Here is a 72,089-nt window from a genome sequence, read left to right as displayed (position 1 = left end):
CCCTCCTCCTCCTCCTCCCTCCTCCTCCTCATCCCTCCTCCTCCCTCCTCCACCTCCTCCTCCTCCCTCCTCATCCCTCCTCCTCCCTCCTCCTCCTCCTCCCTCCTCCTCCCTCCTCCTCCTCCTCCTCCCTCCTCCTCATCCCTCCTCCTCCTCCTCCCTCCTCCACCTCCCTCCTCCTCCTCCTCCCTCCTCCTCCTCCCTCCTCCTCCTCCCTCCTCCTCCTCCTCTCATTCAAATACATGGGAAAACCAAAATGTCTCTTCAAAAACAGCCGTGACAGATCACTCCGAACAAGTGGCCACTGTGGCTAAACTATGACTGTGATAAACAAAACGAGCAGATCAGAAGCACGACAAGAACCTGCCGAGCAAGACGTTGCAACGCTTGTGGGGAAAATATCATAAAAAAATACCTTTTTGACGAGAGAGAACAATGCTGTCATTTTTTTGGTTCCAGCGATTTCAAGAGACATTTATAAATGAGTCAGATGGAGCAAAATCGTGTGTCTGCATCAAACTGCGCCTCCTAGTGTCTAAAGTTTACGTCTGTCTGCTTCCAAACCCACACAGACTGAAAGACAACACATTTTCCTCTCAAGAAATGATAATTTTATGAAAATATTTGCCCGAAAACTGTGGATTCTGAGTTTTTTTCCAAAATATGTGGATAAAATCCGTCCTCTCACCCACTGTGATGACGTCACTAACTGCAGGTGGTCAGAACACTGTTGCTTCATTCACACCAGGATTACACAATACCAGGAAAGTCCTTGTTTATGAGCTAACCTGCTATCATGTGCTACATAAACAAGCTACCATGCTAATCTGTGGTTTGTGGATGAGCTAACATGTTATTGTGTGCTACAATAAGTCTGTTTGTTTCTCTTGTTTGTTATTTTTGCACATGTTCATAAATAAACAAATAAATAAATCATAAAAGACAAAACTCTTTGTATCAAAGTCATTACCCTTTGTGACATGTTTGTTTGTGTGAGACATCCTTTGATCTTTCGATTCCTTATGAGTTCACCTGAGAAATCAAAGATTGATGAGAGATCCTGAATGCTCACTGACACTATTTACAAGGCTTTACCACTGCACCACCTGTCCAGATCCTTTGGTACGTTTATTATTTAATGATTTACATCAGTACTGTGAGCTGAATGAAAAAAGTACATTTATTGAACTTACACGACTCAGAATTGCTAATGCATCATATAATCCTAAAGAAGACTAAAGATTATCAGTGTTTAACTACTGGTATTTATTTACCCGGTGACGTAGTTGTAGTCTGTTGTTGAACTATTTATCTATTCATCTATTTATTTATTTGCGCTGCTTTTTCTATGCAACCTTTTACGTAATTCCCCCCCAGGGACAAATAATCTTTATTTGATTGATTGATTAAATCAAGTTGTAACATCTCTGCAGATGTGTTGTTGATGCAATGTTAAGGTTTAGTGGTGATGTTTGTTGGTTCCGATTCTTAACGCAATTCGTGACATGTTACCATCAACACTGGTACTGAACACACATGATGTAAGTTTTGGTCTGATTAAAATCAATTGTGACTTTATTACAGATCGCTGTGATCAGAAATCAGAGTAAAAAGTAACTGATTACTACGGTGGCCTGGAAGTGCAAAACGCTGCAAACTACAGAAAACACTTCCCAATTCAAAAAACACTTCCTAATAGAGAAAACCATAGACATAATAAAGAGTAGACGCCTCGGCGACTGGGGAGGGACGCGTCAACAGCACCGCCATCTTGAACCGGTGGTGGTGGCGGCAGGGGTGAATGAACATCGACGATGGAAAGAGGTTTCCTAAATCTCTAAGTAGAATTATAAGTTGAATTTTAAACTGATTTCCAAACTGTTTGATTTTTTAAAAACGTCATACATGTAGCTACTTTGTTTAGTGTGTGTTAAAGTGCAGTACACACTTTGTTTGTGTGTTAATGTGCAGTACACACTTTGTTTGTGTGTTAATGTGCAGTACACACTTTGTTTAGTGTGTGTTAATGTGCAGTACACACTTTGTTTAGTGAGTGTTAATGTGCAGTACACACTTTGTTTAGTGAGTGTTAATGTGCAGTACACACTTTGTTTGTGTTAATGTGCAGTACACACTTTGTTTAGTGTGTGTTAATGTGCAGTACACACTTTGTTTAGTGTGTGTTAATGTGCAGTACACACTTTGTTTAGTGAGTGTTAATGTGCAGTACACACTTTGTTTAGTGTGTGTTAATGTGCAGTACACACTTTGTTTGTGTGTTAATGTGCAGTACACACTTTGTTTAGTGTGTTAATGTGCAGTACACACTTTGTTTAGTGTGCGTTAATGTGCAGTATACACTTTGTTTAGTGTGTTAATGTGCAGTATACACTTTGTTTAGTGTGTTAATGTGCAGTACACACTTTGTTTAGTGAGTGTTAATGTGCAGTACACACTTTGTTTAGTGTGTGTTATTGTGCAGTACACACTTTGTTTGTGTGCATTGATGTGCAGTATACACTTTGTTTAGTGTATTAATGTGCAGTACACACTTTGTTTAGTGTGTTAATGTGCAGTACACACTTTGTTTCGTGTGTGTTATTTTGCAGTACACACTTTGTTTAGTGTGTGTTGATGTGCAGTATACACTTTGTTTAGTGTGTTTAGTGTGCAGTACACACTTTGTTTAGTGTGTGTTAGTGTGCAGTACACACTTTGTTTACTGTGTATTAATGTGCAGTACACACTTTGTTTACTGTGTGTTAATGTGCAGTATGCACTTTGTTTAGTGTGTTGATGTGCAGTATACACTTTGTTTAGTGTGTGTTGATGTGCAGTACACACTTTGTTTAGTGTGTTAATGTGCAGTACACACTTTGTTTACTGTGTTAATGTGTTGTACTGGGCTGTTATTCATGTGAAATTGATTGACAATGTTGTATAATTCCTCTGAAATGGGTTCAGTCAATAAATTGTGAATTTCTTCAGATAGACAGACGTCTTAATGTATCGTGGATGAAATTTCCAGAGATATACTGAGTAGAATCGCTGTATTGTGATAATACTGTTATCGTGGCCAAATAGGTTACTGGCTATACTCAGCCGTAGTAATGGTTATAATAATAATATCAATAATGATCGAAGAATCCAGTATCTATAATACAATAATAAAAACTATAATAATAATAAACAATAATAATACTGTAGTAGTACAATTATACAATAATAATTGTCAAATGCAATTTATAGCCATGCACATCTGAACGTTTTCTGGGTTTCTTTTGTTTTCTCTCTCTCTCTCTCTCTCTCTCTCTCTCTCTCTCTCTCTCTCTCTCTCTCTCTCTCTCTCTCTCTCTCTCTATATATATATATATATAATATAATAATAATAATATATAATATATATATATATATATATATATATATATATCTCGGTCTATGGCCCCGCTCCGCCTGCTTCTAGCTTCTGCAGCTCGACCAGAGCTTGAAGTCCGTGATTGTTGTGGTTATTAGGTGACGTTTAGGACCACGGTGGGGGGAGGAGGGGGGCGATTACGTCATCTTTTTTTCCACGGATGATCGTCTTTGCTGAGCGTACTCCGCCGCATGTTTACTTTTTAGATGTCTTATCAAATTAGTTGTGTTAAACGAAGTAGTGGGGCTCCACCTCTCGGGACTGTGACGAAGCAAATAGTCCAACTGGCCGCTGGACTGGTTTGGTTGTCAACCTTAAAATACCTCCAGACTGCTGACATTTTATCCACTCAATGGTTTTAGACTGCTAACCTCAGTTTGCGGCAGGTTGCAAACGGGGCTCGCTTTACGGCAGCTGCCGTGAAAATGTTTTTTTTTTTTTTAATTAGATCGGCGGGGCGATCGGCTGGATTTCCTGATTCCCGATTATTTACAAATCACCAATATCGGCCCCGATCCGATATCTACCGATCTGATCGGGACATCCCTACTTTAAAGCAAAGTGTCCCTCTCATTTTCTTTCTAGTTAATTTGGCACTTTTCTTGACAAAAGGCCAAACAAGTTGATCGTCACACTGATGGATTAATATCTCATCTATTGATCAACTGATTGATGGAAAACAATCTTTAGATTCTTGTAAGTGCTGAGCTCTCAGCAGATTCTTTGACCTTTGGTAGTAAGTTCATTTTAAACTGTTGAATCTCTGTTAATTCTTTGACTTGGATGTGCAGCAGCACCGACTCCAAAGCACATTTTGTAGACGTCCTTGTAAAGCTTCACTTCCTCTCTTCCTGTTGTCCTTCTGTCACACATCAGCCCTGACACTGCCTCACTTCTTCAACCTCTCTGTGGACTGTCCATCCCTCTGGACGCTTGACCTGAGAGCCTCACCACCTCTGCTCTGAGCTTCTTCTCCTGTCTCTTCTCTCACATGTTCTGTCTTTTCTCTGCTGTGCAGACCTCCACCTCTCCTTTCCTCAGACCATTATGAAAAAAGGAAACGTCCTGGATACCATCAATGAAGTCACCATCATCCATGTCTTCACCTTCCTCATCCCCTGTGTCAGACCGGCTGCTGGACTTCTGGACTGACCCCTCCTGACTCACCCTCTTAGAAGCATGAAGTGTCTGTGGGGAGTCATTCTTTACTCCCACAAATCTTCCTGCTGCTTCAGCCACAAACTTAATAACATCTGACCTTGATTTCTGCTGAACCGTATGGCTGTTAACGCCAGCGTTTCCACTCATTTAGTTTTAGATGTGATAAAATTATTCTCAATTCTTTGATTTTCCATGTACGGACGATGATTCTGGACACATTAAAGATGCATTAACGTTTTGTAAATGACGTCTTTAAAGTCAAAATCCTGATTTTATTTATTTTACTTTAATATAATATTCTCAGAATAAAGTCAAACTTCAGACTTTTTAAGTCTCCAAGGAGAAACTCACCACTTTGATAACTTTTCATCTGGTGAATACAACTATGTACATGAGTCAATGTTTTATCAGCATTATCAAATGTCATTGTCATTGTTAATGCTCTCATTGCTGCACTGTTTAGCGCTCTCGCTTGACAGAAGGTTGTGGGTTCAAATCCAGCTGGAGCTGTTTGTGGAATTTCCTTGTGTTTCCTCAGGGTTCTCTGGTTTCCTCCCACATTCCAAAAAACTGCATGTAATGTTAATGCTAAATGAAGTGTCTGTGTGTGTCCTGTGGAAGACTGATGACCTGTCCTTTTTCTTTTGAAACGTATTTTCATGGACGTCCATAAGACGTCCAGACAAGACTTGAAAACAACGTCCAAGAAAGACGTCTAAAAAACGTTCATTCTGGCTCGTCTGAGGACGTCTTCTGGATGTCAAATATTGACGTCTATATGATGTCCAGAAAAGACATCCAGACAACGTCCAAGAAAGACGTCTAAAAAACTTTCATTCTGGCCCCTCTGCAACTGCAACGTGAAATAAGTGTCGATCACGCTGCTGCTTCAACCAATCAGGTTTTGATATTGATGCTCTTTTTGTTTTTTAATTGATTCATTTTATTTTATTTTATTTCATTTTTTACTTTATTGCCCAAATGGGGGAACATCCAAACAGAGCAAACAAACATCAAACAACAAAAACAAACAATTTTAACAGACGATGCTCACAAATAATACATTAGTATAATCTTAAGCTCCATGGTATGAACTTATAAAGATAACTATAACAAATACAAATAAGGATGACATTATTTATTTTAAAAGAAAAGTATAATTAAAAAAAAAGAAAACACAAAAGGGACGAGGGAAGCAGAGGGTCTCATTATTCTTTTTGGAATAATTCTTTAAATAACTCAATAATTTTATTACTTTTTTCTGTGTTTATGTTACTTAGTGTTTTAATGTGTTCTTTAAATTCAATATAAAACTGAACATAATCTAGGTTTACCTTTGCTAATCTGCATTTGCGAATGGGAAATTTTCCAACTAGAATTATTAAATTAATTATAAATTCTATGTCTATATTTTTGTAATTAAAATATGCAATTACACTTTTACAATCAATTTGAGCATGATTTTAGTTTTACATAGTGTATAATTCTCAGTCCATAAGGTATTTGAATAGGAACAGTAAAACAATTAATGATTAATGATTTGGGATTAATGAGTTTTTTTTCACTTTCTAAAAATTTGGATAAGTTTATATTTGTTAAATATATGTTGTGCAAAATATTGATATGTACTTGCTTAATTTTATTGACAATACAAAATCTGTATGGCAATAACCAAGCTCTCTGCCAATCAATGTCTGTTAAGATAAAAATCCCAAAAGATTTTCCTCTGGGACTTATTCTCCTTTTCTCATAAAAACAGTTTCTTTTATGTTTATTACTTCAGTTTTGATTCAAAATGTCTCAACCTTTAATAAACAGCAGGTTTTATGACACAAATAGATATTGGTGACTCAGGACCCGCCAGCAGGCCTCGGGTGACGTCAGCGTATTCAAGCCCTCTGATTGGCTCGTCAGAGAGTTCACTCTCCAGCGCCAGCCGACTGCATCTGGAGCGAGCTGCATTAACAATATTATAGTTGTGTTTGTTTAATAGTGGTTTTGTACACCGACAATGGCTAAAGGAGAAGATAAAGAGATGTGGTAGCAGATTTATTGTCAAAACACTTTTCAAGTGGGACTTTTCCTAGAGGTCATTGGGGCTCCAAGCACACAGAGGTCCGGTACAATTTACTTGTGCTCACTACAACTTCCATGGCAGGATTCAGGATTATGTGATTCGCCATTATATTATTTTCAAACCACGAAAAACGTTTGTCACCGTCCACGGCCCCCAGGAATTCTGGGAATAACAGCGGCTTTTTTTATTTAGCTGAAACAGAAGGAGACTTGAACTTTGATTCTTTTCATCCATAAAGGTATTTATTCTGGTGGCACGAGTATCTATCTGTGATGCAAAGGCTTTTTATACTGCATCTCTGCATGATGACCTGGTTTTTGTAGCCATAAAAAGTGATTGAGGGGTGGATTGACTCAGACCAGCACTAGTGAAGGCCGAGGTCTGAAATGCAAGGCTGCCACTGTTACAATCTAATCCTACCATTTATAGGACATGCAAATACATTTCAACTTCCAGCTTTTATTGAAAGATATAAATAAGGATGTGAGGATATAAACACTCTCATATAATATTTTTACATTCATCCATCTTTGCCATGATGATTTTATTGTTGTAAAAAAGTCATGAAAGACCAAAGATTGAGGTGAAAACTGTCTTTATTTTGTCAAAGCTTGAAGAAAATGATGATGAAAGAAGATGAATATTGATGAAGTCAGTTTGCTTTGATGATAGAAGAAAGTGAAAGAGGGTGAATGACAGAGGTGAGATCAGTGTGAGAGTAAAAGCAGTGTGAGAGTCCCAGTGAGTCCGGTCAGGACTGGGAACACTGGTCTCTCCTCAGTGTCTCTCTGAGGGGAGTCTGGGAGCCCCGGGTGGCCTCACAGGTCACAGAGCCCACCTTCCTCCACTGGTCTGCAGGGAGCCTCAGGGTGCTGCTCCAGCTGTAGAGGCCGTCCTTCTGCAGCACCCCGGGGCTCCTGCTCTCCTCCCAGCTGCTGCTGCTGCTGCTGCTGCTGCTGCTGTCCTCCACCTTCCAGCTCAGACTCCAGTCTGAGGGGAAGCCCTCGTTGGCCAGGCACATGAGCGTGGCCTTCCCCTGCTGCAGCTCCTCTCTGGAGGGGGGCAGCACCGTCAGGGTGGGGCGGGTATCACCTAGGAGACACCAATCAAATTAGAGGACAGGGAGCACCCAGCTGTCAATCAACCAGCACACACCTGGACAGCTTTAGTGGGAGACAGCTGATTTGGTCCTGGAAGAAGTTGCTGTCAGAGGCTTTTTCTGCTCCAGCAGTCACTCACTCACACATTGTTTCATTTCCCTTTAAGAAGCCTCTCATGCACATCAGCACAGAGAGAATCATCCAACACTTTGACCTGAAATACCTCAAACTACACAGGAAGGAACACAAGCTGATGTCTCAACGTTTACTCTTCATTTGCATCAACGTTATCAGAAAGTTTACACTTTACAACTTATGACTGGAAACTTTAACATGAACTTCAAATCTAAATTAATATTTTCAATTATTAGGAGCAAAATGTGAAAAAAACAGTAAATAAAGATAACTTCTCAGGAGGATTTTATTATTCTACATTTATCATCAGTATTTCTATTTTACTGTAAAATAACAATATTAATAATACATTTTAAAGTAAGAAGAGAAACAGAATTGGGAAACATTCTATAGAACCAAGAATAAATCCAGCTGTGATGAAGAGACACTCAATAAAACAAGAAGAATAAAACCTGCACACATTCCAACACAAACACATTTCAAACAGTGGACATGTCAACTAAAACTCAGCCCAAAGACAGACCAGTGCACCAGAAATGTCCCTAAATACACAGGTCAGTGTAAAAACAGCTTCAACATGAGACTGGTAGAGTTAAAACAGTGTGTTCCACAGCCATCAGGCTCTAACTGAGCACATTTAAAGACTGACAATATCTTTTGTTTTGTCATTTAATCCTAATGAGATTTTAATCCGGTGTAAATTTAAAACTAATAACTTTTCTCTGTGATCAAATTAAAGTGAAACAGAGCTGAGCTAAACTACATGAAATCAATGGAGATTAAAACTTGATCACTACAATAATTATTAAGAATAAAAAACATCTTTCTAATCTCAAATCATTCAAAACAAGGTTTAATGTAGGAATTTGAATTATTTAGTTGAAAGTATTAAAAGGAGAATAAACTTACTTCCAACATCCAGTCTGGTTCCTCCACCGAACGTGTACCACAGTGATACAAACTCATTGAGCCGCTGTACAAAAACCTCTGACTGTAGAGAGACGCCACTCTCTGATTCTGAAACCAACAAACTCACCAAAACAACTTTTACCACCTGATCCTAACGGAACACAAGAGAACAGTTCTTTCATCTGCAATGTCTACTTGAAATACATATATTTATAGAGATTGTTTTAAAGATTATTTTCTATTTTTTTCTATTATGTCTATTGGAATTTATTCCTGAAGGGATTTAACAGCAAAAATAGAAATTTAAATTAGAAAACTACAGACATATCTTTAAATATTCTGTGTATTTTCTTACTATTGTCATAACACTACAGGATTCATTTATGGAAATCTAAAATTAATTTAATTTCAGAATAAATTAATTATCGAGTGATTAAAATATCAAGACTCAGAAATATTTTCTAAAATACTCTTTGAAACTTCTTCATGAAAAACCTCCTGATATTCTCATAAAAGTTTGAATCCAGAGTGAAAGTGAGAGATGAAAGTGATCCAGGTCCCTGTTGGAGTCAGTCAGAACATTTCCATAGAGCCACTTTGCATCAGCAGCACCATGCTCCAGTGCTCTGGGAGAGTTTATAGTCCTGACAGTTGAAGACTGGATGACTGACAGCCGTCCTTCATGACAACAGAAGACAGAGAAATCCTCCTCATCAGAAACATGAGTGTGATCTGCGTCCTCATCTGGACTCTCCTCTGCTGCTGCTTCACAGGTAAAGTCCAGAGAATCAAACTCCTCTCCTCTGTCAACATCCGTCCCTCTGAAATGAAGCCCACAAAACCATGAGGCTGCTTGATGTTTCTGTCTGTGTTTCCTCAGAGTCCAGAGGCCAGGTCACAGTGACTCAGCCTGCAGCAGTCAGCTCTGCTCTGGGAGCCTCCGTCACCATCACATGTAGGACCAGTCAGAATGTTTATGTTTATGATGATGGTGATCAGGCTTTAGCCTGGTACCAACAGAGAGATGGACAACCTCCTAAATTGCTCTTTTACTGGACCAACACTCGAGCATCAGGGACTCCAGATCGTTTTACAGGCAGTGGATCAAACTCTGACTTCACTCTGACCATCAGTGGAGTTCAAGCTGAAGATGCTGCAGTTTATTACTGTCAGAGTTATCATGAAATCAACAGTCAAGATGTGTTCACACAGTGAAAAACCGTCGTACAAAAACCTCCCTCAGTCAGACTGAACAGAAACTGACTGCTGCACACTGATACACTTCACTGAACACACACACACACACACACACACACACACACACACACACACACACACACACACACACACACACACACACACACACACACACACACACACACACACACACACACACACACACACACACACACACAGGTCTACTGAGCGCAGAGTTCAACACCACTTCATACCAAACTAAAGTTTGTGCAGAAGTTTTTAGCTCCAACATCTTTATGACAACCATATACTGTAGGATCCCATCTTGTGAAAAGGTTTAACACGGGGAATAGCCTCTGATTAAATCATTTAATAAACTAAACTGTGTCTCGGTGGGGAGTTGAACACGGGCCTACTGATTGCAAGGAAAGAATTCCTCCACTAGACGAGCAGCATATTGATTTACAAGTGAGATTCTTACACAGATTTTATTATGACCTTACACTCACTTTACCTCCAGTTTCTCCTCTAAAGTCAGAGTTTTACATTTATACACCAGTAAATAATCAACCTCATTCATTTGGATTCTTAACTGTTAGCTCTCGCGGCGCATAAGCTGGCGTCACAACTCACTCAGTTACCTTGAAAAAGTAATCCAATTACTGATTACTAGTTATTCCTTGAAAAAGTAACTTAGTTACCTTACTGATTACTTGTTTTTAAAAGTAACTAAGTTAGATTACAAGTAATCTTATAGTTACTTTCAGCAGCTGCCAACAACATGCCCCCCTCAATCTCAACATAAAAAGGACAACTGGTTTTACCAGAAACTGAGTTCTGATCACTGCCTGGCCTCCTGCTGATCCAGATTTAACCTTTGACCTTCATTCTTTGTTGTATTTATATCTGACTCATGGTTTTATTATCAGATTTTTACTATTACTGGTATTTATTAGTACATAGTTTAGTCTATTGTTGCACTATTTATCTGTTTTAAATAGAGCAATAGTATTTATTTGTTTGCACAACCTGCTCTATGCAACATTTTAATGACAGAGTAACGTGTTATTAATTAATGCGTTACCGGCATGACTGTGGCTATGTCCCGCTGGTCTTCCCTCCCCCTCTCTCTAACTGGTAACTTGGTAAAGATGGTGATTCTCCCTAAATTTCTTTATTTGTTCCAACACATTCCAATTTTTATAAGAAAATCTTTTTTTTTAACAGATCAGACAATAATATAATGTTTGTGGTTGAACCAGACTCCTTGCATCAAAAAATTATTCTACAACTTCCCAAAAAGCGAGACGGTCTTGCACGACGTAACATCATACAATACTATTGGTCATGCAATATTAATAAGCTCTGTCATTGGCTGGACAATGAAGCCGACACAGATCCTTCATGGGCTCAAATAGAACGGCGATCTTCAAGGTTCTCTCTCCAGTCCCTCCTCACTTCTCGTCTCCCTGTTAACATTCATAACATCTAACAGAACCCTGTTGTCAACAATTCCTTGAAAATCTGGCTGCAGTTCCGTAAATATTAAAGCTTGAATTACCCCTCAATTTAAGAACTGATTGTTAAAAACCATCTATTTCCGCCCTCCCTATCAAATCCTGCATTTTAAATCTGGCAAAACAAGGGCCTGGGGCCTCATTTATAAAACACTGCGTAGGATTCCTACTAAAAATGTTGGTGCGCTCTAAAGCTGAAAATGTTGTGCGCCCAAACAAATTCAGATTGGTGAAACCGTGCGTATTGCACTTTCCTGTTATAGATCACAGTCCACCTGGAAGGTCCCACAGTTGATGTCCCGCCCTCAACACGTCCACTTTTAACCATAAATGGTCGATGCAAAGTGTCTCGTCAATATCTTTGCATCTCAATCAGCCCGTTGATCGCCGGCATTTGACGCTAAATCCTGAGAGAAAAGAAGAAGAAAAGGAATTTTACAGAGAGAGAAATAGTCATGGAGGAGGTGGAGGTCAGGAAAATTATATTAGTTGGTGGGCACCAGTGTTGCCACAGTTACCTTGCAAAAGTAATCAGATTACTGATTACTAGTCACTCGCCTAAAAAGTAATTTAGTTACTTCATTGATTACTTGTTTTTAAAAGGAACTAAATTGGATTACAAGTAACTTTTTAGTTACTTTCAACAGTTGCCGACACCGCCCCACGTCTCTAAATAAAAAGGACAACTGGTTTGGCCACAAAGTGAGTTCTGATCACTGCCTGGCCTCCTGCTGATCCAGATTTAACCTTTGACCTTCATTCTTTGTATTTATATCTGACTCATTTTGTAATGATCAGATTTTTACCATTACTGGTATTTATTTACCCAGTTGTAGTCTGTTGTTGACCTTTTAATTACCCCCCTTGAGGAGAAATTAAGTCTTTTATTGATTGATTGATTGAAAAAGAAAAAAATGACAAAAAGAGTTCAACATCTCTGCAGTTGTGTTCTTGTGGCAATAATATGGTTTAGTGTTGACATTTCTTAGTTTCCGTTGTTTCGTGTCACCTGAACGCACCGTTAGAGCGAGTTGGTCTGTGATTGGCTGAGAGTGGAGAAGGGGGCGGGTCAGGTTGGACTGCATGCGCTGCATGTGTCTGTGGCCGTTTCCCAATTCTTAGAGCGCCAGTGTGTACTCGCTTACGTCACGAGTAACTACTTGCAGCGTCCTCGGAAGTGCGGAAATGCAAATTTACGAGGACGCATCGGCGTTAATGGAGAATTGGAACACGAGTACTTCATGACGCTGTGGCTGTCATGGCTGGATGATGGACCCTGAAGCTGAGGAGGAGGAGGAGGAGGAGGAGGAGGAAGAGGAGGAGGAGGAGGAGGAGGAGGAACCTGTTTCCTCTCTGGTTCAGCAGGAAGGTGATTTGTACCTGATATTTTATATGATGATCTAAATTTTAGAACATTATTGTGAAATAGTACCTTTTCTGTCACATACATGCGGTGTATGTTACAGTGTATTGTACCGTGTATAGTACTGTGTTTAGTACCGTGTACAGTACTGTATAAAGTACAGTGTATAGTTCCGTGTATAGTACAGTGTTACTATTACTTCTACCTCCTATACAGCCTTTATTTTACTCTTCATCTCCTTGGAGTTCAGTAACAACAAAAGCAGCTGATCAGAAATGTCCTACTAATACAAACAATTATTTTACTGTTTTAATGAAGATCCTTGATGTTTATTAAATAATTAACCAGCTTTTCTTACCTGCTGCTTGTTGTCATCCTTCTGGTCATGTCATTAATATGTACTGTATTACATTTGTCTAATATACATCCTACAGTTAATCACTCCAATCATTAGCTGTAACAACTTCTCTTTAGAATAAATACATAAATGGTTTATACTGTGTGAGAGTAAATACATAAATACACACATGGCATACACTATTGAGCAAAGAAAGATATCAAGCAGAAGATAAAGGAACATTTATTTAATAAACTTCAGCGGAACCTACAACAGTAAAAACACAAGTTAGAAACATTATGTACACAGAAAAATGACATTGTTTTTAAAAATTCTAAAGTTCTTTCTTTTATTTCCCAGGAACCCCTGCAGTGATACACAGGTCAATAATGTTCCTATCCTGGAACCTTTCTCTCCTGGAGGTGTCGTGACTCCAGCTTCAGGGTTTCCAGGAGCATCGTTATGTTGATACTGATGCTCCTGCTGGTCATCAGGTATTCTGCTGTACTGCTGATTGATGGTGTCACCTTCTAATTCTTCCTCCTGCTGGTCATCAGGCATTCTGCTGTACTGCTGATTGATGGTGTCACCTTCTAATTCTTCCTACTGCTGGTCATCAGGTATTCTGCTGTACTGCTGATTGATGGTGTCACCTTCTAATTCTTCCTCCTCCTGGTCATCAGGTATTCTGCTGTACTGCTGGTTGATGGTGTCACCTTCTAATTCTTCCTCCTGCTGGGGCCGTTGATGGAGCCACATTCTAATTCCTCCTCCTGCAGAGCCACAACACATCTGTTACCTAAACAACAAACCTTTCCCCTCTATCATAGTGGAGTTATTTGTCATACCAAAGGAGGTTTATTGAAAGTTGAATTGTGTTCATTTTGTCGTTCTAAACCTCATATATTATAGACTCTTTTTTAATGACACCGGTCACCTGATAAAGACCGACATGTCATCACAACCAGATGAAGCTCTGAGGAAGACTACTGATGCAGCTGAAACATGCCAGCAAGGTAGAATCTTTCCTGCATCTACCTGTTGTTAAAAAAGACTCTGTAATATATGAGGTTTATTGACGTGTACATTGGCAACTGGGGATCTGTGCAGGATGCTCTTGTCCTGCACAGATCCTCCATGTACCAGCAAGTACTGGTACCAGCTGGGTGATGGAGGAAGTGCTATATCTACTAGTTACTTTCTGCTGGCTGATGGAGGAAGTACTATATCTACCAGGTACTTTCTGCTGGCTGATGGAGGAAGTACTATATCTACCAGGTACTTTCTGCTGGGTGATGGAGGAAGTACTGTATCTACCAGGTACTTTCTGCTGGGTGATGGAGGAAGTACTGTACCCATGCCTGCAGCACACAGTTGTTATTATATCACTGTACTGGCAACCTGCTTTATCTCAATATTCACAGTCATGAACACGAAGGAAAAAATAAATTCTGATTCATGATTACATCAAAATATATCAAATGTTTTCCATGTGAATTTTAACTGACAGGCAGGTTGAAACCCAACAGACACCAGGTCAAACCTGCTGGTGCTCCATCTTTCTGAGAGCCTGGAGAGACGTCCTCTTGTTGCTGCCTGTCTGTGTGGCATCTGGTGACATCATGGAGGTGGTGGAGGAAGTTCCAGGGATGATGATGGAGACGACCAAGTGGCACTGAGGACGCCCAGAGGGACCTGGCAGGAAGTGATCTGCGAGCGAGACTGTCCAGCTGTCTGCTGCTGAAGAACGACCTGCAGGCCTCAGAGAGGAGAACCACATCTAGACAGGAAGCTCTCCTCATGTACTCATGTTCTCTAGTCATGTGTAAATATATGTAGATAGATGGATAAAGACAGAGAGATCAACAGACTGTAAATGATTGTTTATGACTGTAAAATATAGAACTGAACATTTCTCTGTTTCATTTGATAAACAATGTAATGTTGCTTTAAAGAATAAATTGTCTGGGGTGAATTTCAACAATTATGAGGTCTATGAGGAGGACATAAAACAAAAAGAATGACACACTACCAATTCAGTAAGTTATTAACACATGTATGAATAAAGTATATACATGTAATAATTCAAGCATCAAAAACAATCCTCACTCCCATCCTCATCTGGAGGAGTTCCTCTTCTCCACTGGACCAGGCTTCAGGTTCCTCAGTAGTCCTGGATTCAAATAGTGCATGGTGTTAGTTTGAATCCACAGCATCCTTCAGTAACCAGTAGATTCTCCAGTAGAACCAGTAGAACCTCCAGTAGAACCAGTGGAACCAGTAGAACCTCCAGTATGATGGGTAGAAATCTTTAGTGCAATTGAGACAAAACACTATGGCCAGTAGAACCTTCACCTCTCAGTCAAGGTAAATAGTTTTAAACATAATCTTTCCCCTCAGCAGCAAATATAAATGTAGATGAACACTGTTAGATTTACACTAAAACAATTATATCTCATGTTTAACCACAGTAGAGAACCACAGCCAGCCTCATCTCAGTCTGGATCCACAATCTCCGAAAACCTCAGAACAAATGTTTAAGTAAGCGTGATCTTGAAATATCAACCTCATAACAACATTTTATAACAACTATAGTCTGGCCTAAAACACTCTTAAAACTGCACTCTGTTAAACAATGACGCTAATATTTCAGATCTTTTACGCACTGTTGTGTGTTTCCCCTTCTCCGATCTCCTCCGTCATCTCTTGCCAAATGCATTATGGGTAAATTGGCTTCCCAAGACTGAACAGGTCTGTTTCGATGAATCCTCGATAAAGTTGGCGGAGCGAGGATACATCCGGGTATTCCATGTGTACTCGGTGAGAAACGGCCTAAGAATAGAAACAGTACTTGGTCTCCCACTGATGACGTTTAACAGGTACACGAGAGCACAAGTATGGAGGAGTATGGGTATTGGAAAACGGCCTGTGTGTTTGGAGGAGAGAGAACGAGCGGCCGGTTCTGTTTAATGATAAAGCGGCTTTACAGACAAGTTACTCGTCCTGTTGGACGCTACAATATTAATGCACAGTGACTTGGAGAAGTAACTTTAATCTGATTACTGGTTTGGAAATAACAACGCGTTAGATTACTTGTCTAACCAGCATCACTGGTGGTCATGGTAGTAGAGTCACTAATAAAAAGTAAAAACAAGCGATTGGCAGCACGTCGTCACTGCTGTAAACAGTGTGGCAGCCACAGAGAGATCAGTGACTGCAGAGGTGGAGAAGAAGAGTCTGATCTGAAGGTGGAGGCCCGAGGAGAGTGACCTCATGGGGGCAGCACCTGAGCACACTGCTGGACACCATAACAGCCCTCATGGTTGTGACGGCCAGCGTGTCTTTCTGGTGGAGACCACAGCGGACCGATAAAGTTCACTTTTATCTGTTTATTAAATGTATGAATGAAATACTTGAACAGGGACTTGTAAAAAGGCTCAGTGGACTTTGTGTTGTATCCTCAGTCACTGGAGAGTTGGAGGCGGAGGGTGACGTGGAGGTCGTCTGTCTCCAGCAGCAGAGCGTCCAGAGCGCATGGCGGTGCAGCGCATCCACAGTGCAGCTTCATGCACGACTGTCACCGTGCTATTTATATGCGTTCTTAGCAATGGGACCGGTTGTTAAACACCTTGTCACAATTGATAATCAGTCAGTTCTATCCACCGCTCTGGATCATTTGAAGATGAACGTTTGTCATATGAACCTCGTGCTGCTGATTCAGTAGTAATGGCTCATTAAAGGAACATCTATAACACTGAAGCTCGGCTGTTTATGATCACCTGGATCTATAAGTCTGACATTTGAAGACATTAAATGTATGAGATGAATCTGGCTTCAATTCTCCACCTCACAATCAGCACCGCCAGTTTCCACCGTCTCCAAAATGTGTGTGCGCAAGGTTCAAAGTTGCCGTACCGGTACGCACATTCTCCCGCAGAGCTTATTTTTTTAGATCACAAACTTTGCGTGGGAAGTGGCGTACGCATCTTTCAGGACCTGTTTTGTCCGTCAGCAACCTTTATAAATGAGGCCCCTGATCTTTATAAAGAAACTATTTACTGATTTTATGGAGCTTTCAATCAGGCTTGAACTACCTCACTCTCACTTCTTAATTTTTCTATTAACCAGGCACTTTGTCCAAACCACCTTCCTCCACTGCTCTACCCACCACCCGAGTCTCAGATTGACTCACTGCTCTCTCTCGACCCTGCACAGAAACGCTCCATCTAGGTGATCTACAACTCCATTGACTCCCTCAACTCCAACCAGATGACCAAACTGAAACAGACTTGGGAGGAGGAAATAAGAACGTCAATATCAGACAGCCGATGGGACCAACTTCATGTGCGAGTTCACTCATCCTCAATATGTGCTCGGCACGGCTTCTTTCAATGCAAGGTTCTCCTTAGAGTGCACTACAGAACTGCTGGACCGGCACAAATGTACCCAGGCACCAGTGGCAGTTGTAATAGATGTAAACAGTCACCTGTCAACCAAACACACATGCTCTGGTCCTGTTCAAATCTCACTGGCTTCTGGCAGCAGATTGTTGATCCCCTTGCTACAGTGCTTGAGATGGAGCTTTTCCCTGAACCTTGCACTGCACTGTTTGGGTCGCCCCCAATTACAACAGCTAATCTACCTGTGATTTTTCATTTAACTATTTGTGTTCCTTATGTAGTTGTGTCTCGAATGACGTTTTAATTAAAGGGTGGGAAGGGACAACGGACAGTCATGGACTTTAGTTCAGCTGTAGAAGCAGATTGAGCTCAATTGATTCAATATTGATACTCTGATTATTTTTCTTGTCCCCATCATGCATTACGTTGAATGACCCTCTTACTTTTCAACCCATCTGTTTATGCACATTTTTTCTTTTGTTGTAAAAAGAAAAGTGAAAATGCTAAAGAAAAAAAAAAAAAGATTTAAAAACAATAAATAAAAGACAGCAGGTCCAAGCAGCAATCTCCTGAGCTGGACCAAGACACCATCCGGCCGGGGAAATGAAGCAGGAGCAGAAAAAAAGAAAAACACAAACCAGAAGAAGACAAATGTTCTTCTCTCCTGCTGGTTCCTGTCAGGACTCTTGCTGTGGCATTATGAATCAGTGGAAGACTTTCAGCAGTTATTCAGACACCCTGATATTAGGGAGTTACAATAGTTACTCTGGAGGGAACAAATGTGTGGATTAGTTTCTCAGCTTCATTCTGAGTCAACATGTTCCTGATACTAGAAATATTAAGCAGGTGACAAAAGGCAGTCCTGCAGATTTGTTTAATGTGGAGCTGAAGGATCAGTCCTGGTCCAAAGTAACTCCAGGTTCCTCACAGTGGTACTGGAGGTCAAAGTAATACCATCCAGTGTTACTATATGTTCAGATCATTTCTCTCTCAGATGATTTGGGACAACTATAATAACTTGTGTTTAATCTGAGTTCAGAAGCAGAAAATGATCATTCATCCAGACTCTTGTGTCTCTAAGAGAAGCTTCTAGTTTGACAAGTTGATCAGTATCATCTGGTTTCATAGGGAAATCGATTGGTGGATCATCTGCATAGTAATGGAAGTTAATGGAGAGTTTTCTGATCATCCCTGCTCCCTCATGCTCATCCTCTACATCCTCCTTCTTGGCAATATCATCAGTAAACATCATCTTCATTCCCACTGCTACGCCGACAACATCCAGATCTACATTTCAACCAAATCTGTCACCCCAACAACCTGCTCCACCCTCACCAACTGCCTCAGTGAAATAAAAACATGGATAAAACATGAAACATGAACTAAACTACGACAAATTGTACATGATAATCATGAGACCTAAATCCCTCACAAAACACATGGACAACTTCACCCTGACCACTGGAAACTCCACCCTGTCTCCGTCACCTCACACCTGTAATCTGAGAGTTATTCTCCACATCAAGCTCACCTTTGAACAACACATCAACCAGATCACTCGGACCGCCTTCTTTCACCTCAAAAACACGGCCCACCTTCACAACTCACTCTCCTCCTCTGCTGCTGAAACCCTCATCCACTCATTCATCACATCCTGAATCCACGACTGCAACAACTTTCTCCTCGGCTCATCTTCAAAAGTCCTCAATAAACTTTGGTGTATCTAGAACTCTGCTGCTCGTCTGCTCACCCACTGCAACTCCTGTGAACACATCACCCCCGTCCTCCTGAACCTCCACTGGCTCCCTGTCCTCCAAAACATATCACTAACATCTCTGTCTGTCTGTCTGTCTGTCTGTCTGTCTGTCTGTCTGTCTGTCTGTCTGTCTGTCTGTCTCTCTCTCTCTCTCTCTCTCTCTCTCTCTCTCTCTCTCTCTCATCATTTTCTCACCTTCTATCCACATATGTTTTTCTTTCTCTCAGTAAAAGTACCTGGATATGACTGTGTTGAATTCGGCTCCAAAACACTATTAAACGACAGAGGAGACTCTCCTGCTCAATAATTCAGTTCAACTTTGTCATTCGTCGAGCAGTTTCATGTTTATTAGCTGTCAAAGTTCCGAACACCGATTCCCGCCTCCTCCCTCCTCCTCCTCCTCCTCCCTCCTCCTCATCCCTCCTCCTCCTCATCCCTCCACCTCCCTCCTCCTCCTAGTCCCTCCTCCTCCTCATCCCTCCTCCTCCCTCCTCCTCCTCATCCCTCCTCCTCCTCATCCCTCCTCCTCCCTCCTCCACCTCCTCCCTCCTCCTCCTCCTCCCTCCTCCTCCTCATCCCTCCTCCTCCCTCCTCCACCTCCTCCCTCCTCCACCTCCCTCCTCCTCCTCCTCCCTCCTCCTCCTCCCTCCTCCTCCTCCTCTCATTCAAATACATGGGAAAACCAAAATGTCTCTTCAAAAACAGCCGTGACAGATCACTCCGAACAAGTGGCCACTGTGGCTAAACTATGACTGTGATAAACAAAACGAGCAGATCAGAAGCACGACAAGAACCTGCCGAGCAAGACGTTGCAACGCTTGTGGGGAAAATATCATAAAAAAATACCTTTTTGACGAGAGAGAACAATGCTGTCATTTTTTTGGTTCCAGCGATTTCAAGAGACATTTATAAATGAGTCAGATGGAGCAAAATCGTGTGTCTGCATCAAACTGTGCCTCCTAGTGTCTAAAGTTTACGTCTGTCTGCTTCCAAACCCACACAGACTGAAAGACAACACATTTTCCTCTCAAGAAATGATAATTTTATGAAAATATTTGCCCGAAAACTGTGGATTCTGAGTTTTTTTCCAAAATATGTGGATAAAATCCGTCCTCTCACCCACTGTGATGACATCACTAACTGCAGGTGGTCAGAACACTGTTGCTTCATTCACACCAGGATTACACAATACCAGGAAAGTCCTTGTTTATGAGCTAACCTGCTATCATGTGCTACATAAACAAGCTACCATGCTAATCTGTGGTTTGTGGATGAGCTAACATGTTATTGTGTGCTACAATAAGTCTGTTTGTTTCTCTTGTTTGTTATTTTTGCACATGTTCATAAATAAACAAATAAATAAATCATAAAAGACAAAACTCTTTGTATCAAAGTCATTACCCTTTGTGACATGTTTGTTTGTGTGAGACATCCTTTGATCTTTCGATTCCTTATGAGTTCACCTGAGAAATCAAAGATTGATGAGAGATCCTGAATGCTCACTGACACTATTTACAAGGCTTTACCACTGCACCACCTGTCCAGATCCTTTGGTACGTTTATTATTTAATGATTTACATCAGTACTGTGAGCTGAATGAAAAAAGTACATTTATTGAACTTACACGACTCAGAATTGCTAATGCATCATATAATCCTAAAGAAGACTAAAGATTATCAGTGTTTAACTACTGGTATTTATTTACCCGGTGACGTAGTTGTAGTCTGTTGTTGAACTATTTATCTATTCATCTATTTATTTATTTGCGCTGCTTTTTCTATGCAACCTTTTACGTAATTCCCCCCCAGGGACAAATAATCTTTATTTGATTGATTGATTAAATCAAGTTGTAACATCTCTGCAGATGTGTTGTTGATGCAATGTTAAGGTTTAGTGGTGATGTTTGTTGGTTCCGATTCTTAACGCAATTCGTGACATGTTACCATCAACACTGGTACTGAACACACATGATGTAAGTTTTGGTCTGATTAAAATCAATTGTGACTTTATTACAGATCGCTGTGATCAGAAATCAGAGTAAAAAGTAACTGATTACTACGGTGGCCTGGAAGTGCAAAACGCTGCAAACTACAGAAAACACTTCCCAATTCAAAAAACACTTCCTAATTAAGAAAACACTTCCCAATTCAAAAAACACTTCCTAATAGAGAAAACCATAGACATAATAAAGAGTAGACGCCTCGGCGACTGGGGAGGGACGCGTCAACAGCACCGCCATCTTGAACCGGTGGTGGTGGCGGCAGGGGTGAATGAACATCGACGATGGAAAGAGGTTTCCTAAATCTCTAAGTAGAATTATAAGTTGAATTTTAAACTGATTTCCAAACTGTTTGATTTTTTAAAAACGTCATACATGTAGCTACTTTGTTTAGTGTGTGTTAAAGTGCAGTACACACTTTGTTTGTGTGTTAATGTGCAGTACACACTTTGTTTGTGTGTTAATGTGCAGTACACACTTTGTTTAGTGTGTGTTAATGTGCAGTACACACTTTGTTTAGTGAGTGTTAATGTGCAGTACACACTTTGTTTAGTGAGTGTTAATGTGCAGTACACACTTTGTTTGTGTTAATGTGCAGTACACACTTTGTTTAGTGTGTGTTAATGTGCAGTACACACTTTGTTTAGTGTGTGTTAATGTGCAGTACACACTTTGTTTAGTGAGTGTTAATGTGCAGTACACACTTTGTTTAGTGTGTGTTAATGTGCAGTACACACTTTGTTTGTGTGTTAATGTGCAGTACACACTTTGTTTAGTGTGTTAATGTGCAGTACACACTTTGTTTAGTGTGCGTTAATGTGCAGTATACACTTTGTTTAGTGTGTTAATGTGCAGTATACACTTTGTTTAGTGTGTTAATGTGCAGTACACACTTTGTTTAGTGAGTGTTAATGTGCAGTACACACTTTGTTTAGTGTGTGTTATTGTGCAGTACACACTTTGTTTGTGTGCATTGATGTGCAGTATACACTTTGTTTAGTGTATTAATGTGCAGTACACACTTTGTTTAGTGTGTTAATGTGCAGTACACACTTTGTTTCGTGTGTGTTATTTTGCAGTACACACTTTGTTTAGTGTGTGTTGATGTGCAGTATACACTTTGTTTAGTGTGTTTAGTGTGCAGTACACACTTTGTTTAGTGTGTGTTAGTGTGCAGTACACACTTTGTTTACTGTGTATTAATGTGCAGTACACACTTTGTTTACTGTGTGTTAATGTGCAGTATGCACTTTGTTTAGTGTGTTGATGTGCAGTATACACTTTGTTTAGTGTGTGTTGATGTGCAGTATACACTTTGTTTAGTGTGTGTTGATGTGCAGTACACACTTTGTTTAGTGTGTTAATGTGCAGTACACACTTTGTTTACTGTGTTAATGTGTTGTACTGGGCTGTTATTCATGTGAAATTGATTGACAATGTTGTATAATTCCTCTGAAATGGGTTCAGTCAATAAATTGTGAATTTCTTCAGATAGACAGACGTCTTAATGTATCGTGGATGAAATTTCCAGAGATAAACTGAGTAGAATCGCTGTATTGTGATAATACTGTTATCTTGGCCAAATAGGTTACTGGCTATACTCAGCCGTAGTAATGGTTATAATAATAATATCAATAATGATCGAAGAATCCAGTATCTATAATACAATAATAAAAACTATAATAATAATAAACAATAATAATACTGTAGTAGTACAATTATACAATAATAATTGTCAAATGCAATTTATAGCCATGCACATCTGAACGTTTTCTGGGTTTCTTTTGTTTTCTCTCTCTCTCTCTCTCTCTCTCTCTCTCTCTCTCTCTCTCTCTCTCTCTCTCTCTCTCTCTCTCTCTCTATATATATAATATAATAATAATAATATATAATATATATATATATATATATATATATCTCGGTCTATGGCCCCGCTCCGCCTGCTTCTAGCTTCTGCAGCTCGACCAGAGCTTGAAGTCCGTGATTGTTGTGGTTATTAGGTGACGTTTAGGACCACGGTGGGGGAGGAGGGGGGCGATTACGTCATCTTTTTTTCCACGTATGATCGTCTTTGCTGAGCGTACTCCGCCGCATGTTTACTTTTTAGATTTCTTATCAAATTAGTTGTGTTAAACGAAGTAGTGGGGCTCCACCTCTCGGGACTGTGGCGAAGCAAATAGTCCAACTGGCCGCTGGACTGGTTTGGTTGTCAACCTTAAAATACCTCCAGACTGCTGACATTTTATCCACTCAATGGTTTTAGACTGCTAACCTCAGTTTGCGGCAGGTTGCAAACGGGGCTCGCTTTACGGCAGCTGCCGTGAAAATGTTTTTTTTTTTTTTAATTAGATCGGCGGGGCGATCGGCTGGATTTCCTGATTCCCGATCATTTACAAATCACCAATATCGGCCCCGATCCGATATCTACCGATCTGATCGGGACATCCCTACTTTAAAGCAAAGTGTCTATGCTGTCCTCACAACACGTGACAGTGTGTTGCTAGACAGCCAGCGAACCATCAAAGAAAACACTGTGCACAAGGCTTGCTTTTCTTGTTTTAGTGATTTCTAGTGTGTGTGTGTGTGTAAATATGTGAAAGTGTGTGAAAGTGTGGTTACTGTAAACATACAGAAAAAAGAACAATTACTGTCTATACATGCATGGAAAACACACTGAATTCGATATACACATGTAACACAACAGTCACTACAACAACCGATGCATTTTGAACTATACATGACCCACAGATACTTACAAAGACGAAACTTTCCCTAGGCTCAAGTGTTAAGAGCGACACAGCGTGTTCCTGTGAAGTTTCAGCCACGTTTCTGTAGTACTGCTAGCTTACCTTCACCGAGAGACAAAACAGCAAAGATCGTAGAGCGAGAGGAACACTCACTCTGCTACAACAAAAAACGATCCTCTACGGAGAAGATGAAGATGTGTCACTACATTAACTATTTAACTATAGCACACTTTTTAACAACCTTAGAAACTTCAGGACCATATAATGTCTTTAACCTAAAGACATGACAGTGTCCCTCTCATTTTCTTTCTAGTTAATTTGGCACTTTTCTTGACAAAAGGCCAAACAAGTTGATCGTCACACTGATGGATTAATATCTCATCTATTGATCAACTGATTGATGGAAAACAATCTTTAGATTCTTGTAAGTGCTGAGCTCTCAGCAGATTCTTTGACCTTTGGTAGTAAGTTCATTTTAAACGGTTGAATCTCTGTTGATTCTTTGACTTGGATGTGCAGCAGCACCGACTCCAAAGCACATTTTGTAGACGTCCTTGTAAAGCTTCACTTCCTCTCTTCCTGTTGTCCTTCTGTCACACATCAGCCCTGACACTGCCTCACTTCTTCAACCTCTCTGTGGACTGTCCATCCCTCTGGACGCTTGACCTCAGAGCCTCACCACCTCTGCTCTGAGCTTCTTCTCCTGTCTCTTCTCTCACATGTTCTGTCTTTTCTCTGCTGTGCAGACCTCCACCTCTCCTTTCCTCAGACCATTATGAAAAAAGGAAACGTCCTGGATACCATCAATGAAGTCACCATCATCCATGTCTTCACCTTCCTCATCCCCTGTGTCAGACCGGCTGCTGGACTTCTGGACTGACCCCTCCTGACTCACCCTCTTAGAAGCATGAAGTGTCTGTGGGGAGTCATTCTTTACTCCCACAAATCTTCCTGCTGCTTCAGCCACAAACTTAATAACATCTGACCTTGATTTCTGCTGAACCGTATGGCTGTTAACGCCAGCGTTTCCACTCATTTAGTTTTAGATGTGATAAAATTATTCTCAATTCTTTGATTTTCCATGTACGGACGATGATTCTGGACACATTAAAGATGCATTAACGTTTTGTAAATGACGTCTTTAAAGTCAAAATCCTGATTTTATTTATTTTACTTTAATATAATATTCTCAGAATAAAGTCAAACTTCAGACTTTTTAAGTCTCCAAGGAGAAACTCACCACTTTGATAACTTTTCATCTGGTGAATACAACTATGTACATGAGTCAATGTTTTATCAGCATTATCAAATGTCATTGTCATTGTTAATGCTCTCATTGCTGCACTGTTTAGCGCTCTCGCTTGACAGAAGGTTGTGGGTTCAAATCCAGCTGGAGGTGTTTGTGGAATTTCCTTGTGTTTCCTCAGGCTTCTCTGGTTTCCTCCCACATTCCTAAAAACTGCATGTAATGTTAATGCTAAATGAAGTGTCTGTGTGTGTCCTGTGGAAGACTGATGACCTGTCCTTTCTCTTTTGAAACGTATTTTCATTGACGTCCATAAGACGTCCAGACAAGACGTGAAAACAACATCCAAGAAAGACGTCTAAAAAACGTCATTCTGGCTCGTCTGAGGACGTCTTCTGGATGTCAAATATTGACGTCTATATGATGTCCAGAAAAGACATCCAGACAACGTCCAAGAAAGACGTCTAAAAAACTTTCATTCTGGCCCCTCTGCAACTGCAACGTGAAATAAGTGTCGGTCACGCTGCTGCTTCAACCAATCAGGTTTTGATATTGATGCTCTTTTTGTTTTTAATGAATTAGTTTTATTTTATTTTATTTCATTTTCTACTTTATTGCCCAAATGAGGGAACATCCAAACAGAGCAAACAAACATCAAACAACAAAAACAAACAATTTTAACAGACGATGCTCACAAATAATACATTAGTATAATCTTAAGCTCCATGGTATGAACTTATAAAGATAACTATAACAGATACAAATAAGGATGACATTATTTATTTTAAAAGAAAAGTATAATTAAAAAAAAAAAAAACACAAAAGAGACGAGGGAAGCAGAGGGTCTCATTATTCTTTTTGGAATAATTCTTTGTCGCGGGGTTCACCCAACAACCTTCCCAAACTGGGAAAACCGATGGCGTAGCCGTCAGCTGTGTTGTTGTTGTTTTTCTAATTTATTTTTCAGGCCTCTCCAAACCGTGAATCATACTATTTACAAAGTGCAAAATAAAATAAAAAATACCCAAATGTGAAAATAAACAAAAGCAAAGAAAACTCTATATACAAATCTGTACAGGTTATATACATATGAGTTCTTCCTCAACTTCAGGATACAACAATGAAGCTCCACCGATCAATACTTGCCACCACCTCTAACCAGAGTCCAACTCTCCCATCGGGCCCAGCACAGCCCGTTTTATCCGCTTAGCCCCTCCCACTGGGCGTAACCTTTCGCTGAAAAAAGTCATTGTTTTTCTTAAACACAAACCCTACAACATAAATAAATAGATTTTCCATCATTTACCTTGCCGTCCCACAATAACCCCTCAGTAAACTCGGCAATAAGTTTTAAAGGAAAGAAATAATAACATTGTTCACGTGACTGTGAAACCTTCCGGGCCCAAAAGCATTTAACCCGACTGGTGGTATGGCCCGGGTTTGCCAGTCACCCTGCAGGCGCGTCACTGCCGGCTGTCCTCCGCCACACTGGAAGGTGAGTGAAGGTGTGTGTGAATGTCTGAGAGAGAGAGAAATCATACTGCTACAAGTGTGAACCCTTGGTCACGATACTGACAACAGAGGAGGAGAAACTGGCTTGTATGTGAGTGCAGGTTATTGCAGAGTAGGTAAGTGAGTGTGTGTGTGTGTGTGTGTGTGTGTGTGTGTGTGTGTGTGTGTGTGTGTGTGTGTGCGTGTGCGTGTGCGTGTGCGTGTGTGTGTGTGTGTGTGTGTGCGTTACGCGGCGGGTGCGCCGCGATGATATGTGCTACGTCATCGCGCGTGATGGAGCCGCTCCATCACATTCTTTAAATAACTCAATAGTTTTATTGCTTTTTTTCTGTGTTTATGTTACTGAGTGTTTTGATGTGTTCTTTAAGTTCAATATAAAACTGAACATAATCTGGGTTTACCTTTGCTAATCTGCATTGTGAAATTGTGAAATTTTCCAACTAGAATTGTTAAATCAACTATAAATTCTATGTCTTTATTTTGTAATGAAAATATGCAATTACACTTTTACAATGAATTTGAGCATGATTTTAGTTTTACACACTATATAATTCCTCTCTCACTTATCCGGGTGGCAAACACCGTCACCCAGATCACATTGCACCGATTAAGAACCTTCCTGAAGGTGGTGTCTCACACCGGACACCACCTTCACGTGGGCTCACCACCTGCAGGAAGGTTCTTAATTGGTGCAATATTGTCAGGTCCAACCTCTGAACATTTATTAATTCTGCAAGGAAGAACACACACAAGTTTAAGATTGGTTTTTACTCGCGAGGAGTACGGACAGAGAGTGTTTCAGTTACAATCTCCAACTCGCTCTGAAAAACCTCTGCCGCCTCCTCTTCTTTTATTAGGGTTCCTCTTATCTGATTTCAAGGCACTTCCCATCTGCAGACCACATTCCTCCTAACCATAAAAGATCACAGTGGAGAAATTACAAGTCGTATTAGATGAGAAAGAATGTTGGTACAATGAATGTGATAACCTTTCGTAAGATTATTCCAACAAATATGATCTGGGTGACGGTGCTCAGACTGACACCTCCACCACCCGGAAATGGATTAGAGGGAGAAAATGGATGATGGAAGATTCAAAATGTCTAAACCTTTAATAAACAGCAGGTTTTATCCTCAGAACTTCTTGATATTGTAGGTGACTCTTCATCAGGTGAAGTAACCCAGTGCCGATGGCTTTTATGACACAAATAGATATTGGTGACTCAGGACCCGCCAGCAGGCCTCGGGTGACGTCAGAGTATTCAAGCCCTCTGATTGGCTCGTCAGAGTTCACTCTCCAGCGCCAGCTGACTGCATCTGGAGCGAGCTGCATTCACAATATTATAGTTGTGTTTGTTTAATAGTGGTTTTGTCCACCTACAATGGCTAAAGGAGAAGATAAAGAGATGTGGTTGCAGATTTATTGTCAAAACAATTTTCAAGAATGACGTTTCCTAGAGGTCATTGAACGCACCGCAGGGCTCCAAGCACACAGAGGTCCGGTACAATTTACTTGTGCTCACTACAAGTTCCATGGAAGGATTCAGGATTATGTTATTCGCTATTATATTATTTTCAAACCATGAAAAACGTTTGTCACCGTCCACGGCCCCCAGGAATTCTGGGAATAACAGCGGATTTTTTTATGAAGCTGAAACAGAAGGAGACTTGAACTTTGATTCTTTTCATCATAAAGGTTTTTATTCTGGCAACACGAGTATCTATCTGTGATGCAAAGGCTTTTTATACTGCATCTCTGCATGATGACCTGGTTTTTGTAGCCATAAAAAAGTGATTGAGGGGTGGATTGACTCAGACCAGCACTAGTGAAGGCCGAGGTCTGAAATGCAAGGCTGCCACTGTTACAATCTAATCCTACCATTTATAGGACATGCAAACACGTTTCAACTTCCAGCTTTTAATGAAAGATATAAATAAGGATGTGAGGATATAAACACTCTCATATAATATTTTTACATTCATCCATCTTTGCCATGATTATTTTATTGTTGTAAAAAAGTCATGAAAGACCAAAGATTGAGGTGAAAACTGTCTTTATTTTGTCAAAGCTTGAAGAAAATGATGATGAAAGAAGATGAATATTGATGAAGTCAGTTTGCTTTGATGATAGAAGAAAGTGAAAGAGGGTGAATGACAGAGGTGAGATCAGTGTGAGAGTAAAAGCAGTGTGAGAGTCTCAGTGAGTCCGGTCAGGACTGGGAACACTGGTCTCTCCTCAGTGTCTCTCTGAGGGGAGTCTGGGAGCCCCGGGTGGCCTCACAGGTCACAGAGCCCACCTTCCTCCACTGGTCTGCAGGGAGCCTCAGGGTGCTGCTCCAGCTGTAGAGGCCGTCCTTCTGCAGCACCCCGGGGCTCCTGCTCTCCTCCCAGCTGCTGCTGCTGCTGCTGCTGCTGTCCTCCACCTTCCAGCTCAGACTCCAGTCTGAGGGGAAGCCCTCGTTGGCCAGGCACATGAGCGTGGCCTTCCCCTGCTGCAGCTCCTCTCTGGAGGGGGGCAGCACCGTCAGGGTGGGGCGGGTATCACCTAGGAGACACCAATCAAATTAGAGGACAGGGAGCACCCAGCTGTCAATCAACCAGCACACACCTGGACAGCTTTAGTGGGAGACAGCTGATTTGGTCCTGGAAGAAGTTGCTGTCAGAGGCTTTTTCTGCTCCAGCAGTCACTCACTCACACATTGTTTCACTTCCCTTTAAGAAGCCTCTCATGCACATCAGCACAGAGAGAATCATCCAACACTTTGACCTGAAATACCTCAAACTACACAGGAAGGAACACAAGCTGATGTCTCAACGTTTACTCTTCATTTGCATCAACGTTATCAGAAAGTTTACACTTTACAACTTATGACTGGAAACTTTAACATGAACTTCAAATCTAAATTAATAGTTTCAATTATTTAGAGCAAAATGTGAAATACACAGGAAATAAAGATAACTTCTTTGGAGGATTTGATAAATTTACAACATTTATCATCAGTATTTCTATTTTACTGTAAAATAACAATATTAATGATGCATTTTAAAGTAAGAAGAGAAACAGAATTGGGAAACATTCTATAGAACCAAGAATAAATCCAGCTGTGATGAAGAGACACTCAATAAAACAAGAAGAATAAAACCTGCACACATTCCAACACAAACACATTTCAAACAGTGGACATGTCAACTAAAACTCAGCCCAAAGACAGACCAGTGCACCAGAAATGTCCCTAAATACACAGGTCAGTGTAAAAACAGCTTCAACATGAGACTGGTAGAGTTAAAACAGTGTGTTCCACAGCCATCAGGCTCTAACTGAGCACATTTAAAGACTGACAATAGCTTTTGTTTTGTCATTTAATCCGAATGAGATTTTAATCCGGTGTAAATTTAAAACTAATAACTTTTCTCTGTGATCAAATTAAAGTGAAACAGAGCTGAGCTAAACTACATGAAATCAATGGAGATTAAAACTTGATCACTACAATAATTATTTAGAAAAAAAAACATCTTTCTAATCTCAAATCATTCAAAACAAGGTTTAATGTAGGAATTTGAATTATTTAGTTGAAAGAATTAAAAGGAGAATAAACTTACTTCCAACATCCAGTCTGGTTCCTCCACCGAACGTGTACCACAGTGATACAAACTCATTGAGCCGCTGTACAAAAACCTCTGACTGTAGAGAGACGCCACTCTCTGATTCTGAAACCAACAAACTCACCAAAACAACTTTTACCACCTGATCCTAACGGAACACAAGAGAACAGTTCTTTCATCTGCAATGTCTACTTGAAATACATATATTTATAGAGATTGTTTTAAAGATTATTTTCTATTTATTTTATTATGTCTATTGGAATTTATTCCTGAAGAGATTTGACAGCAAAAATAGAAAATTTAAAAAAATATAAAAACTACAGACATATCTTTAATTATTCAGTTTAATTCTGTAATATTGTCATAAAAGTTTGAATCCAGAGTGAAAGTGAGAGATGAAAGTGATCCAGGTCCCTGTTGGAGTCAGTCAGAACATTTCCATAGAGCCACTTTGCATCAGCAGCACCATGCTCCAGTGCTCTGGGAGAGTTTATAGTCCTGACAGTTGAAGACTGGATGACTGACAGCCGTCCTTCATGACAACAGAAGACAGAGAAATCCTCCTCATCAGAAACATGAGTGTGATCTGCGTCCTCATCTGGACTCTCCTCTGCTGCTGCTTCACAGGTAAAGTCCAGAGAATCAAACTCCTCTCCTCTGTCAACATCCGTCCCTCTGAAATGAAGCCCACAAAACCATGAGGCTGCTTGATGTTTCTGTCTGTGTTTCCTCAGAGTCCAGAGGCCAGGTCACAGTGACTCAGCCTGCAGCAGTCAGCTCTGCTCCGGGAGCCTCCGTCACCATCACATGTAGGACCAGTCAGAATGTTTATCATGATGGTTCTGATCACCTTTTAGCCTGGTACCAACAGAGAGATGGACAACCTCCTAAATTGCTCATTTACTACACCAACCGTCGAGCATCAGGGACTCCAGATCGTTTTACAGGCAGTGGATCAAACTCTGACTTCACTCTGACCATCAGTGGAGTTCAAGCTGAAGATGCTGCAGTTTATTACTGTCAGAGTGCTCATTACATCAACAGTCAGTGGGTGTTCACACAGTGAAAAACCGTCGTACAAAAACCTCCCTTAGTCAGACTGAACAGAAACTGACTGCTGCACACTGATACACTTCACTGAACACACACACACACACACACACACACACACACACACACACACACACACACACACACACACACACACACACACACACACACACACACACACACACACATTAGAAATCTCTAACATAAACTGAACTAATGAATTTATTTATTGAGATCAGATGTTTCTTCACCAGAGGCGGTGGTGTTTCAACATGTAAATACTTGGTGGTGAGATTTTATTTCAGGTCTACTGAGCGCAGAGTTCAACACCACTTAATACCAAACTAATGTTTGTGCAGAAGTTTTGAGCTCCAACATCTTTATGACAACCATATACTGTAGGATCCCATCTTGTGAAAAGGTTTAACATGGGGAATAGCCTCTGATTAAATCATTTAATAAACTAAACTGTGTCTCGGTGGGGAGTTGAACACGGGCCTACTGATTGCAAGGAAAGAATTCCTCCACTAGACGAGCAGCATATTGATTTACAAGTGAGATTCTTACACAGATTTTATTATGACCTTACACTCACTTTACCTCCAGTTTCTCCTCTGAAGTCAGAGTTTTACATTTATACACCAGTAAATAATCAACCTCATTCATTTGGATTCTTAACTGTTAGCTCTCGCGGCGCATAAGCTGGCGTCACAACTCACTCTGGTTCTGTCAAGCAGTGCCTCCATTGACGCCAGCCAATCAGCTCTGAGCTTCTAAATCATCCTGGAGCAGGGCTTCGGGCTGCAAGCCCCACTCTCCATAAAGATCATGTGATCTGAATGAATGTACCACAGCCTGAGCATGAACACTTACATCTGACTGCATGAAATACAAACTGCATTGAGAGAGAGGAGCTGGTCCAACTCATGCAACCATCAGTGTGGATCAGGAGAAAACTCAGCCTGAAGCAGCAAGAGGAGACCAAGAACCAGGAAGTTCAATCCTCACACACAAATATGCAACTCAGGAGGAAGCTATATTCACAGAAAATAAAATACGACAGATGATCTTAAAGAATTAATAATGTACTTTGCCTGCAGTTATTGTTCACTGGTTCATCAGGTGGTGCTCCTATGGAGGGCTGACTGTGCCAAAATTAAATAATGAAATAAACCATTCAATAATTAATTAAATGTGTCATTAATTAATTTAAATTGGAATTAAATACATAAATGTGTCATTAATAAATTAAAATGAATTAATTTTATGTAAAAACATCTATAAATATTTCATGATGTATTTAATTATTTCATGGTCCGGTGTTGCACGGCTTCATGAATTAATTTTATCTTGTTAAACTCGTCCATCAAACTCAGTGGGCGGGGCTAACACTGATCGAGTCAAACACATTGCTGTGTTCTGAAGAGTTTCTGAACAAACAGGACATCTCTGCCTCACCTTTAACTGACCATTGCATAATAACATTATCCTTGGTACTTCCAAAGAATAGTCCCAGCATAAATTTGATTTAAAAATGTAATAATACACTGTTGGATAGCACTGTATTTTGTAAGGAAGTAAAACAGCTGATTTTAGAGCTTGAGCCCTTGGAAATGTTTTCTATTAGTAAATGGGAGAGGTTCAAATTTAAAGTAAATGAACTTGGGATTAAAATCAGTAAAAATATCATTAGAAGAAACAAACAAAAACAGCAAAACATCGTCCTTTAATTAAACAGTCTGGGTAAAAAGAATGTTCTATCAAGAGAAGACTCAATAGAATTAAACAAGCTTCAATCTGAATTAGACCAATTATTCATTGGAGAGAGAAACTCATCCTATTTCTTTGGCCTAGAGAGACATAGACAGTTAAAAAAGAAAATAAATAAACTAAATATCAATGGACACAATACAGAAGACCAAAGTCTGATTATCAAACATATTACAAAGTGTTATGGAAATCTTGTTTTGTCTCATAAAGAATGATGTGTAATGTTCAGTCTGTGTTGAAGGATGACCTGTGTCAGCACTGTTCAAACATCTCTGCTGCTTTTGGTGTCCTTCATGCAGACTCAAAACAATTTCAGCCTTTAGGGGGCGCTGTCTGACCTCAGAGTGAGACAAACTCCTGGACAATCATGCAGAGGTTGGACTGTGACTTTGTCTCTTCTTGCAAGAATAATGTAATAAAATGGTCTTAAACTTTCTCAAATCGCTCTCAGTCTGATTCCTGTGTTTTCTGTCTCCATGAGGTTTTCTTACGAGGAAAATTCTCCTGACATGAAGAAAAGACATAAAAAGGAACAACTGATCTTTGCCACAGAGTCTCTGGACAATTCTGGGAAAATGGGACAAGTGATAAAAAGTGCCTGGAGGATATATAATCAAATAATAAAGTTATTGCTGCACATGGTATTTTTTTTAGGGACCAAGCCTGAAAGACCAGGACCCTATTGTATTTCATATGTTTCTTATTATTGTTTTTTCCCACTCCTGACGCGGCTTTGAGCCACATTTTGACCCATTAAACACGATCAAATGTTGATCAAATTTGGCACGCTCATCAAGACTGACAAAAAAATTAAGGAAATGTAAAAAATAACCCCCAGAGTGCCAGAATGTGCTCTCTAGCGCCACCTAGAAACACTAAAATGGCCACCACGGCCCGTAGGAATGTCATCTGGAGATCAAACCAAAACTCAATTGTTTGTCTCACCAAGACCTAAAAATCACCTGATACCCCAACCTAAATTCAACAGGAAGTTTGCAATTTGCCTTCCAAAGTAAGATTTTCACCCAAAGAAGGCCCTCACGCAAATGCTATTACCTCTGAGGGAGAATAAATGTTATACCCTAAACACGCTCAAATGCTCACCAAATTTGGCACACTCATCAAGACTGGGGAAAAATATAGGAAAATGTAAACAATAACCCCCAGAGTGCCAAAATGTGCTCTCTAGTGCCACCTAGAAACACTAAAACGGCCACAATGTCGTAGAGAGATCAAACCAAAACTCAATTGTTGGTCTCATCAGGATCTAAAAATCACCTGATACCCCAGACCTAAATCCAACAGGAAGTCCGCCTTTCAGAACAAGATAAACGCTATCTCCTCTGAGGGCGAATATCGTATCGGCTCCAAAACACTATTAAATGACAGAGGAGACTCTCCTGCTCAATAATTCAGTTCAACTTTATCATTCGTCGAGCGGTTTCATGTTTATTAGCTGTCAACGTTCCGAACACCGATTCCCGCCTCCTCCCTCCTCCTCCTCCTCCTCCTCCCTCCTCCTCCTCCTCCTCCTCCTCCTCCCTCCTCCTCCTCCTCTCATTCAAATACATGGGAAAACCAAAATGTCTCTTCAAAAACAGCCGTGACAGATCACTCCGAACAAGTGGCCACTGTGGCTAAACTATGACTGTGATAAACAAAACGAGCAGATCAGAAGCACGACAAGAACCTGCCGAGCAAGACGTTGTAACGCATGTGGGGAAAATATCATAAAAAAATACCTTTTTGACAAGAGAGAACAATGCTCTCATTTTTTTTGGTTCCAGCGATTTCAAGCGACATTTATAAATGAGTCAGATGGAGCAAAATCGTGTGTCTGCATCAAACTGCGCCTCCTAGTGTCTAAAGTTTACGTCTGTCTGCTTCCAAACCCACACAGACTGAAAGACAACACATTTTCCTCTCAAGAAATGATAATTTTATGAGTTTTTTTCCAAAATATGTGGATAAAATCCGTCCTCTCACCCACTGTGATGACATCACTAACTGCAGGTGGTCAGAACACTGTTGCTTCATTCACACCAGGATTACACAATACCAGGAAAGTCCTTGTTTATGAGCTAACCTGCTATCATGTGCTACATAAACAAGCTACCATGCTAATCTGTGGTTTGTGGATGAGCTAACATGTTATTGTGTGCTACAATAAGTCTGTTTGTTTCTCTTGTTTGTTATTTTTGCACATGTTCATAAATAAACAAATAAATAAATCATAAAAGACAAAACTCTTTGTATCAAAGTCATTACCCTTTGTGACATGTTTGTTTGTGTGAGACATCCTTTGATCTTTCGATTCCTTATGAGTTCACCTGAGAAATCAAAGATTGACTGAGAGATCCTGAATGCTCACTGACACTATTTACAAGGCTTTACCACTGCACCGCCTGTCCAGATCCTTTGGTACGTTTATTATTTAATGATTTACATCAATACTGTGAGCTGAATGAAAAAAGTACAACATTTATTGAACTTACACGACTCAGAATTGCTAATGCATCATATAATCCTTAAGAAGACTAAAGATTATCAGTGTTTAACTACTGGTATTTATTTACCCGGTGACGTAGTTGTAGTCTGTTGTTGAACTATTTATCTATTCATCTATTTATTTATTTGCGCTGCTTTTTCTATGCAACCTTTTACGTAATTACCCCCCAGGGACAAATAATCTTTATTTGATTGATTGACTGATTAAATTAAGTTGTAATATCTCTGCAGATGTGTTGTTGATGCAATGTTAAGGTTTAGTGGTGATGTTTGTTGGTTCCGATTCTTAACGCGATTCGTGACATGTTACCATCAACACTGGTACTGAACACACATGATGTAAGTTTTGGTCTGATTAAAATCAATTGTGACTTTATTACAGATCGCTGTGGTCAGAAATCAGAGTAAAAAGTAACTGATTACTACGGTGGCCTGGAAGTGCAAAACGCTGCAAACTACAGAAAACACTTCCCAATTCAAAAAACACTTCCTAATTAAGAAAACACTTCCCAATTCAAAACACACTCCTTAATAGAGAAAACCATAGACTGGGGAGGGACACATCAACAGCTCCGCCATCTTGAACCGGTGGTGGTGGCGGCAGGGGTGAATGAACATCGACGATGGAAAGAGGTTTCCTAAATCTCTAAGTAGAATTATAAGTTGAATTTTAAACTGATTTCCAAACTGTTTGATTTTTTAAAAACGTCATACATGTAGCTACTTTGTTTAGTGTGTGTTAATGTGCAGTACACACTTTGTTTAGTGAGTGTTAATATGCAGTATACACTTTGTTTAGTGAGTGTTAATATGCAGTATACACTCTGTTTAGTGTGTGTTAATATGCAGTATACACTTTGTTTAGTGTGTGTTAATGTGTAGTACAAACTTTGTTTACTGTGTGTTAATGTGCAGTACACACTTTGTTTAGTGTATTAATGTGCAGTACACACTTTGTTTAGTGAGTGTTAATGTGCAGTATACACTTTGTTTAGTGTGTGTTAATGTACAGTACACACTTTGTTTACTGTGTTAATGTGTTGTACTGGGCTGTTATTCATGTGAAATTGATTGACAATGTTGTATAATTCCTGTGAAGTGGGTTCAGTCAATAAATTGTGAATTTCTTCAGATAGACAGACGTCTTAAAGGAGACATATCATGCTTTTAAATCCTTCCTTTTTACATATAAATCATACAGTTGTGGTCTATATAAAGCGGAACTGCAATGCTTGGGTCTGAATTCCTCATTATTAGAGCTCCACAGGCCCCTTTTCTACCCCTTTTCTGATGTGCTTCTGAGAGCAACTCGTTTTGGGGCGGTCTCTTCAAATGCAAATGAGACACTTCATACCCCGCCTCCTCTCCAGGTTGCAGAGGTGACACTCGGTTCAACGCCACCCTGTTCGGCCATCTTTGTAGTTTGATAGAACAGATACAATTATCAAGCGGCGCAGAAACTTTATATTCACACATTATTTACAAAATGTCAACAACGGAAGATTTGTCCATCCAGCCATACATGTTGGAGCCAGAGTCGGACCCGGCGGAGCGAGATGAAAATGACGATGATGCACCTGCAGAACAACGTCTTCATATGGATGTAACGCAATGGTGTGTCACTATATTTACACTAAATTAAATCACGTAGGCCATATCATAGGATCATAGGATCTAAAACGAGCACACAGCGCTAACATATGAAGACGGTGCAACTGCTAATGCTAACAAAACAATGACAGGGACGTCTTATCATCACACTTTTTAGCGTTATATACAGCTTACCGAAGTGCTCTGTTCGTCGTCTCCATAGATAGAAGGAACTGACCGCTCAATCAGACCAAGTCTTTCGGCAAATCCTTCTTTATACTGGCGGAGGTTGCTGAAGCAGTCGTCCTTGAAGTGCTTCGCGCACACAAAAATGACCTTACCCACAGATGTGGGTACATTTCTGTGAAAAATAAAACTCAACCAGGCACTTCGAAAAGGTTCTGATGCTGGGAGACGGTGTAACGAAGCTTGTGGGTTACTACATCCAACAACCGAACATTTCCACTTATCCTCTCGTAACTTCGGCATCCTTGAGGTTGGACTACAAAATCGCAGCGAGAAACAAAAATGGCGGATTGCTCGAAGTGTTGGACCTGGAGTCGATGTCCTAATCTGGCAGTTCTGCTGCGAATACTGTGACGTCATTGTTCAAAAAACGTAATAGAGAATAGAAAAATCGAAACAGATTGCAAAATATGACCAAAACAGAATATAAAGATATCAACGGAGCACCTGAAGAGACTACTTTGAACTTTTCTGTACTTCTAAACACTCTAAATATACAACAAAATGCATTTAAGAGCTAAAAAAGTGGATTTAGCATGATATGTCCCCTTTAATGTATCGTGGATGAAATTTCCAGAGATATACTGAGTAGAATCACTGTATTGTGATAATACTGTTATCTTGGCCAAATAGGTTACTGGCTATACTCAGCCGTAGTAATGGTTATAAAAATAATATCAATAATGTTATAAGAATCCAGTATCTATAATAAAATAATAAAAACTATAATAATAATAATAAACAGCATTAGATAATTATAATAAGGTAATATAATAATATAGCAATAATAATAGTCCAATGAGAATACCAATAAATATAAAATAAAATAATAATATGAGAATACAATAATTATAAGAATAGCAATAACAAAAATACTGTAGTAGTACAATTATACAATAATAATTGTCAAATGCAATGTATAGCCATGCACATCTGAACGTTTTCTGGGTTTCTTTTGTTCTCTCTCTCTCTCTCTCTCTCTCTCTCTCTGTCTCTCTCTCTCTCTCTCTCTATATATATATATATATAATATATATATATATATCTCGGTCTATGGCCCCGCTCCGCCTGCTTCTAGCTTCTGCAGCTCGACCAGAGCTTGAAGTCCGTGATTGTTGTGGTTGTTAGGTGACGTTTAGGACCACGGTGGGGGGAGGAGGGGGGCGATTACGTCATCTTTTTTTCCACGGATGATCGTCTTTGCTGAGCGTACTCCGCCGCATGTTTACTTTTTAGATGTCTTATCAAATTAGTTGTGTTAAACGAAGTAGTGGGGCTCCACCTCTCGGGACTGTGGCGAAGCAAATAGTCCAACTGGCCGCTGGACTGGTTTGGTTGTCAACCTTAAAATACCTCCAGACTGCTGACATTTTATCCACTCAATGGTTTTAGACTGCTAACCTCAGTTTACGGCAGGTTGCAAACGGGGCTCGCTTTACGGCAGCTGACGTGAAAATGTTTTTTTTTTTTTAAATTAGATCGGCGGGGCGATCGGCTGGATTTCCTGATTCCCGATTATTTACAAATCACCAATATCGGCCGCGATCCGATATCTACCGATCTGATCGGGACATCCCTACTTTAAAGCAAAGTGTCCCTCTCATTTTCTTTCTAGTTAATTTGGCACTTTTCTTGACAAAAGGCCAAACAAGTTGATCGTCACACTGATGGATTAATATCTCATCTATTGATCAACTGATTGATGGAAAACAATCTTTAGATTCTTGTAAGTGCTGAGCTCTCAGCAGATTCTTTGACCTTTGGTAGTAAGTTCATTTTAAACTGTTGAATCTCTGTTGATTCTTTGACTTGGATGTGCAGCAGCACCGACTCCAAAGCACATTTTGTAGACGTCCTTGTAAAGCTTCACTTCCTCTCTTCCTGTTGTCCTTCTGTCACACATCAGCCCTGACACTGCCTCACTTCTTCAACCTCTCTGTGGACTGTCCATCCCTCTGGACGCTTGACCTCAGAGCCTCACCACCTCTGCTCTGAGCTTCTTCTCCTGTCTCTTCTCTCACATGTTCTGTCTTTTCTCTGCTGTGCAGACCTCCACCTCTCCTTTCCTCAGACCATTATGAAAAAAGGAAACGTCCTGGATACCATCAATGAAGTCACCATCATCCATGTCTTCACCTTCCTCATCCCCTGTGTCAGACCGGCTGCTGGACTTCTGGACTGACCCCTCCTGACTCACCCTCTTAGAAGCATGAAGTGTCTGTGGGGAGTCATTCTTTACTCCCACAAATCTTCCTGCTGCTTCAGCCACAAACTTAATAACATCTGACCTTGATTTCTGCTGAACCGTATGGCTGTTAACGCCAGCGTTTCCACTCATTTAGTTTTAGATGTGATAAAATTATTCTCAATTCTTTGATTTTCCATGTACGGACGATGATTCTGGACACATTAAAGATGCATTAACGTTTTGTAAATGACGTCTTTAAAGTCAAAATCCTGATTTTATTTGTTTTACTTTAATATAATATTCTCAGAATAAAGTCAAACTTCAGACTTTTTAAGTCTCCAAGGTGAAACTCACCACTTTGATAACTTTTCATCTGGTGAATACAACTATGTACATGAGTCAATGTTTTATCAGCATTATCAATTGTCATTGTCATTGTTAATGCTCTCATTGCTGCACTGTTTAGCGCTCTCGCTTGACAGAAGGTTGTGGGTTCAAATCCAGCTGGAGCTGTTTGTGGAATTTCCTTGTGTTTCCTCAGGGTTCTCTGGTTTCCTCCCACATTCCAAAAAACTGCATGTAATGTTAATGCTAAATGAAGTGTCTGTGTGTGTCCTGTGGAAGACTGATGACCTGTCCTTTCTCTTTTCAAACGTATTTTCATTGACGTCCATAAGACGTCCAGACAAGACGTGAAAACAACGTCCAAGAAAGACGTCTAAAAAACGTCATTCTGGCCCCTCTGCAACTGCAACGTGAAATAAGTGTCGGTCACGCTGCTGCTTCAACCAATCAGGTTTTGATATTGATGCTCTTTTTGTTTTTAATGAATTAATTTTATTTCATTTTATTTCATTTTCTACTTTATTGCCCAAATGGGGGAACATCCAAACAGAGCAAACAAACATCAAACAACAAAAACAAACAATTTTAACAGACGATGCTCACAAATAATACATTAGTATAATCTTAAGCTCCATGGTATGAACTTATAAAGATAACTATAACAAATACAAATAAGGATGACATTATTTATTTTAAAAGAAAAGTATAATTAAAAAAAAAAAAAACACAAAAGAGACGAGGGAAGCAGAGGGTCTCATTATTCTTTTTGGAATAATTCTTTGTCGCGGGGTTCACCCAACAACCTTCCCAAACTGGGAAAACCGATGGCGTAGCCGTCAGCTGTGTTGTTGTTGTTTTTCTAATTTATTTTTCAGGCCTCTCCAAACCGTGAATCATACTATTTACAAAGTGCAAAATAAAATAAAAAATACCCAAATGTGAAAATAAACAAAAGCAAAGAAAACTCTATATACAAATCTGTACAGGTTATATACATATGAGTTCTTCCTCAACTTCAGGATACAACAATGAAGCTCCACCGATCAATACTTGCCACCACCTCTAACCAGAGTCCAACTCTCCCATCAGGCCCAGCACAGCCCGTTTTATCCGCTTAGCCCCTCCCACTGGGCGTAACCTTTCGCTGAAAAAATTCATTGTTTTTTCTTAAACACAAACCCTACAACATAAATAAATAGATTTTCCATCATTTACCTTGCCGTCCCACAATAACCCCTCAGTAAACTCGGCAATAAGTTTTAAAGGAAAGAAATAATAACATTGTTCACGTGACTGTGAAACCTTCCGGGCCCAAAAGCATTTAACCCGACTGGTGGTATGGCCCGGGTTTGCCAGTCACCCTGCAGGCGCGTCACTGCCGGCTGTCCTCCGCCACACTGGAAGGTGAGTGAAGGTGTGTGTGAATGTCTGAGAGAGAGAGAAATCATACTGCTACAAGTGTGAACCCTTGGTCACGATACTGACAACAGAGGAGGAGAAACTGGCTTGTATGTGAGTGCAGGTTATTGCAGAGTAGGTAAGTGAGTGTGTGTCCGTGTGTGTGTGTGTGTGTGTGTGTGTGTGTGTGTGTGTGTGTGTGTGTGTGTGTGTGTGTGTGTGTGTGCGTGTGCGTGTGCGTGTGCGTGTGCGTGTGTGTGTGTGTGTGCGTTACGCGGCGGGTGCGCCGCGATGATATGTGCTACGTCATCGCGCGTGATGGAGCCGCTCCATCACATTCTTTAAATAACTCAATAGTTTTATTGCTTTTTTTCTGTGTTTATGTTACTGAGTGTTTTGATGTGTTCTTTAAGTTCAATATAAAACTGAACATAATCTGGGTTTACCTTTGCTAATCTGCATTGTGAAATTGTGAAATTTTCCAACTAGAATTGTTAAATCAACTATAAATTCTATGTCTTTATTTTGTAATGAAAATATGCAATTACACTTTTACAATGAATTTGAGCATGATTTTAGTTTTACACACTATATAATTCCTCTCTCACTTATCCGGGTGGCAAACACCGTCACCCAGATCACATTGCACCGATTAAGAACCTTCCTGAAGGTGGTGTCTCACACCGGACACCACCTTCACGTGGGCTCACCACCTGCAGGAAGGTTCTTAATTGGTGCAATATTGTCAGGTCCAACCTCTGAACATTTATTAATTCTGCAAGGAAGAACACACACAAGTTTAAGATTGGTTTTTACTCGCGAGGAGTACGGACAGAGAGTGTTTCAGTTACAATCTCCAACTCGCTCTGAAAAACCTCTGCCGCCTCCTCTTCTTTTATTAGGGTTCCTCTTATCTGATTTCAAGGCACTTCCCATCTGCAGACCACATTCCTCCTAACCATAAAAGATCACAGTGGAGAAATACAAGTCGTATTAGATGAGAAAGAATGTTGGTACAATGAATGTGATAACCTTTCGTAAGATTATTCCAACAAATATGATCTGGGTGACGGAGCTCAGACTGACACCTCCACCACCCGGAAATGGATTAGAGGGAGAAAATGGATGATGGAAGATTCAAAATGTCTAAACCTTTAATAAACAGCAGGTTTTATCCTCAGAACTTCTTGATATTGTAGGTGACTCTTCATCAGGTGAAGTAACCCAGTGCCGATGGCTTTTATGACACAAATAGATATTGGTGACTCAGGACCCGCCAGCAGGCCTCGGGTGACGTCAGCGTATTCAAGCCCTCTGATTGGCTCGTCAGAGAGTTCACTCTCCAGCGCCAGCTGACTGCATCTGGAGCGAGCTGCATTCACAATATTATGTGTGTTTATTTAATAGTGGTTTTGTCAACCGACAATGGCTAAAGGAGAAGATAAAGAGATGTGGTTGCAGATTTATTGTCAAAACATTTTTAAAGTGGGACTTTTCCTAGAGGTCATTGAACGCACCGCAGGGCTCCAAGCACACAGAGGTCCGGTACAATTTACTTGTGCTCACTACTAGTTCCATGGCAGGATTCAGGATTATGTGATTCGCCATTATATTATTTTCAAACCATGAAAAACGTTTGTCACCGTCCACGGCCCCCAGGAATTCTGGGAATAACAGCGGCTTTTTTTATGAAGCTGAAACAGAAGGAGACTTGAACTTTGATTCTTTTCATCATAAAGGTATTTATTCTGGCAACACGAGTATCTATCTGTGATGCAAAGGCTTTTTATACTGCATCTCTGCATGATGACCTGGTTTTTGTAGCCATAAAAAAGTGATTGAGGGGTGGATTGACTCAGACCAGCACTAGTGAAGGCCGAGGTCTGAAATGCAAGGCTGCCACTGTTACAATCTAATCCAACCATTTATAGGACATGCAAATACGTTTCAACTTCCAGCTTTTAATGAAAGATATAAATAAGGATGTGAGGATATAAACACTCTCATATAATATTTTTACATTCATCCATCTTTGCCATGATGATTTTATTGTTGTAAAAAAGTCATGAAAGACCAAAGATTGAGGTGAAAACTGTCTTTATTTTGTCAAAGCTTGAAGAAAATGATGATGAAAGAAGATGAATATTGATGAAGTCAGTTTGCTTTGATGATAGAAGAAAGTGAAAGAGGGTGAATGACAGAGGTGAGATCAGTGTGAGAGTAAAAGCAGTGTGAGAGTCCCAGTGAGTCCGGTCAGGACTGGGAACACTGGTCTCTCCTCAGTGTCTCTCTGAGGGGAGTCTGGGAGCCCCGGGTGGCCTCACAGGTCACAGAGCCCACCTTCCTCCACTGGTCTGCAGGGAGCCTCAGGGTGCTGCTCCAGCTGTAGAGGCCGTCCTTCTGCAGCACCCCGGGGCTCCTGCTCTCCTCCCAGCTGCTGCTGCTGCTGCTGCTGCTGCTGTCCTCCACCTTCCAGCTCAGACTCCAGTCTGAGGGGAAGCCCTCGTTGGCCAGGCACATGAGCGTGGCCTTCCCCTGCTGCAGCTCCTCTCTGGAGGGGGGCAGCACCATCAGGGTGGGGCGGGTATCACCTAGGAGACACCAATCAAATTAGAGGACAGGGAGCACCCAGCTGTCAATCAACCAGCACACACCTGGACAGCTTTAGTGGGAGACAGCTGATTTGGTCCTGGAAGAAGTTGTCAGAGGCTTTTTCTGCTCCAGCAGTCACTCACTCACACATTGTTTCACTTCCCTTTAAGAAGCCTCTCATGCACATCAGCACAGAGAGAATCATCCAACACTTTGACCTGAAATACCTCAAACTACACAGGAAGGAACACAAGCTGATGTCTCAACGTTTACTCTTCATTTGCATCAACGTTATCAGAAAGTTTACACTTTACAACTTATGACTGGAAACTTTAACATGAACTTCAAATCTAAATTAATAATTTCAATTATTAGGAGCAAAATGTGAAAAAAACTGTTTAAATTATTTTAAGAGGTTTTCATAGTTTTACATTTATCATCAGTATTTCTATTTTACTGTAAAATAACAATATTATTAATGAATTTTAAAGCAAGAAGAGAAACAGAATTGGGAAACATTCTATAGAACCAAGAATAAATCCAGCTGTGATGAAGAGACACTCAATAAAACAAGAAGAATAAAACCTGCACACATTCCAACACAAACACATTTCAAACAGTGGACATGTCAACTAAAACTCAGCCCAAAGACAAACCAGTGCACCAGAAATGTCCCTAAATACACAGGTCAGTGTAAAAACAGCTTCAACATGAGACTGGTAGAGTTAAAACAGTGTGTTCCACAGCCATCAGGCTCTAACTGAGCACATTTAAAGACTGACAATATCTTTGGTTTTGTCATTTAATCCTAATGAGATTTTAATCCGGTGTAAATTTAAAACTAATAACTTTTCTCTGTGATGAAATTAAAGTGAAACAGAGCTGAGCTAAACTACATGAAATCAATGGAGATTAAAACTTGATCACTACAATAATTATTAAGAAAAAAAAACATCTTTCTAATCTCAAATCATTCAAAACAAGGTTTAATGTATGAATTTGAATTATTTAGTTGAAAGAATTAAAAGGAGAATAAACTTACTTCCAACATCCAGTCTGGTTCCTCCACCGAACGTGTACCACAGTGATACAAACTCATTGAGCCGCTGTACAAAAACCTCTGACTGTAGAGAGACGCCACTCTCTGATTCTGAAACCAACAAATTCACCAAAACAACTTTTACCACCTGATCCTAACGGAACACAAGAGAACAGTTCTTTCATCTGCAATGTCTACTTGAAATACATATATTTATAGAGATTGTTTTAAAGATCATTTTCTATTTTTTCTATTATGTCTATTGGAATTTATTCCTGAAGGGATTTAACAGCAAAATTAGAAAATAAAATTTGAAAACTACAGACGTATCTTTAATTATTTAGTTTAATTCCTTAATAACTCATAAAAGTTTGAATCCAGAGTGAAAGTGAGAGATGAAAGTGATCCAGGTCCCTGTTGGAGTCAGTCAGAACATTTCCATAGAGCCACTTTGCATCAGCAGCACCATGCTCCAGTGCTCTGGGAGAGTTTATAGTCCTGACAGTTGAAGACTGGATGACTGACAGCCGTCCTTCATGACAACAGAAGACAGAAAAATCCTCCTCATCAGAAACATGAGTGTGATCTGCGTCCTCATCTGGACTCTCCTCTGCTGCTGCTTCACAGGTAAAGTCCAGAGAATCAATCTCCTCTCCTCTGTCAACATCCGTCCCTCTGATATGAAGCCCACAAAACCATGAGGCTGCTTGATGTTTCTGTCTGTGTTTCCTCAGAGTCCAGAGGCCAGGTCACAGTGACTCAGTCTGCAGCAGTCAGCTCTGCTCCGGGAGCCTCCGTCACCATCACATGTAGGACCAGTCAGAATGTTTATGTTTATAGTGATGGTGATCAGGCTTTAGCCTGGTACCAACAGAGAGATGGACAACCTCCTAAATTGCTCTTTTACTGGACCAACACTCGAGCATCAGGGACTCCAGATCGTTTTACAAGCAGTGGATCAAACTCTGACTTCACTCTGACCATCAGTGGAGTTCAAAATGAAGATGCTGCAGTTTATTACTGTCAGAGTCGTCATGTTATCAACAGTCAGAGTGTGTTCACACAGTGAAAAACCGTCGTACAAAAACCTCCCTCAGTCAGACTGAACAGAAACTGACTGCTGCACACTGATACACTTCACTGAACACACACACACACACACACACACACACACTCTAGAAATCCCTAACATAAACTGAACTAATGAATTTATTTATTGAGATCAGATGTTTCTTCACCAGAGGCGGTGGTGTTTCAACATGTAAATACTTGGTGGTGAGATTTTATTTGATGTGCATGGAAATATCAAAGTGATTGGGATGAAATTGGTGAGTGTTTTAGCCACTAAATTCACTCCTGATCTTGATGCAGAGATTCTGTCAGGACATTTAAAGTATAGACTTGGCCGTGATGTAACTTGTCAGATTATTGACACTGCAAGCAACAGGTACAGCTCATTTAGACCAGGATACAAAATAGAGCAGTCAAACCTCAGTTGATAACCTGAAGCCACTCCACACACCTTGTAGTCAGTGTTAACATCAGACAGAAGAGAGTATTTCAAGATAAAGTCAAACTCTGCAGAACTGAGATCATATGAAATCAACTGGCATCAATTCAAAACGTCTGATAAACAGAAGAGAGGTTGACATGCAGGAAATAAAAATCTGTTTTTTGGTTGATATTTTAGTCTAATTATGACAAACTGAAGGCAGCATGTAAAGAAGATGGATGAAATGTATATATAGAATAATCTCCTAGTTTGAGGCACATCACAACATCCTGGTCTTTTTGTGAGTTGCCAAATTGTCTGTATATTCATCCTCTTTCATTTTGATAACTTTTTCTGAACGAGACACCAAAGATAAAGTCATGATCGTGTTTTCGATTGAGTTTATAGTACTGTACTAATATTTAGTATGCAAAACAATATATTTAATGATCTAGACCTTTCATGACTGGGCAAAGAACCAGCCAGTGTCATGATCTTGCTCAGTCATGAATTCTTGCATCAATGCTACAATGGGAATCCCTAACCAGCCCAAGATTTATGGGAATAGAGGACAAAACTCATCTTCCATATCATGAGTCCTGGTCAACTGTAGAGTGGAGATTCTAAAACTGAAAGGGGTTCGATCAACTGACCTCATTTCTTTGGTCCCTGATGTTGAACAGTATAGTTCTGTACTTGTTGGTGTATTTGTTGTCGGTGTTTCGAAAAATGTCCAACATCTCCGTTTCAATGCTTGCGACAAGTTTGGCAGCTTCACTCTCTAACATCTTTAAATCCTCACACTCACACACCCTTAAATGAAAAGAGTTAGTGAACAAATAGTGACATCAACACTCAACCTTTGACTGCCGCTCACATTTAACTGCCAAGAGTTTCATGTGACTATTGTAAAATAAATGATGGTGAAAGTCAAATGTTTTTGCAAATGTGGGTCAGGATACTCCGATAATCATACATATAATGAAATTGTAACTTAAATTTGACTGGTGACTGGAATTGAGGGTCATGAATTTCAAATGCATCTCATCTCCTGTTGCATATTATGATTAGATTGTAAAATTCTATTGTGTGTATGCCAATATCTTTTTGGAAGAAACACCTTAAATTACACTATGGAGATAATCAAAAGGTAACAGGCTGTGGGTTTCATACAAGTGTGTAAAGTTATTCTCACCTTTCAAACAGGATGTGTGTGAGAGAGCGTTGGATGATCTGCCTGAGCAGGTGATTAGGCTGACAGGGCCTGGAGGAGGGCGGGCTGGGTGCTGGTGATGCAGGCAGATACTGAGTTCCATTCGATGCTAAAGCTGAGGAAGGCTTCTGGGATGATGTTGAGACTGCGGGATTGCCAAACGGAGACTCCATTTTCTTTGTTGTGCAGTCTTAAGAGAGGTGGCTCAAGAGGTGCGAAGTCTCGTGATCGGGGTTAATGGCACTTGTAGTCTATTGACAGAAAATACACAAGACAGAGTTCTTTCGTAGATTATGGTTTTTCAACACGTCCCTAATACATTTGAGGTAGGTCAAACATTGAGTAAAGAGCCTCTCCTTTGATCTCCTTTGATCAAATGTTCACTCCTTTACTCTCCTTTGCTCTCCTTTGATCTCTGAGTGCGATATAACTCAAAAATACCTTTGTTATTGCCACATGCGTTTGCAAAACCAAGCTAGCGAGAGGAGGATATTTTGTCTATTGAAGCACAAGAAAAGTTCTCCCTGCTTGGACTCAACGTATTGATTGACTTCACTGTGAGAACAGAAGTCAGCAGCACCGATATCATGACTCGAAAAGGTAAGTAACATTGTGTCCAGGACTCTGTGATCTCATTATGTCACCTAATGTGCTCCATGCTTGACAGTCACAATAGAAAATGGTGTTTGGTGATCAGATGCTCAGTTTGTTAATGAGAAGAAACAAAAGGCTGAGGCCAATAAGAGAAAATCTGTTTTCGTGTTTAATCTTGGGCTTTATTGGAACCAGCACCATTTCCATTATTTTGGGGGAAATGATGTATTTAACAACCCTTCTTATTTTTTCCTCCATTTGTAGATTACCTTAGTGCTAAGATTTTATTTTAAATCTCATGAGTGCTGAATGCCTATGTTAGAGAAGCCCAATGTTTTAATTCCCGACTGTGACTACAGGCTTAGGAATTCAGAACCACACTTCCACCTCAGGGAACGTGTAAAAAATAAATCGCTGCCAAATAGCAGCTGAAACCTTGCAAACAGGAAAAAGGAATTGTCAAAGAAGAGGACGATTCAGTTGAAATTTTTAATTATTAAGAGCCAAAAATGCAAAACCGATTTCGAGTACATTCGTCCAAATAATTGGTCAAACCAAGAGAATGTATATGAAAGTGTAAGGTTTCATTATTCCTCAGCTTATCCTTTGCAAATCAAAGCAGCGAACTTGAATTCATTAGAAATCTCTGTGTTTTGTTCTTGAGGATTAATGTTTTTCATTTTGTTTCGCATATTCAAGCCCCAGGTCTGACAGGGCCCAGAGAGACCGTCCTGGACAGCGTTCCAGGCTCATTGATGGCCTAATGGAGATGCCATCATGAGTAACAGCTCTCAAAACTTCCAGCGGAAACAGCAAGTGGTTGAAGATTCCGTTGTGATTTCAATTCAATACTCTACTTCCTGGTATGAGGTTAAAAGCCTTCTTTAAACTATGTATGAAAGTATTCAATGAGGATCTGGTTTAACCTCTTGGCAGCTGGTGGTGCAAGAGGTGCAGCTGTTGGTTTGAACAGAAGAAAGTAGAACATCACTGACTAGTTATTGTTCTTGTAAAATAAAGCCCCTCATCTCTAATGAAAGTGTGATTTGAACTCATTTGTCACAATACAGTTATTGTTCTTTAGGTTTTTTTATAGAAATGGTGCATTTGAATGACTGTAATTGTGTTAGATTTGGAAGGAATTAAGACTTTTTCTTTGAAATCACTTTATTCATCAAAAACAATCTCCATTGAATTTGTCACTTAATACTTTGTACAAAGAGGTTGTATTATTTTGGTGTGTCGTTCATACTATTGAGCTAAATGTTGTGTAACGACATGACGTGGGAAATGTGTGTTATTGGAACAGTTCCCAGTTTCAAGAAAAGGACGAGGAAACTGGAGATATAATTACATTGACTTTTCTTCAAGACATCAGATGTCTGATGGCATGTTCAGAGAAACTTTGACTTTGTGACAAAGTCTTTGAATACAGCCTCAATTTAAAAAGATCCTGATATTTAGTATTTTGCCTTTGGTTTCTTTGAGTCCAGGATGTACTTCATAAATGGCAACCAGCCAAGTCACCATGGTTACTGTTCAAAGAAAAGTGTCTTTTGTCTCTCAATAGGTCACCTAATGATTAAACCCCTGAGGTATCTTCAGCCTTAAGGTCTCACTTTATTGCAGTGTAAACATCTACACAACTACGATTGTTTTAGTTGTCCATAAATCATTTTTATACTTCCAAAAACCCTGATTATCCTTCTTGTATATGAACAGTTGCTGTCGTTTGTGATTTGACTAACAACAATTTCATCTTGTTTGAACTCATTTGTGTTTGTGTCATTGCTCTGCTCCATGATAACGAGATCAATTAGAATTCCTTTACACCTCACCATCTCTTACAAGTTTCATCACAGGTTATTACAAACATTTTTTTGCTTCACTTTTTGATTCAAAGATTTTTCCAATTTTTCCAAGATTTCCAAAAGGAGAACCTTTCTACCAAGGTTTTCTTTGCTTACTTGCTGACTGAAGACATGTATAACTTATTTTCCTTTAACAAACGGCTGAGCAAACCAAAAGTTGTCGATTTAAATGAGAAATTAACCCTGAGCTCAAGAAAGGATAAGTATATGCTTTTCTGTAGATGTTTTTCTGGATCAGATGCTAAGAACTCACTAGAAAACAATTTAATACTCCTCCCTTGAACACAGAACAAGGCCCCGTTTACATGACAAGTGTGATAACAAGTGAAAACTCTGCGTTTTCACGTTTTTGTTCCAGAAAAGTTTCACATTTACACGACATCGTCCTGAAAATGACGTTCCTTTACTTCATTCAAGATTCATGTTGGGCCGTTAGTGGCTGCTATTATTTTTCTAATGAAACGACACACATTCACAGATAAGTATGGTTTCCCCCCTTGTACGCGGCAATGGAGTCCAAGTGTTTATGAAATCTTCAACCTTGGAAGCCATCTTCAAAAAGTTGTGTTTTCAGTGGCTTCGAGCGCCGTTGTCGTGTAATCGGACACCTGAAACGCAACAGAAGCTTGAAGTCTATTTGAGGAAAAGCATCAGTTGGTCACATTGCATGTCAAGAGCTCTGAAGCAGCTGAAACTGTGAAAAGCGGTTCTACACTTGACTTGTCGTCTTGGCTTCTAGGTTTTAAGGTGAATTCTCTTTGTCTTCTGGAGCAACCCATATGCAAGACGAGCGCAGAAAGGTGCTGGCCGAAGAGGCCGAAGATGCCGAAGATGCCGAAGAGGCAAGGTGGGAGGAGGTGGAGGTGCCAAAGGCGGAGGAGGAGGAGGCAGCAACCACCGACGTTGTAAGGTGAGTTTGAATATAAGTGCAACAAATTTCCCTTTTCAATATGATTATATGAAGGTTTTTGTTGGGTTTGTTTGGTACTTTAATGCATCACAAAATCCTGAAGCTGCAGTTTGGCCTCTAGTTTCTCTATATTGAACTCACTGCTATGAATCCCTTTTTTTTGAAAGGACCAGAAAGTCCACAGATTGAGGAGCACCAGGAACTCGGTACCAGCCACGAGGGAGAGCAGCTTATACTGAATTTTGAAGGTGATTCCTTTAGGGTTCCTTCTATTGAGGAGCAAAGTTCCCTGAGTGAACCAGAAGAAGTACCAGACACTGAGCAGTTCCTCTCTCATGACTCTGAAGTCCACGATGTGAAAAAACATGTTGACTCAGAATCAACTAGAAATGCAGAGATGAAAAGAAGAAGCATGTTTCAGAGTGATTGTGTGGACAAGTTTCCTGTGTCAGAGAAGCAGGCTGAATGTGAAAAGCTTCTTTGAGAGGAAACATGTGGAAATATTGTTCAGAAAAAACGTAAATTATGTCAGAATTTAACAACTCTCAATGATGAGAAGAAAAGTGGTGAAATCTTTGTTAAAAGTTACACCGGACAGGATGGTTTGTTGGTGCAGAAGAGAACTCTCACAGGTGATAAGCCATATTCTCGTGAAACATGTGGGAAAAGTTTCAGTGATCGTAGTTCACTGCGGCACCACATGAAAACTCACAAAGAAAATAATCATCTATGGAAGATGTGTGAATGGATTTCACTTATATAACGCGTTTCCGCCACATAAAGGCCGATACATCCTCCATAAGATCAAGAAGAAAATGATGTCATGTTCTTCAGCCAGCTCCTTCTGGCCAGAGACATTTTGTTCAGCAGTACCAACCGTCTGGGCTGAAGTCTCTTGGTGCCACTCTGCTGTGTGCTGCTCATGTACGTTCCAGCTTACTAATGACTGTATCAGTCATATTTTAATCATGTTTAGCATGTAGCCTCGCTACTGTGTGAACCCCAAAAATCATTAGCATGTAACACATAGCATTGTCGGAGTTACATGATGCACCTGAACGCATCACTCAGGACGGTCAGTTCCTGCAGTTAAAACCAGACCAACATCACGTCCTGGACACAAACTTTCTCTTTTATTACTGAAACAGTTCAGAGAAATGTATTTCTGAAAACATTTGAAGTGAGAAATAAGCTGCAGTTGAAAAGTTAAAACGTTTTCCAGAAGTGAGGGGGCGTGGCCTGGACGTTCCACAGCTTCTTCTCGAGTATGAACTCTCCTGCTGAACAAGCATTTTGTTCAGCAGCTGGCTGACGTCACCTCTGAACTTTTCTTCTTGTTCTTATGGGAGTATGCAGAGGCCTTTAGCAGTCCCCAAAGTGCTTTACACTGTTGATCACATTCACCCATTCATTCACACACCAATGGAGGCGGCGACCATGCAAGGCACTCAGTCCATCCACTGGGAGCAGTTTGGGGTTCAGTGTCTTGCTCAAGGACACTTGGACATGTGGACAGGTGGAGATGGGAATGGAGCTACAACAGATCTGGTTCAGGAAGTCCAGCTTGAGCCCAAAATCACAAGGTATCATCCAGTTTGAAGTCAACTTGCTGATTTAAACCCTGTTGAGACGCTTCAGGAAATCATTTAGTTTCTGGTTTGTCACCAAAATGAGAAGATTTCAATCAGTTTGGTTTCCATTTGTGTTGAACTGCACAGAGGCTGACAAAAGGTCCCTGCTTGATAATGAAGTGTAAAACTAAGCTGTCTCACTACGGTCTACAGATGATATGTCTTTTGTAAAAAATGGAATAGATTGTGTACTGAAGCAATTACTTATATTTGCAACAGATAAGTTTAACAGGTATTTTTCCTGACAGGATGAAAATAGCCAAAGTGGTACCAAAATATAAAAATGGAGACAAAAACATAATCTGAAATTCTAGACCTTTGAATTTGTTTCGTCAGTTTGAAAAAAAAAAAAAAACTTGAAAAAATATGTGTAAACTAAAAATAATCCAGTCTGGATTATTTTATAGAAAAATACAGGTTACTGAATGATTATAATTATAAGTCGAGGAGAAAACGATCAACATGTCTGGTATTAATGGATTTTGTGATGGATGCCGATGGATGGAAGGATGCAATAGAAATACTGACCTGCAGTTCCCCCTAAATCCAGTAGGTTTCAGTATGAAGAAGCAGCTTTGGAGACATGGGGAGTAGGAGGATGGGAAAGGAGTGTTTGAAGTGGAGGCCAGTATTGCAGATACTTTTTACTAAGATAAGCAGCTCATCTACTTTAATGTAGGTGGAGAACAATGTGTCATTATTTATGAAGCGAATCATTATCAATATGCAAATCTGAATGAAAATAAAAAGAAAGCTTTTTTCATGTTCTTTGGGTTTTTTCTTGTATTAGTTGGTTCTGACCATAATAAAATGCAGGAAAAAGTTTGTGGGCAAATAAAAATGACTTGTTATGAACTCACTCAATATATGCAGGGTAAATGAAATCTGCACAAAAGTATCACTGCAGAACTGAGAAAGGTTTTGTTCCTAAATAATATAACAATATAACAACACCAACCGTATAACAACAAATTCCCATCACTACACAGTTGTTTATGTAAATATCTTAATACAGGTAAACATCTTTCAGTTCAAGTAAAATAATTCATTTAGATTTATTTCAACTGACTGAATACACTCTAAGAAATGTTGGGTTATTTTTCAACCCAACAGCTGAGTTAAGACTGTTGGGTAGTTTAATTGGGTTGTTTTCATTAAGTTGGGTAATCTAAGAACCCAATTTGCTGGGTTATTGTCATTGGTAGTTGGGTTATTAGCTGTTGGGTTGTAATTTCCATTATACTGTGTTGGGTTATTTCGGACTACCCAACATGTTGGGTTGACGATCGCGCATGCGCAACCAACAGTAACGTTCCTCCCAGGTGACACCCACTCATTCGACCACCAGTTGCGAGCAGTGCCCGGATGCTGGATCGGAAAAATCTCGCTACACCAAGACATACTGAGACTCAGCTCTTTACAAATCAAGGTTTGTTACGTGTGCACTATTGTTTCACCACATTGTTTAATTTATATGAATAATATGTATATAAAGCTTATTGTAGTAACCGTGTATGTTGGTCATACGAATGGTTCAACGTAATATGAGCGTGTGTAGCAGTGATTGTGAGCTACATAGATACATGGAAGCCTTTGCGGCCAGGGCTTTAGGGAATATGAGGTTTAGATGTGAGTTAATGACGCCCCAATGAGCAACGTTACCATCTATTGGTAAGTCAGCAAGCTGTTAGCTAATGTTATTAGCATGCACAAACTCCATTTCATTAAACGTAGCAAGTTAGCATGTTAGCCTGGGCGCTACGTAGCAGTTTCGAAGTAACTCGAGTATATTTGTTTTAAAGTTAGGAGGACAACGTGAGGTTTTTCATCAATTTGGCTTCCATATATAACAACGTAGCTAGCCAGTCCGCGCCGTATTAGCCAGCTTGAGTTTGCCGAGGCGGAACCGGTAACTTTCTAATTTGCTCAAGTCTAAAAGTAGTTTAAAACCGTAGAGAAGTTAATTGTTACGACAGTGAAAAGGCCTCTGATTTAACGTTACTGAATGAGTTATTTATGATACGTTTGTTTTATTTTAATTCTTTGTGTTGGTTTTGCAGTTTGATTCTCCCACCTCATGGAGGATTTTGTGAGATCCAAATTGATTGAGTGGCAGCTTCCCGGGATCATTGACAGGTTTAGTGGTAAGTCAATTTAAGTTGTTTCAATGTCACATTATTTTATTGGTACTAACTTGGTAGCCACTACTATTATAAATAAATTGACATAATATTATAATATAATATTGACATATTATTTAAATGACCTTGTTTCTCAATTTGTCTCCATCTTTTAGATTGCGCAGGACTTTGCTATCCTTCACGGTGAGGCTGCCCCAAAGCTGTTTGAGAAGTGGGTTCCTCTTGATGCAGTCAAGATAATAAGTCTTGTGAAACGCGAAGGGAAACTCACCGATGTGGATGAACTGAGAGGCCACCATTAATGAGTCAAGAAGAGCATTCATGGATGTGCTACCTGTAAGTAATTCAACTTTGAGCATAAATCAAAACATAAATTCATTTAGAAACAACCCCAGTTGTTGTTTTAAAAAGTTGGAAGGAAACATTCATCTTTATATAACAAAGGGCATGGTAAAAACGTTATATCCTTGGAATGAGTGACAGTGCAACGTTAGATAATGTTACTCATTTCACAAAGCACAATTCTTAAAAGTTATAACTCGCATCAGAAGACTGCACATGCCGCATGATTTCATTGTTAAAGGCACTACGACAAACATTTTTTTGCTTATTAAATAAGTCTCATCTGGATGAATCTATGTTATTCACACTTATTAAAGTGCCTTGTGAAAGTATTCATACCCCTTGAACTTATACGCCCCTTGTCATGTAGCAACCACAAACTTAAATACTTTTTATTGGGGTTTTCAGTGATCGACAAACACAAGGTAACACACATTTGAGAAGTGAAACAAAAATGATATGATACTCAGTCCTCTGATACAGAGGGGGTTTTCTGGGGTGTGTCTCTACCAGCTTTGCACATATACACACTGCATTTTTGTCCATTCTTCTTTGCAAAACAATACATCTGTGAACTGCCACCACCATGTTTCACACAGTGGATGGTGTGTCCAGGTTCATGGTGGCAGCATCGTGTTGCGGGGGGCTTTTCTTCAGCAGGGACAGGAAAGCTGCTCAGAGTTGATGGGAGGATGGATGGAGCTAAATATGAAGCCTGAATCCTACTGAGGATCTTTGGCAAGATTTGAAAACTGCTGTTCACAGATGCTCTCCAATCTGACAACTGGAGCTGTTGTGCAAAGAAGAATGGACAAAAAATGCAGTGTGTAGATGTGCAAAGCTGGTAGAGACACACCTCAGAATACTTTTAGCTGTAACTGCAGTGAAATGTGGTTCAAAGTATTTAGCCCCCTCTGTATTAGATGACTGAGTATGATGTATAATTTTTGTTTCACTACTCAAATGTGTGTTACCTTGTGTTTACCAATCACTGAAAACCCCAATGAAAAATGTTTGTCTTTGTGAACAGACAAAAATGCAGTGTGTAGATTTGCAAAGCTGGAGGCACACCCCAGAAGACTTTAGATGTAACTAAAGGAAGGGGGTTCAACAAAGTTTGGTAGGAATGGGTTGAAAGAGCTCGAGTTGTGAGCTAATGATACTTGCTTTGCCCAAGTAGCGATACTTACCTTATCTATTTTATTTCTCATCATAGGTCGGAACCAACATGGTGGAATACCTCGAGCAGGCAAAAACGACGAGATGATGCCCCCATGTCCTCCTGCTGGAGAGCGGGACGCACTACTCGCAGGCATTTTCTGTGATCTCGGGGAGGACAATTGAGGCCGAAACAGCCCTTGCAGCAGTGGATATTTGTTTTAAAAGTTTTTATGTTTTTGACTTGCACTACCCAAAAGAGTGCACGCCAACATGGCAATTCCTCCAAAGCGTGGTGTTTGAACTGGAGGGAACCGTTTCACCAGCAGTTGGCTTCCTCAGGAGCCAGCTTCTATCACTGGCCTCCAGTTAGGCCAGGACACCGTTTCGTCTGTAGATATCGTCCTACAATTGTTTGTAGATATTGTTGTTCTGAAAAGATTGTCATTGTTCCCTGTTTTTTTTAAAATTACAATTACAGGAATTTTGTTCATTAAAATATTTTTGTGTTCTGTAAATTGTGATAAATAATTGTTCAGAATTTTTTTTTGCAAAATTGTTCATATGTTTAGTATCTAAAAGTTTGTGTAAATCACTGTTCCCTGTTTTTTAATAAAGTTTGTTAATTTAAATATTTTGTATTTGGTGAATTTTGAATTGTAATAAATATTTATTTTAGTCAAAATAACCCAGCATGTGTTCTGTCCAATAGTTAACCAGTGTTGGGTTAAAAAATAACCCAGGTTGGGTTATTTTTAACCCAACATTTTTAAGAGTGTATATTACGTGTTTCTCTGAATAGTTTATAGTTAATCAGTCTACTGTAATTACTACTATGAAGATGATGAAAATTACACTGAGAAGAACAACATGAACTAATGCTGGAGATGATTAAATCTAACTTTCCTTCTGTAAATCAGCTCCCTGCATATTGCTGGGTATTGCAGGTGCTAGTTCTGGTCCAGGGCCAGACTCAGCACCAGTTCTTTGTCTTTCCACTTCCAAAGCCCCGGCCAAACAGGGGCTAAACTGGTGCTACGCTGGACCCACTTCATTGCTGGGCCAAAGAGGAGCCAGACTGGGACCCGACGCATCTTCAGCTGGGGGCGGAGTTATCTCTGGAATTATCTCTGGAGTTATCTCTGGAGTTATCTCTGGAGTTATCGCTGCCTAAAAGGCGGAAGCGAGGCTGTACCGGCTTTCTGAAAACTACAGCGAACATGGAGCCCCAGAGTGGTTATAGAGAAAAAATTTTAAATAACGTGTGGGAACGATATAATAAGTCGCTCCCTGAAGTTAATAATACGAGGGAACGGGATTTATTTAATCCGCGTTCTCGGAGCCGCGGCTCTCGAGATGCTGCCGCGCTCCTCCACTGTCAGTCAGCTCCGTCGGCTAGAATTTAGAAGCAGTTTTCCATTGTCATTTATTTTTCGCACTTTTCATGGTGACATTATTATAACTAACGTCACGTCCAGGTCTTGTTTCACGTTCTGACCGCAGGCTGAGGCACCGCAGGCTGAGGCGCTGCAGGCTGAGGCGCCGCAGGCTGAGGCGCTGCAGACGCTGCGCAATGCAGTGTGAGGCTGCAGGGGGCGCTCCGCTCCGCTCCGAGACGCTCCGATATTATTTTATAACCACAGAACTTCTTCATAATAAATACTTTTGGTTCATCAGCACCTAAAAAACAAACTACATACTACTGTAAATGAAAGTTGGATTTTATAGGCATAAAATGAGCCTTTTAACGGCTTCATGTGAAAGAGAACTTTAATCAGAGTGTTTACGTAGGTTGCCATGGAAACAGCTTTCAGAGCTGCGTTCTATCATTCTACACCTCCATTCTTCTCCAATGTTGAAGCATTTGATTCAGACACGTCCAGAAATAAAGTGAAAGGAGCAGAAATTCACAATGTAACGCCCAAATGTTGAAAGATAAGCCCCAAACTCATATATGCGTTATTTTTCCCCCTCTAGGTCCACTCTGAGACTCCGGACTAAAAGAAGAAGGACGTGAAAAAACACCAATAGAGACAAGAAGAGACGTAATGTCTTCTGGCTCTTTGGTGCATCTGAGGTTCAGGCCAAACTAGATGGAGCGACCCGGACTAAACCGATGAATACAGTCCGTCTCCTTGTACCTGGATGAGCGCTGTCAGCGCCAAATTGTTTAAATCAGTGACGTATCACGTTTTGGAGTGACGCAATGACGTGGCTCTCACTTGGCTCCGCTAACGGTGGGAAAAGAACCGGTTCTTTGGTGGTGCTCATTTCAGAACTGGCTCTGGCACCGGCCCTGAACTAGCTCCTGGTTCTCTTTGGTGGAAAAGCCCTCTGGCAGTGACTGCTGTCTCTGTGCCGGGGTCCAGTAGTGGTTTGGGGATTCTCCTCCTCCTCCCTCCGTTTGCTTTACAGGTCAGAGTTTTCCGCCATCTTGTGAGGGCCATTTGTCAGGACTTCAGCAACAATACAGCATCACTGTTCTGCTTTTGGTTGTACAAACAGACAAAACAAGGACAATGGACTGCGTGGGATTACCTCCCACAGGTAGGAAAAACATATTTATTGTTGTTGTTGTTGTGTTTAGCTCATATAACATTAACTTGGGACATAGATGAGCTGGAGCCGTGGGAAATGTTTTCTATTCCCTGGCTGAAGCTCGTCCTCAAATAAAAACAACAACAATATCAACGTCTATTGGATTCATCTAACGGAGGCTATTTTAGTTGCAGTGTGTAGAATATTACATTTCAAAAGAAATGAGTTGCTCAGAACCAGTCAGTGTACTGTTCCCCGCCTGTTCCAGCAGGAGAACCTCAGCCTGATCCCAGTAGGAAGTACTGTCTGGCTGTGCTCAAACAGCTGTGAGCAACATGTCACACCTCACTCCTTTTAGACATACTGACATGTACACAAACATTATTATTATATATATTGATTAGGATAGCAGATCAATTGATTGCACGTTGCACAAGCAGTGAATTAATGTGATAACACAGGACTCTGAACATGTAAATCCTTTTTCCTCACTAGGACCTCTCCTATGCACTGCCCACATGTCCTGATGCTTTGACAGCCAGACTCAGTGAAGCCATGGCCGAGGTGGAGAGTCTGAGGAGAGAGAAGAGGAATGAAAAGATGGAGAACGGAGGACAAAGAGCACAGTGGGGGGTCTTCTGGAGGAACTGAGAGTGAAAAATCTAATAAATGAAGAGCTGAAAGAGAAAATGTCATATAATATGTAATAATAGATAAATGTGTCACAATAAATAAATATGTAATAGGTAAATATGTAACAATTATTTTCTATGTAATATTAAAGGTAACTATGTAAACATAAATGAATGTATAATAAGTAAATATTTTATTGTGTGTAAATATGTTAAAAAAAATCTAAATTTGTTACACAAAAAAGTTATAACTTGTGCCCTATTGTACATGTTCATTGTACATAAATGTCACATTGTGTGTAAATAAACTCTTTTGCATATATTTGTCATGGCTCCATCATGTTGCTACTCTAAAAGGAGAGGACAGCGTCCCAATGTCCATCTGCAAACTTCTTCCATTTCCTCTCAATACTTTCTATAAGTACGCTACATTAAATAAATAAATGAAATATTTTTTAATTTAATCAATTAAAAATGAAAGCAATGATTCTTCACAGTCATGTAAATGTATATTTGCGTGGTTTTCTTCAGAAAACACTTCGCTGTCACATAGACTTGTTTAGGCTGACGGGTCAGACTTGCCCCTCACAAGATGGCAGCCGCTCTGACGTATGGGAGCGGTGGGCGGACACAGGCTGCGTGGCGTCTAGTGTATATGTCTATGCTGACACCTGCTCCACTACAGACATAATATAGATCAGGCCTCAATTACTTCCCCCCGAGGGCCAAAATCAGAGCAGCATGCCAAACCAAGGGCCGGAACCATCGCAGGTTTTTTGCACGACGTCAGTAAAAGTTGTTTTATTTGCAAATGTTAGCTGATGTTACCATTATTACTATTATTATTGTTGTTATCATTATTATTATAGTAATAGTAGTCAAGTTGGTTGTAGTAATAATTTAAGCCTGGGATTTTAAAAACTTGTTTTGAGGGTGACTTAAAAAAGCACTCTTGAAAAAAGTAAGTGTAAAACCAGCTATCTAATTATTTACACAGAGAGAGAGAGACAGAGATCCAGGGAGAGATGTTCAGTTTGTTACTGTTTAAATTCCATAATTGTTGTTTCAGTGCTGCTTTGGTTTCTGTTCTTATTTCATCCATTTATTGTTTTTAATTGTGATCTGTTGCATTTGAAGTATAAAAACTGCTATATAAATGAACCTGTTATTACAATTGTTGTAATTTCTGTTATAAACACGAATTAGATGCCAAATAAACAAAAACGAATGAATTCACTCACCAATCAGTGAGAAAAGTGATGGGATGAAGAAATCCCTCTGATGTATGTTGCATCAGAAAGTCTGTTTCTTTAAGTCAGAGATCAGAGGTGAAGAACACTCCTCCACTAAATCCTCCACTCTTCTTGTCGCAGTATTATCTGACATTTACCAAAATCATTTTCCATCATTCCAGCCACATTCCTGACATTCTTAATGTGACCTAATGCATCTGAAGATAGTTCTGAAATGGGCCTGACACTCCTGATATTCCTGGAACTTCTTTTTGGCTCCAATGAATCTTCAAGAAGATCAAGAATCACCTGTATTGGTGAAGTTTGTAACTGAGAGTGTGGATTAGTAGTGAAAGCAGCAGAAGGAGACTTGAACTTTGATTCTTTTCATCATAAAGGTATTTATTCTGGCAACACGAGTATCTATCTGTGATGCAAAGGCTTTTTATACTGCATCTCTGCATGATGACCTGGTTTTTGTAGCCATAAAAAAGTGATTGAGGGGTGGATTGACTCAGACCAGCACTAGTGAAGGCCGAGGTCTGAAATGCAAGGCTGCCACTGTTACAATCTAATCCAACCATTTATAGGACATGCAAATACGTTTCAACTTCCAGCTTTTATTGAAAGATATAAATAAGGATGTGAGGATATAAACACTCTCATATACTATTTTTCCATTCATCCATCTTTGCCATGATGATTTTATTGTTGTAAAAAAGTCATGTAAGACCAAAGATTGAGGTGAAAACTGTCTTTATTTTGTCAAAGCTTGAAGAAAATGATGATGAAAGAAGATGAATATTGATGAAGTCAGTTTGCTTTGATGATAGAAGAAGGTGAAAGAGGGTGAATGACAGAGGTGAGATCAGTGTGAGAGTAAAAGCAGTGTGAGAGTCCCAGTGAGTCCGGTCAGGACTGGGAACACTGGTCTCTCCTCAGTGTCTCTCTGAGGGGAGTCTGGGAGCCCCGGGTGGCCTCACAGGTCACAGAGCCCACCTTCCTCCACTGGTCTGCAGGGAGCCTCAGGGTGCTGCTCCAGCTGTAGAGGCCGTCCTTCTGCAGCACCCCGGGGCTCCTGCTCTCCTCCCAGCTGCTGCTGCTGCTGCTGCTGCTGCTGTCCTCCACCTTCCAGCTCAGACTCCAGTCTGAGGGGAAGCCCTCGTTGGCCAGGCACATGAGCGTGGCCTTCCCCTGCTGCAGCTCCTCTCTGGAGGGGGGCAGCACCGTCAGGGTGGGGCGGGTATCACCTAGGAGACACCAATCAAATTAGAGGACAGGGAGCACCCAGCTGTCAATCAACCAGCACACACCTGGACAGCTTTAGTGGGAGACAGCTGATTTGGTCCTGGAAGAAGTTGCTGTCAGAGGCTTTTTCTGCTCCAGCAGTCACTCACTCACACATTGTTTCACTTCCCTTTAAGAAGCCTCTCATGCACATCAGCACAGAGAGAATCATCCAACACTTTGACCTGAAATACCTCAAACTACACAGGAAGGAACACAAGCTGATGTCTCAACGTTTACTCTTCATTTGCATCAACGTTATCAGAAAGTTTACACTTTACAACTTATGACTGGAAACTTTAACATGAACTTCAAATCTAAATTAATATTTTCAATTATTTAGAGCAAAATGTAAAAGAAAACAGTGAAATATATATCAAGAGGTTTTCATAATTTTATAACATTTATCATCAGTATTTCTATTTTACTGTAAAATAACAATATTAATGATGCATTTTAAAGTAAGAAGAGAAACAGAATTGGGAAACATTCTATAGAATCAAGAATAAATCCAGCTGTGATGAAGAGACACTCAATAAAACAAGAAGAATAAAACCTGCACACATTCCAACACAAACACATTTCAAACAGTGGACATGTCAACTAAAACTCAGCCCAAAGACAGACCAGTGCACCAGAAATGTCCCTAAATACACAGGTCAGTGTAAAAACAGCTTCAACATGAGACTGGTAGAGTTAAAACAGTGTGTTCCACAGCCATCAGGCTCTAACTGAGCACATTTAAAGACTGACAAGATCTTTGGTTTTGTCATTTAATCCTAATGAGATTTTAATCCGGTGTAAATTTAAAACTAATAACTTTTCTCTGTGATCAAATTAAAGTGAACAGAGCTGAGCTAAACTACATGAAATCAATGGAGATTAAAACTTGATCACTACAATAATTATTAAGAAAAAAAAACATCTTTCTAATCTCAAATCATTCAAAACAAGGTTTAATGTATGAATTTGTATTATTTAGTTGAAAGAATTAAAAGGAGAATAAACTTACTTCCAACATCCAGTCTGGTTCCTCCACCGAACGTGTACCACAGTGATACAAACTCATTGAGCCGCTGTACAAAAACCTCTGACTGTAGAGAGACGCCACTCTCTGATTCTGAAACCAACAAACTCACCAAAACAACTTTTACCACCTGATCCTAACGGAACACAAGAGAACAGTTCTTTCATCTGCAATGTCTACTTGAAATACATATATTTATAGAGATTGTTTTAAAGATTATTTTATATTTATTCAATAATATCTTTTGGAATTTATTCCTAAATAGATTTGGCAGCAAAAATAGGAAATTTTTAAAAAGAAAAAACTACAGACATATCTTTAATTATTCAGTTTAATTCCTTAATATTGTCATTAAAGTTTGAATCCAGAGTGAAAGTGAGAGATGAAAGTGATCCAGGTCCCTGTTGGAGTCAGTCAGAACATTTCCATAGAGCCACTTTGCATCAGCAGCACCATGCTCCAGTGCTCTGGGAGAGTTTATAGTCCTGACAGTTGAAGACTGGATGACTGACAGCCGTCCTTCATGACAACAGAAGACAGAGAAATCCTCCTCATCAGAAACATGAGTGTGATCTGCGTCCTCATCTGGACTCTCCTCTGCTGCTGCTTCACAGGTAAAGTCCAGAGAATCAAACTCCTCTCCTCTGTCAACATCCGTCCCTCTGAAATGAAGCCCACAAAACCATGAGGCTGCTTGATGTTTCTGTCTGTGTTTCCTCAGAGTCCAGAGGCCAGGTCACAGTGACTCAGCCTGCAGCAGTCAGCTCTGCTCTGGGAGCCTCCGTCACCATCACATGTAGGACCAGTCAGAATGTTTATCATGATGGTTCTGATCACCTTTTAGCCTGGTACCAACAGAGAGATGGACAACCTCCTAAATTGCTCATTTACTACACCAACCGTCGAGCATCAGGGACTCCAGATCGTTTTACAGGCAGTGGATCAAACTCTGACTTCACTCTGACCATCAGTGGAGTTCAAGCTGAAGATGCTGCAGTTTATTACTGTCAGAGTGATCATTACATCAACAGTCAGTGGGTGTTCACACAGGGAAAAACCGTCGTACAAAAACCTCCCTCAGTCAGACTGAACAGAAACTGACTGCTGCACACTGATACACTTCACTGAACACACACACACACACACACACACACAGACACACACACACACACACACACACACACACACACACACACACACACACACACACACACACACACACACACACACACACACACACACACACACACACACACACACACACATTAGAAATCTCTAACATAAACTGAACTAATGAATTTATTTATTGAGATCAGATGTTTCTTCACCAGAGGCGGTGGTGTTTCAACATGTAAATACTTGGTGGTGAGATTTTATTTCAGGTCTACTGAGCGCAGAGTTCAACACCACTTAATACCAAACTAAAGTTTGTGCAGAAGTTTTTAGCTCCAACATCTTTATGACAACCATATCCTGTAGGATCCCATCTTGTGAAAAGGTTTAACACGGGGAATAGCCTCTGATTAAATCATTTAATAAACTAAACTGTGTCTCGGTGGGGAGTTGAACACGGGCCTACTGATTGCAAGGAAAGAATTCCTCCACTAGACGAGCAGCATATTGATTTACAAGTGAGATTATTAAACAGATTTTATTATGACCTTACACTCACTTTACCTCCAGTTTCTCCTCTAAAGTCAGAGTTTTACATTTATACACCTGTAAATAATCAACCTCATTCATTTGGATTCTTAACTGTTAGCTCTCGCGGCGCATAAGCTGGCGTCACAACTCACTCTGGTTCTGTCAAGCAGTGCCTCCATTGACGCCAGCCAATCAGCTCTGAGCTTCTAAATCATCCTGGAGCAGGGCTTCGGGCTGCAAGCCCCACTCTCCATAAAGATCATGTGATCTGAATGAATGTACCACAGCCTGAGCATGAACACTTACATCTGACTGCATGAAATACAAACTGCATTGAGAGAGAGGAGCTGGTCCAACTCATGCAACCATCAGTGTGGATCAGGAGAAAACTCAGCCTGAAGCAGCAAGAGGAGACCAAGAACCAGGAAGTTCAATCCTCACACACAAATATGCAACTCAGGAGGAAGCTATATTCACAGAAAATAAAATACTATAGATGATCTTAAAGGATTAATCATGTACTTTGCCTGCAGTTATTTTTCACTGGTTCATCAGGTGGTGCTCCTATGGAGGGCTGACTGTGCCAAAATAAAAAATGAAATAAACCATTCAATAAATAATTAAATGTGTCATTAATTAATTAAAATTGGAATTAAATACATAAATGTGTCATTAAATGTGTCATTAATGAATTAAAATTAATTCATTTTATGTAAAAACATCTATAATTATTTCATGATGTATTTAATTATTTCATGGTCCGGTGTTGCACAGCTTCATGAATTAATTTTATCTTGTTAAACTCGTCCATCAAACTCAGTGGGCGGGGCTAACACTGATCGAGTCAAACACATTGCTGTGTTCTGAAGAGTTTCTGAACAAACAGGACATCTCTGCCTCACCTTTAACTAACTATTGCATTACAACATTATCCTTGGTACTTCCAAAGAATAGTCCCAGCATAAATTTGATTTAAAAATGTAATAATACACTGTTGGATAGCACTGTATTTTGTAAGGAAGTAAAACAGCTGATTTTAGAGCTTGAACCTTTGGAAATGTTTTCTATTAGTAAATGGGAGAGGTTCAAATTTAAAGTAAATGAACTTGGGATTAAAATCAGTAAAAATATCACTAAAAGAAACAAACAAAAACAGCAAAACATCGTCCTTTAATTAAACAGTCTGGGTAAAAAGAATGTTCTATCAAGAGAAGACTCAATAGAATTAAACAAGCTTCAATGTGAATTAGACCAATTATTCATTGGAGAGAAACTCATCTTATTTCTTTGGCCTAGAGAGACATAGACAGTTAAAAAGAAAATAAATAAACTACATATCAATGGACACAATACAGAAGACCAACGTCTGATTATCAAACATATTACAAAGTGTTATGGAAATCTTGTTTTGTCTCATAAAGAATGATGTGTAATGTTCAGTCTGTGTTGAAGGATGACCTGTGTCAGCACTGTTCAAACATCTCTGCTGCTTTTGGTGTCCTTCATGCAGACTCAAAATTTCAGCCTTTAGGGGGCGCTGTCTGACTTCAGAGTGAGACAAACTCCTGGACAATCATGCAGAGGTTGGACTGTGACTTTGTCTCTTCTTGCAAGAATAATGTAATAAAATGGTCTTAAACTTTCTCAAATCGCTCTCAGTCTGATTCCTGTGTTTTCTGTCTCCATGAGGTTTTCTTACGAGGAAAATTCTCCTGACATGAAGAAAAGACATAAAAAGGAACGACTGATCTTTGCCACAGAGTCTCTGGATAATTCTGGGAAAATGGGACAAGTGGGAGAAAGTGGCTGGAGGATATATAATCAAATAATAAAGTTATTGCTGCACATGGTATTATTTTTTAGGGACCAAGCCTGAAAGACCAGGACCCTATTGTATTTCATGTTTCTTCTTATTGTTTTTTTCCCACTCCTGACGCGGCTTTGAGCCACATTTTGACCCATTAAACACGATCAAATGTTGATCAAATTTGGCACGCTCATCAAGACTGAAAAAAAAATTAAGGAAATGTAAAAAATAACCCCTAGAGTGCCAGAATGTGCTCTCTAGCGCCACCTAGAAACACTAAAATGGCCACCACGGCCCGTAGGAATGTCATCTGGAGATCAAACCAAAACTCAATTGTTTGTCTCATCAAGACCTAAAAATCACCTGATACCCCAACCTAGATTCAACAGGAAGTTTGCAATTTGCCTTCCAAAGTAAGATTTTCACCCAAAGAAGGCCCTCACGCAAATGCTATTACCTCTGAGGGAGAATAAATGTTACACCCTAAACACGCTCAAATGCTCACCAAATTTGGCACACTCATCAAGACTGGGGAAAAATATAGGAAAATGTATAAAATAACCCCCAGAGTGCCAAAATGTGCTCTCTAGTGCCACCTAGAAACACTAAAACGGCCACAATGTCGTAGAGAGATCAAACCAAAACTCAATTGTTGGTCTCATCAGGATCTAAAAATCACCTGATACCCCGGAACTAAATCCAACAGGAAGTCCGCCTTTCAGAACAAGATAAACGCTATCTCCTCTGAGGGCGAATATCGTATCGGCTCCAAAACACTATTAAACGACAGAGGAGACTCTCCTGCTCAATAATTCAGTTCAACTTTATCATTCGTTGAGCAGTTTCATGTTTATTAGCTGTCAAAGTTCCGAACACCGATTCCCGCCTCCTCCCTCCACCTCCTCCCTCCTCATCCCTCCTCCTCCTCCTCCTCTCATTCAAATACATGGGAAAACCAAAATGTCTCTTCAAAAACAGCCGTGACAGATCACTCTGAACAAGTGGCCACTGTGCCTAAACTATGACTGTGATAAACAAAACGAGCAGATCAGAAGCACGACAAGAACCTGCCGAGCAAGACGTTGTAACGCATGTGGGGAAAATATCATAAAAAAATACATTTTTGACAAGAGAGAACAATGCTGTCATTTTTTTGGTTCCAGCGATTTCAAGCGACATTTATAAATGAGTCAGATGGAGCAAAATCGTGTGTCTGCATCAAACTGCGCCTCCTAGTGTCTAAAGTTTACGTCTATCTGCTTCCAAACCCACACAGACTGAAAGACAGCACATTTTCCTCTCAAGAAATGATAATTTTATGAAAATATTTGCCCAAAATCTGTGGATTCTGAGGAGGTTTTTTCCAAAATATGTGGATAAAATCCGTCCTCTCACCCACTGTGATGACATCACTAACTGCAGGTGGTCAGAACACTGTTGCTTCATTCACACCAGGATTACACAATACCAGGAAAGTCCTTGTTTATGAGCTAACCTGCTATCATGTGCTACATAAACAAGCTCCCATGCTAATCTGTGGTTTGTGGATGAGCTAACATGTTATTGTGTGCTACAATAAGTCTGTTTGTTTCTCTTGTTTGTTATTTTTGCACATGTTCATAAATAAACAAATAAATAAATCTTAAAAGACAAAACTCTTTGTATCAAAGTCATTACCCTTTGTGACATGTTTGTTTGTGTGAGACATCCTTTGATCTTTCGATTCCTTATGAGTTCACCTGAGAAATCAAAGATTGACTGAGAGATCCTGAATGCTCACTGACACTATTTACAAGGCTTTACCACTGCACCACCTGTCCAGATCCTTTGGTACGTTTATTATTTAATGATTTACATCAATACTGTGAGCTGAATGAAAAAAGTACAACATTTATTGAACTTACACGACTCAGAATTGCTAATGCATCATATAATCCTAAAGAAGACTAAAGATTATCAGTGTTTAACTACTGGTATTTATTTACCCGGTGAGGTAGTTGTAGTCTGTGGTTGAACTATTTATCTATTCATCTATTTATTTATTTGTGCTGCTTTTTCTATGCAACCTTTTACGTAATTCCCCCCCAGGGACAAATAATCTTTATTTGATTGATTGATTAAATTAAGTTGTAACATCTCTGCAGATTTGTTGTTGATGCAATGTTTAGGGTTTAGTGGTGATGTTTGTTGGTTCCGATTCTTAACGCGATTCGTGACATGTTACCGCCAACACTGGTACTGAACACACATGATGTAAGTTTTGGTCTGATTAAAATCAATTGTGACTTTATTACAGATCGCTGTGATCAGAAATCAGAGTAAAAAGTAACTGATTACTACGGTGGCCTGGAAGTGCAAAACGCTGCAAACTACAGAAAACACTTCCCAATCCAAAAAACACTTCCTAATTAAGAAAACACTTCCCAATTCAAAACACACTCCTTAATAGAGAAAACCATAGACTGGGGAGGGACACATCAACAGCTCCGCCATCTTGAACCGGTGGTGGTGGCGGCAGGGGTGAATGAACATCGACGATGGAAAGAGGTTTCCTCAATCTCTAAGTAGAATTATAAGTTGAATTTTAAACTGATTTCCAAACTGTTTGATTTTTTAAAAACGTCATACATGTAGCTACTTTGTTTAGTGAGTGTTAATGTGCAGTACACACTCTGTTTAGTGTGTGTTAATGTGCAGTACACACTTTGTTTAGTGTGTTAATGTGCAGTACACACTTTGTTTAGTGTGTGTTAATGTGCAGTACACACTTTGTTTAGTGTGTGTTAAGGTGCAGTACACACTTTGTTTAGTGTGTTAATGTGCAGTACACACTTTGTTTAGTGAGTGTTAATATGCAGTATACACTTTGTTTAGTGTGTGTTAATGTGCAGTACACACTTTGTTTAGTGAGTGTTAATATGCAGTATACACTCTGTTTAGTGTGTGTTAATATGCAGTATACACTTTGTTTAGTGAGTGTTAATATGCAGTATACACTCTGTTTAGTGTGTGTTAATGTGCAGTACACACTTTGTTTAGTGTGTTAATGTGCAGTACACACTTTGTTTAGTGTGTGTTAATGTGCAGTACACACTTTGTTTAGTGTGTGTTAAGGTGCAGTACACACTTTGTTTAGTGTGTTAATGCGCAGTACACACTTTGTTTAGTGAGTGTTAATATGCAGTATACACTTTGTTTAGTGTGTGTTAATGTGCAGTACACACATTGTTTAGTGAGTGTTAATATGCAGTATACACTCTGTTTAGTGTGTGTTAATATGCAGTATACACTTTGTTTAGTGTGTGTTAATGTGTAGTACAAACTTTGTTTACTGTGTGTTAATGTGCAGTACACACTTTGTTTAGTGTGTTAATGTGCAGTACACACTTTGTTTAGTGTGTGTTAATGTGCAGTACACACTTTGTTTAGTGTGTGTTAAGGTGCAGTACACTTTGTTTAGTGTGTTAATGTGCAGTACACACTTTGTTTAGTGTGTGTTAAGGTGCAGTACACACTTTGTTTAGTGTGTTAATGTGCAGTACACACTTTGTTTAGTGTGTTAATGTGCAGTACACACTTTGTTTAGTGAGTGTTAATGTGCAGTATACACTTTGTTTAGTATGTGTTATTGTGTAGTACAAACTTTGTTTACTGTGTGTTAATGTGCAGTACACACTTTGTTTAGTGTGTTAATGTGCAGTACACACTTTGTTTGTGTGCATTGATGTGCAGTACACACTTTGTTTACTGTGTGTTAATGTGCAGTATACACTTTGTTTCATGTATTAATGTGCAGTATACACTTTGTTTAGTGTGTGTTAATGTGCAGTATACACTTTGTTTACTGTGTGTTAATGTGCAGTATACACTTTGTTTAGTGTGTTAATGTGTTGTACACACTTTGTTTGTGTGCATTGATGTGCAATACACACTTTGTTTCCTGTGTTAATGTGCAGTACACACTTTGTTTAGTGTGTGTTAATGTGCAGTACACACTTTGTTTACTGTGTTAATGTGTTGTACTGGGCTGTCATTCATGTGAAATTGATTGACAATGTTGTATAATTCCTGTGAAGTGGGTTCAGTCAATAAATTGTGAATTTCTTCAGATAGACAGACGTCTTAAAGGAGACATATCATGCTTTTAAATCCTTCCTTTTTACATATAAATCATACAGTTGTGGTCTATATAAAGCGGAACTGCAATGCTTGGGTCTGAATTCCTCATTATTAGAGCTCCACAGGCCCCTTTTCTACCCCTTTTCTGATGTGCTTCTGAGAGCAACTCGTTTTGGGGCGGTCTCTTCAAATGCAAATGAGACACTTCATACCCCGCCTCCTCTCCAGGTTGCAGAGGTGACACTCGGTTCAACTCCACCCTGTTCGGACATCTTTGTAGTTTGATAGAACAGATACAATTATCTAGCGGCGCAGAAACTTTATATTCACACATTATTTACAAAATGTCAACAACGGAAGATTTGTCCATCCAGCCATACATGTTGGAGCCAGAGTCGGACCCGGCGGAGCCAGATGAAAATGACGATGATGCACCTGCAGAACAACGTCTTCATATGGATGTAACGCAATGGTGTGTCACTATATTTACACTAAATTAAATCACGTAGGCCATATCATAGGATCATAGGATCTAAAACGAGCGCACAGCGCTAACATATGAAGACGGTGCAACTGCTAATGCTAACAAAACAATGACAGGGACGTCTTATCATCACACTTGTTAGCGTTATATACAGCTTACCGAAGTGCTCTGTTCGTCGTCTCCATAGATAGAAGGAACTGACCGCTCAATCAGACCAAGTCTTTCGGCAAATCCTTCTTTATACTGGCGGAGGTTGCTGAAGCAGTCGTCCTTGAAGTGCTTCGCGCACACAAAAATGACCTTACCCACAGATGTGGGTACATTTCTGTGAAAAATAAAACTCAACCAGGCACTTCGAAAAGGTTCTGATGCTGGGAGACGGTGTAACGAAGCTTGTGGGTTACTACATCCAACAACCGAACATTTCCACTTATCCTCTCGTAACTTCGGCATCCTTGAGGTTGGACTACAAAATCGCAGCGAGAAAAAAAAATGGCGGATTGCTCGAAGTGTTGGGCCTGGAGTCGATGTCCTAATTTGGCAGTTCTGCTGCGAATACTGTGACGTCATTGTTCAAAAAACGTAATAGAGAATAGAAAAATCGAAACAGATTGCAAAATATGACCAAAACAGAATATAAAGATATCAACGGAGCACCTGAAGAGACTACTTTGAACTTTTCTGTACTTCTAAACACTCTAAATATAAAACAAAATGCATTTAAGGGCTAAAAAAGTGGATTTAGCATGATATGTCCCCTTTAATGTA

The 72,089-nt window shown here is 40.0% G+C and overlaps 3 gene segments (V, D, J or C); all 3 read right to left on the bottom strand.

The window, feature by feature from the left end:
* Nucleotides 1-7,232: 7,232 nt before the first annotated feature.
* LOC308117894 (immunoglobulin kappa constant-like) lies at nucleotides 7,233-11,084 on the bottom strand. The segment is given in 3 exons: nucleotides 11,079-11,084; nucleotides 8,798-8,879; nucleotides 7,233-7,745 (listed from the first exon to the last, which is right to left on the bottom strand).
* Nucleotides 11,085-43,650: 32,566 nt separating this feature from the next.
* LOC308118112 (Ig kappa-b4 chain C region-like) lies at nucleotides 43,651-45,589 on the bottom strand. The segment is given in 2 exons: nucleotides 45,203-45,589; nucleotides 43,651-44,159 (listed from the first exon to the last, which is right to left on the bottom strand).
* A 16,105-nt stretch (nucleotides 45,590-61,694) lies between these two features.
* On the bottom strand, nucleotides 61,695-66,863 carry LOC308117893 (Ig kappa-b4 chain C region-like). The segment is given in 3 exons: nucleotides 66,840-66,863; nucleotides 63,253-63,334; nucleotides 61,695-62,203 (listed from the first exon to the last, which is right to left on the bottom strand).
* Nucleotides 66,864-72,089: the final 5,226 nt, after the last annotated feature.

The sequence above is a fragment of the Lipophrys pholis genome (assembly GCF_963383615.2).
Source record: "Lipophrys pholis genome assembly, chromosome: 12".
Lineage (NCBI taxonomy): Eukaryota > Metazoa > Chordata > Actinopteri > Blenniiformes > Blenniidae > Lipophrys > Lipophrys pholis.
This window is presented reverse-complemented; position numbering and strand designations above follow the sequence as displayed.